This window comes from Etheostoma spectabile, unplaced genomic scaffold (assembly GCF_008692095.1).
Source record: "Etheostoma spectabile isolate EspeVRDwgs_2016 unplaced genomic scaffold, UIUC_Espe_1.0 scaffold00018493, whole genome shotgun sequence".
Lineage (NCBI taxonomy): Eukaryota > Metazoa > Chordata > Actinopteri > Perciformes > Percidae > Etheostoma > Etheostoma spectabile.
This window is the reverse complement of record NW_022604288.1, coordinates 51,734-116,577: the sequence shown is the minus strand read 5'-3', so window position 1 is coordinate 116,577 and position 64,844 is coordinate 51,734. Positions and strand designations below refer to the sequence as shown.

Here is a 64,844-nt window from a genome sequence, read left to right as displayed (position 1 = left end):
TGCCGGAACACCGGCAAAGGAAGGCGGCTGAAAGCCAGCAGAAATGGCTGCGGAGGAGGCTGGAGAGCCTCCAAAGGGGACAAAGAAAAAGCTGAACAAAAAGGTGCAACAACTCCAGCAGGAGCTGTTGCAAGTTATTGCAAATCACTTCTGCGTTCGATAGAGATGGTAAGTTTTTAGTTGCGCTGCTATTGTCACAGCTACGACTGTGATAGTATGGGTGTACAGTACTATCTGTTCAAAAAAAAAATAGAGTAATTTAAGTGGGTGGCCAGACCAATAACAAAAAAATAAGATAATATAGACCATTAATACCACACTGGGAAAACATCCCTTGTTACAGTGCTCAAAACAAAATCACGCACATCAAAATAATAATATGTAAAGTATTATAATACTTTTATTTAACCAGGTAGACCACTGTGAACTGTTTCTCATTTGCAGCGGCGACCTGGCCAAGAAAATATGAGACGTGCAAGACAACATATAGTTTCACATACAATAAATCCAATATTACAGATTACAATAGGACTCCTAAAATAGAATTTATTTGGTATTACAAGGCCAGAGCAAAGTGAAGTGTAAGAAAGTCAATGGATATGGAAAAGTTATAAAGTAATAACAGAATAAACATGAATAGACAATCTATACACTAGTGACATAATACACTGTAGTAAGAGTCAGCGTACAGTTCATGTGCATTGTGGTCTGTAATTCATAATAAACATGCATTTTGCTGCATGTCTCAAGTGATAGCTCATGTTACATGGCTGTTACTCTTTTAAAAGGATAGGCTATTATGCTATGTGGCTCAAAATCAACTTAACAAACGTGACTAGCAGCAACAAAGACATTACCGTCCAGGAACTAACATTACAAACACCACTATACAGGATCTGGAACTCATCGACAATTTAGCACATGTAGGGTGTGAAATATGTTTTGTTAATAGGGTTATTAGAAGATTATTTTGATACACAAAGCATACTTTTATATTGATTTTTTTTGAAGATGCAGCAATGGAGGAGAGCCGAGAGAGGAGTGAGACCTGGTGGACAGCTACATTTGTTTTGCTTTCTATTTTGTTTTTCACTCTTTTTTTTTTTTAAATAAAGGTTTTATTGATAATGAGTTTCACACGGTATTGTTTTGATTGAAGTTGAGGTTTCCCAAACCTAGCATCACACAATGTTTCAAATTAACTACAAACCTTTTTCTTAGAGAAAATACAAACACTACAGCCTTTTTATATTTTATTTATTACAAATAAAATTACAACCTTCAGACATTGCAATTCAAAACATGAAGTTATAGTAAGGGAACGCTTATCATTATTAAGGGAATGCTTATTCACGCGGTCACGCGTGAATGCAAGGAACGGCGTCCGCCAGTAACTCGACACGCGCAGGTTAGCGAGGGCCGTCCATCACTGCTTGCAGTTTTTATTTATTTTATTTCCTTTCTTTTATTATTAATTATTCATATTTTTATTCACTTATGTTTCAATGAGGGTGTGTTTTGTTGTTAAAATGATGTCCGTTCCCTCCTCTGTCTGTGTTGGTGCTCTAACCTGCAGCTGATTTGAGGTCTATGGTTACCTGGTCCTCTGATCTCTGCAGGGCAAATCCAGACAGCTAGCAAGACTATCTGTCCAATCGGAGTATACTGTTGCAGTTATATATACACAGTCAGATAAAGCTTGCTCACAAGCAGCATGTGTCCATCCATCGACTGTACATATACTGATGGACAGAGTATCCGGTTCAGCAAAGTGCTGCACATGCGGAAGTAACTTAAAGCTGCATTCTATCTGAATTCCTGCAGAGGGCGACACGTGGGGTTGCAAAAAGAGGTCGGTTTCTATAGACGTCCGTGGAGAAATGACCCACTTCTCACTTGATTTTTTACCCCCAGTAAGCATCTTCATGATGAGTTTATGGTCTCAATCGCCAGTTCTCACTCTTCTGCAACACAAAATAATGATAATTTTTTAAACTACGGTCTTGTTGATTTTAAAATCAGCGATAATGCAGGAGGTGTTTTAAGGCGTGGCTACGTGATGACAGTTCTCGGCCTGTCAATCATGACAGAGTGTTTAGCAAGACACTCAAAGAAATCGGCTGTAAATTTTCCGTTAAGTAACAATACTTTTGTTTTAGTAGGCCTACTGTTTTCGTTAGCCAACGTTAGCATCTCATTTAATATCAGTAGCTAGCTAGCTAGATTGTGTCTGATAACCAAGCTAGCGGGCTAACTAGTGTTAATAATGTTATGCAGACCGTAAACGTATTAAAATATATTTAATGTTACAGTCGAATGCAGTAGGTATGCATAAGCGTTCGCGGTTATCTGTTTATAACCATATGTGATGTCATTGCTAATTGATGGCATGTAATAGTAATATTATCTTAAAATCAAAGCCTGATATAGCAAACGTTATAGTGCAAATTCATAAACCCTATTCATACGTGATTATAATCATTTTGGGACCACGTGTGATTTAGAAATAACTCCTCACATCTAAGTTTTGTGTGGCGCATTCTCACAGGACAAGCGGAGAGACTGCCTTTCCTTGAATGGGCAACGTTACCCAGAGGTGCCTGAAGGACAGGCACATAACCATCCCCGCCGCCAGAAAGTCTGTTCTATTGTAAATTTACATAACTGTTCTATCTTGGAAACCTTAGTTGTGCAACATATTGTATAAAGCACCAGGTTCAATATTAGAGTGTCACTATGTAAGATATTTTCATTTCAACTGAAGCATCATTCATGTACAATCCTGAGATTGTACAGAATGTATGGGTTCCAGCTGCCTCTCAACTACCACAATCAACCTCTGCTTTATGTACGGGTGAGTCCTCCACTCTGCATCAGATCAAAGTCAAGACGACCACAGTTAGTCTCGCTCATGACAAACCTTGCTATCTGTGACTTATTAGTACATTTGCCTCTTATTATCCTTTCTCTTGTGCCTCAGCTGCCATGGAACATGAGTCCTGCTTCAATCCTGCCATCCACTGGACCCCCCCCCCCCCCCCCCCCACCCACTAGCCGGCTTCCTGTCTTCCTTTGAAGGACTTGCGCCTTCCTGGAAACCACCAGAACCTGTTCACCCTGTTCAAACCTGAACGTGCTTTTCCCCCTCGGAACCTAGACTTGACACTTGAGTACTTTAAATACATTTTTAATTAATTCACACTCCTGTCTCTGTGTTCTGTCCGGATTTGGGTTCTGTTCCTAGTAGTTACCACTTCAGAAGTACAGTAAGTAAATAATTTATATGTTGGATGTATATTTTATTATATTTAAACTGTTTGAATTTGATATTGACATTGCATGTCCTTGTATGGTTGGTTTTACTCTAAAAAAAGGTCAGTGCATTTGATTTAATCATCAGATTGAATTATTAGATTGAATAAGTTTTTTTCCTTTGCAATTTGTGATCATACTTGTTATTAATTTACAATAACCCTACACAAATTAAACAGCACCTAGTGCATAATTACAAATTCAATGTCTTCTTGTATGACTACAATACTGTATGTCCCTATAGTCACTACAGAAAAACAACAAACGTATTTCCAGAAAGACTTTTGTTGCACATTGAAATGGGCAGTAACTTAAAGAATTACATAAACCACAAACACTGGCAATATTTCTAAGTTTCTGTTGAAAATTGAATTAAATAGTGTAGTTCACCTTTTACAATCCAATGTAAATTCCACACATAAAACACTGCTGTGGGTTAAGGTAAAGGCAAACTTGCCATCATGGCTCTCAGCAATCCTATTTCTGAAAGAAAGAAAGAATCTCAATTTCCGTTTGAGTCCCTTATGTTAAATATCTATGCACACTAGCATGCAACTGTACTTTATTAATTAGCTAGGAGAATACACATGAATCAACAACAGTCCGTTGTTCTTAGTGTAACTGCAAGTTAGTTAAATGAGCTTTTTTCTGCTAACAGTAGCTCTTAACAGCATGTCAAGGCTAAATGCGCCAACTAAAGACTGACGGGGAAAACAGTAGCACGGCATTATTGGTGCATGATGGGTATTACAGTTAGCTAAATGAAAAGTAAACTTTGATTGGCAGAAAATGAACGTTAGCATGTTTTACCATAGCTAGCAAAAGTGGCAAGCTAACGTTACAGACCATTTAAATGGTAACTTCAGATACATTTACTTTACAATGGACTCCTCTTATTTGTAATAACTATGGGATTAAGATATACTTAAAACCTAGCAAAGCTACATCTTACCTTGAATTATGTAGGCTAGCTTTCAGCAGCAGTTGCATCCACATTGGCGGTGAAAGTGGTTAGCTGAAGTAACGGTTGAGCAGCATTGCTAACTCTCAGCTAACGTCAGTCAGATCCGCCCATAGACTGTATATCCCACCCACCCGTCTGTGGCTCCTCCCTCACCTCCGCCCTCTCGTCTAAAATCATCACATCCACAACAGGATGGCTGCACCCATAAACGCAAACTTGACGACTTATATCAGATCTCTACGAACCAATGGGTGACATCACGCATGCTCTGTACATTAATATTAACGGTATATGGCGTAACCTTTATTGTTCATATGTCAAGCATTTAGGATGACATATCTTTCTCCACCTAGATTTTGGTTTAAGTAATTAGCCAGGCCCCTCATCCAGTCTCCTGTAATCAAACAACATAAAACACTCCACGACCGGTTGCGGAAGCGCTATGCTATAGGCAGACGCCAAGCCAAATGCATACATGTTGATTCATAAACAATCTGCAGAGCAAGCAGTGTATCGATTGCATTTCTGGTTTAAATGACTGATAAATAAAAAAATATCCACCAGACTCCATTTTAAAAAACAGTACTTTTGGCGTGTATAGAGCAAACATATGTGCACATGTAAATGAGTAACGTATGTGTTTATTCCTACCAACACTAGAGTTGTGATGGTTAGAAAAGTGTAACAAAGACCAAAATCGGCTTTTCATAATTTTATTTGGTTTCTGTCTGCTTTGAATGAAGAATACGATGCTAAAATTAGTGTTTATTTACATGGAGTCTGGTGGGTTTATCGATGCGAGCCTTAGCAAAGCACACTGTACATGTATAAACCCCCCAGTTTTGCTCAAATTAAATTTTAGTTTCAATGGTAAAGTGTCTTATCCCTTCAGCGCTATACCTTTTTACAACCTATTTAATAGGGATGAGCGAGTACAGCATTATCTGTATCTGTATCTGTATCTGTTTACCACATGAATTATCCGGATCCGTACTCGGACTGGGCGGGGCCTAAACCGGAAGTGGTCATATTTAACCCGGAAGTGGGTCAGGTTCTCTTGAAATGTGCGGGCCTTTAACCGGTATGTTATTTTAAGCATGCAATTGATATGAGTTGATCAAAAATTGTTATATTTATTGCTGATTTGAAAACTATTTACATGACAGCATCAAGCTTCAGATCAATGGTGTTGTCATGGTAACAAAACTATGTACATAACGTTTTGCAACAATGAATACAACACATGGGGTTGCAATTATGAAGTAAAATGTAATGAACAAGAGTTTTCATACTCAATATAACTTTCTTTTTTAACTTTTTAACTTTTTTATGATCAGTGTGATTTTTTTTTTTTTGGTTCTTTATTTTTTTATTTCCACACCAGGTATATGTGTGTGTGTGTGTGTGTGTGTGTGTGAGTAAGAGAGAGACACAGAGAGAGAGGGGGCGGGGGCAGCTGACAGTAAAAAAAAAAAATCTCCGATGGCAGAGACGCAACTGGAGTCGCATTTAAAACAAGCAGCACGTCTGAAACCCACGTTCACCAGAAATCTACTGGTTACTATGTAAGGACTACAAACCCCACGTTCACCAGAAATCTACTGGTTACTATGTAAGGACTACAAACCCCACGTTCACCAGAAATCTACTGGTTACTAAGTCTGTAAGTACTACAAACCGAAGTTAAAAACAAACCTGAAGCTGAAGAAACCCTAAACGTTACCGGAACAGATCCGCAGACCGAATTGACTGCCTGCCTGACGGAGCGGGAGCGCGCTCGCGAGAGAGAGCGAGATCGAGTGAGAGAGAGAGAGAGAGGGAGAGGGAGAGTGGCCAGGGAGCGCATTTCTCCTTGTTCTGTGTGTGTGATTGATCCGAGCGTGTTTGTAGGCGGGGGCGCTGTGATTATCACAGAACGCAGCGCGGCCAGTTGAGGAGTTTTATTCAATCCGAGCACGGATATTGACTCTTATTACTCGGATAATACTTGTACTCGGCAAAAGTGCTTTATCCGTACCGGATACTCGTTTCAGCCGGATACTCGGATCACCCCTACTATTTAAGACCTTTCTGTTTCCCAGAAAAGGCTATGACGTACCTAGCACTAAACCAACCAGACTCCATTTAAAAAACAGTACTTTTAGCGTGTATAAAGCCAACATATGTTCACGTGGAAATCGGTAAAAAATTTATTTTATTTTATTTTTATTTAACCTTTATTTATCCAGGTAAACTGTTTGAGAACCAATTCTCATTTACAAACATGACCTGGCCAAGAGGCTACAGAAATAGATATGAACATACTGTACAACTTTACATAGTCAAACACATGACACATAGAACAAGCAACTGAATAAAAAGGAAATAAACATACTGTACAACTTTACATAGTCAAACGCATGACACATAGAACAAGCGACTGAATAAAAAAAGACAGTCAACGAAGAAAGATAAAGAATAAGAGCTTAAATATGTGTGTATAAATATGGTTCATGATTGTCAGCAGGAACAAGAGTCAACAATGTAATTTTGGAGGTTTTGCTTAAAGGTGGAAATTGGGATCAGAGATGTAAGTTTCAGGGTATTTTGTAGTGTATTCCAGTCATGTACTGCTGCAAAGCGGAAGGCATTACGTCCAAAGGTAGTAGAGGTAGGAGGGGTACTAAATTTAATCAAATTACTCGATCTTGTGTGATAGGTGTTATGAACGGCATGAAGAAGAGATAACAAATAGGGAGGTGTCTTGCCCAGGATCGTCTTGTATATAAAGAGAAACCAGTGATGTAGCCGCCGGGTGTAAAGGGAGGGCCATCCCACCAGGTTGTACAGGTCACAATGATGAGTGTGAAAGGGTGCATTAGTAGCAAAACGAATGGCTGAATGGTAGATTGTGTCAAGTTTTTTTAGGGCTGTGTTTGGTGCCATTTTGTAAATAATATCACCATAGTCCAAAATTGGCAGTACTGTCATCTTAACAAGGGTGCATTTGGTAGCATGAGTAAAGGAAGCTTTATTACGGAAAAGAAAGGCTAGTCTAGCTTTGACTTTTGCTTGAAGGTTATTGATGTGTGTTTTGAATGACAGAGATGAATCCAACCAAATACCTAGATATTTATATTTATTGACGTACTCCAAAGCCATACCGTTCATACAGGTGATTGTAGGTGGAGTCTCGGTGATCGGTTTTCGGCTAAAAAGGATACATTTTGTCTTACTGGTATTAATACGGAGTTGGAGTTTATCAAAGAACTGTTCTATATTGGTGAAGCTGAGTTTAAGACTAGAAGCCGCAGAATTGAGAGAGGAACCAACTGAGTACAAAATGGTATCATCTGCATAAAGATGAATCCGAGAGGTTCCAACAGCTCTGGCTATATCATTGATGTAGATAGAAAAAAGGGTTGGGCCCAAGATAGAGCCTTGAGGCACACCTTTAGAGATAATAAGTGGGTCTGACATAATATTTTCAACCTTCAATTGTTGTACAAATGTGTTGATTTTTACCAACACTAGAGTAGTGATGGTTGGAAAAGTGTGATTTGGGAGAAACCGTGCTTGATATCTGAATGCGCATTCAGCCCAATAAACACAACAAGTCTTGTCTTCGGTTTCAACTTTTAATTATGTTTCTACGTTAAAGTATGGCAATGCAGCGTGGCCTCAAAGAGGTGTTGTTTTGAGCTGTGTTGAGTGATATCCCATTAAAGTCTATGAGTAATTTTGCACCGTTTTTTGCAGATTTTGCAGATTAGACACGTTTTCATGTAATTTGTGTGCACGTGTTGGCAACGCTCCTTAACCTATAGTAGCCTACTAACGTTAGCTACTTCATGACAGCTAGCTACTATCCGGTTAACAGTCAGCTAGCATGTCTATGCGCTCTAACTTAGTTTAACGTTTTAAATCCCAAAATACTTAAGTTACGTTGATTATTGTTAATTACTGTTAAAGTTATTTATTGTGTAATGCAGCTTACAGTTGATGGCAGCTGATTAGACAACAAAACAACAATAATAGGTTTTCTAACGTAACTTTTCTATGTAATTAATTATGTTAACGTTAAAGAAAACATACAATTAGTGCAAAAAATGCATCCCTTTCTCTATTTCCCTAAGACAGTGAACTAACTATAAACCAGCAGGAGTAACGGGGGGCAGAGCCAGAGCGCTTTCAGCAGCAGACCTAACAGTAAGTTTATCTTTGTTCCATAGTTATTACATAGAAGGAGTCACATTGTAAAGTAAATGTATCTGTAAGTTACCATGTAAAATTGTCTGTAACGTTTGATTAGATTTTCGAGTATAATTCCACGGTTCCATTTCTTAATATTACTTTATTTTTTTTAAGTGGCAGGTTGCTATGCCATTTTTAGACTTTTATGCAATATAATCTGACCTTTGTTTGCAATGTACCCACTACATTGTTAAATGTAAAACAGTAACAACATAATGTAACAATAACTTATATCTTCAGTCAATCAAGTTAAAAGAAAAAGAAAAGCTTGCAAAAAATGATGAGAAAAGAGTCTTCGGACAGCAGTGTTAGGTAACTCTGATAGCTGCTAATGTGCAATGGTAAATAAATACACAGAATATAGTACACACATAACAGACCTTGTAAACTGTGGCTTTTTTTGCGACAATGCAAACTTTGTCAATATAAATCAATGGAAATCCAAAATACTTCCAAAATGGCAACTTTGGTGAAAGCAGAGGGGGTTCAAGTTCTGTCTATGGGTCTCCTGCATCTGCACTCTGTTAACTGGCAAGACTTTTTTTTTTTTTTTTCACTTGTCAAGCTGACCAGATGTGACACGGGGCGAGGCAGCATCAAAGAGTCCATTTGTTATATTAAAAATTTGAGACTGTAACTAAATTTCGGTCAATTTCGATTTAAAATAGAAATCGTGACACCCTTTGTGTTCAATCAAGGGCAAAGTCAAGGCAAAACAATTGTGTGTGATGTATACTAATTACAAGTATGTAGAGTGCAGATGTGTACAGTAAGGTTAGACAGTAGTAGTAGTAGTATTTACTGCCAAACAAAGTGTATGGGAACACATTACAAAATACATGTGTGTGAACATATTGTTGAGTTCATAACAGGAATTTATTAAATTATCAAGATTTGTCTATATTACTGTAATATAAAATTCATACATAGTCTGTCTGTATGTGTGTGGCTTTTTTCTAAACAAAACTTAGTTTACTTACTTAACTTACTTTAAGGTTACGGATGCTAAATTGTTATCTACAGTCAAGTTATGTGATGCATTATCAATTTTTAGTTATAGCATTACTATACTTACCAATCAATGACGTACAGCAGTACAAATGTTCTGTTAAGACAGTGACAAACTGAGTTATTGGGCTGAACGATATTGTTACATGATATATGTTACATATGCATATGTAACAGTCAGTGTGACAGAGCAACATACGTTTGTTTTTCAAGTGGCAATAGCTAGCTAAAGCACTAACATGTTGTTTTATAACAGTTAACAAAGGTACAATTAGCTAAAAACAGCTAACCATAATATGACCACGGTGCTACCATTAGCTAATATTAGCGCCGATGCTAACGCTAGCTAAGCACGCTAGCTAGCGTCGATGTTAACGCTAGCTAAGCTAGCATCGGCGCTAATATTAGGTAATGATAGCACCTTGGTTAATTTTATTATATACTAATATTAGCGCCGAAGGTAAAGCCATACTAATATTAGCGCTAGCTAGCTATCGTTAGCATCGGCGCTAATATTAGCTAATGATAGCGAAGCATAATCTTCCAAGCTGTAACGTTTCGCCCTTTATTCGTGTTTGCATTCTGTATGAGGTAGAAAGCGACGCCAGCCATTTTTTAAAAACACAACAGATGTATTTCTACCGTTCAAAAGCGTTATTAGATAACAGACAGGCTAGGCTACTTACTGTAGAAGGTTCTAGACCACAATGACGCCTCCTTCAAAGCTGCGCAGTTACGTTTTATGAGGCGTTCAGGGAAAGTCCAACATTCCAGTGCCGAGTGTGTGTGTGTGTGTGTGTGTGTGTGTGTGTGTGTGTGTGTGTGTGTGTGTGTGTGAGAGAGAGAGAGAGAGAGAGATGCTAAACTGGATGAAAATTTTAAATCAGTAAGAAGTTGAAAAAGAATGGGTTTAACTAAGTTGAATAACACCACTAATGTAAAAACAAGGAATAAATTAAAAAATGCTTTTAATGCTAAAGCTAAACTGGGTTGCTGGTAAAAATGGGAATCAGATTTATTTCCCCAACTATGATGACACATACGAGGAATTTTGCTTTGGATCGTATATTGGTCACGATGCGCTCGTACATACAAAAACTAACCAAAAAACAAACAATATATACAACCTAATATTTACACACACACTCTAAACAGAAGAAGAATAAGTTCTAAGAAATCTTGCACCAATGATAAAACCACTGATTATTTGCATGGAGTCTAGTGGCATTCGCGGAGTTTGCACTGCCTACTTTTCTCTGTCTCTCCCCTATTGGTTAAAACCTTTCTATATGACATGGTGGCAATTACTGTTCCAACAGCATTCCTAAATATCTAAATATTATAAATACGATGAAAACATGTTGCAAACATTTTGACTTTTATTACATTTTCAAAAACTCCATACATACAAAACACAACAAGGCTTTACAACACATAACATCTCTCCCCCCCCAACAAAATGTATTTATTCATCCCCCTTCACTACCTCGGCCTTAGTGACCCTCCTTCCCTTCACGTGTAGTTCAACATAAAATGGCAGCTTTACCATTGCCAAAGGTCCTCCTCAATGTGAAAAACCTTTTCCCCCTCAGTCAAAAGTTGGAGCATTCCTGCTTTACCCTCCATCTCAATGGTCCCTAACGCGCTCACGATAAACCTTTTGTTCACCAGCATCTTTAAAACACATATTTTTGCAATTATGTAAGGACAGGATGATCACAATGGCTGAAATTAAATCTGACATTTTTAATTTCACTATTATTTAAACAAGGTAAAAATCTTAAAACATTTTAAGCATACATATAAGAAGACTATAATAATAATAATAATAAATACATAATGGCTCTTTACTGATTACAGATAATTATTTAAGTTTGTTAAATATTAATTATTTTTTAAATTATTATGAATGACTTTGTTGGATTTTAAGGCGTATACTGCTGCATGTTCATGTGTGTTTTTCATGTTTAGATTAACAATCAAATAATGTATAAAATCATAGAAACTTCATCCTAAAACCTACCTCACAAACTGTGAAGTTTGTGGACTGGACACGGCAGCCATACGAGGACTGGCGTCTTCTCAGGTGTCTCAGCCTGGCCTCGTTGCCTATATCAAAGGAGAACAGGGCTGCCTCCCGCCACAGAGTGATGGACACCCGTGCTTTGTCCTTTAAAAAACACGAGAAAAAACAGAAAGAAAAATATAAGAATTTCTTTGCTCCCATTTTCATGAATATTTCCTCTAAATAAAAACAAAAGTAACATTCAACTACATGAAGCTGTAGGCCTGTAGCAGTACATGGTTCGGAAAAGGTTAATAATCATCGGTCCAAACACAAGCTGACATTAAATAGCTTACCTGCTCCAGCACCACCGTCTTCAATGGCACTGTATCTTTTCCCACCTCCACCATTTTTACTGCGGAGATCTTAAAACAATACAGTGTATCATTGTCAAATAGACATGTTGTACTAACAAGCCCATAATATAATTTTTTTTTCAAAACTCACCTCTACCACCTCTCCCTGTACTGTGAGGAACCCCTCTTTACGGTTTCCGTCCTTTACTCCAGTTAGTGTTGAGGTGGGGCGTAGAAGTTGTTCTGCTCTTGTGCGCAGCTCCTCGCTCACCTCCACCGGGGCCGACCTGAAGAACTGCGTTTCTTTGGTTATATTAATGGCATATGGTGGGCCCTCACCCCGCAGGCTGTAGCCACGCATTATATATGCTCCGCCTTGGCTCACTCTTCCTGCGAAGGCCTCAAATAAGGTTATTTTAATCAGGCTGCACCCGTCACTGATGATGACAAGCCTGTTGAGTTTGGTTGTCAAGGCCTTGGCAACCCCACTCTCCTCATCAAAACCCCACGACACCACCCACCTCTCATCCCTCATCGCCACCACAGTGACGTGGAGTGGAGGAGGCCTCGAATAAGGGGTCTGTGGGCGCTCAGAAACAACCTTTTGAAGTGCCATTCTAAAATAAACACAAAGAGAGCTTAATTAGAAAACACACACACACAAAACCTCACCCCTGCATATTTTTTCCAATATGTATTTTAATTAATGCTGCCAAATTATCCGCAGACACTAAACATTAACAGCCTATAGACAACAATTTTCCCCTGCAGTCTAGTTAATTTGAGACAATGCTAGACTAAAGCCATAGCTAGTATCATGAACTTTCTTCATAAAAGGGCTTAAGGGCACAAAACATGGCTAACAGGCTACATATACTATTAGCCCTTATTTTAAGATAAAATAGTCTCTATAATAAATATCTTTAGGCTAATAATAAATTATTCCCTTAAGCTAAGAACAAAGTTAGCCTACACTGTAAACCTTTGATGTAAATTTACAGCTAAAATCTCACAGTATTTTACTGTTTTAATGGTATACAGTATCATACTGTAAGTGGCATTGCATTCTGGGAGAAAATAATAATATTACACCGCATTTTTGCAGAATGTTGCAGATTACAGATTTACTGTTAATCGCAGTGCATCTCGGGAAACTAAAGAAAAAAGCGGGGATTACACTTTGAAATCTTTCTTTTTCTTACCAGTCTATTTGAAGACATGCAGCTCATTTTGCTGTTGCTACTCTTTCCAAATTAGCTTTCAGGGCAGCAAATGTGTTTTATTAAGACAATAGATTAGTAGCTAATAATTAGTGAGAAAATATTTAGCACATAACAGAACATTTTTCACGGCAGAGTGTGTGTGTGTGTGGTGAGGGGGGGTGAGACGATGACAGGCTTGATGCATATCAGTCTCTGAGGAAAGCGCGTGGAAACGGACAGTAACTGCACCAAGAGGACGCCAGTCAGCGGATTTTTCAACATTTATGTAAGTTTGAAACTATTTTTGTTTGCCTGCATGCTTTGTTAAGAACAGTTTTATCGATGAATCTTTTGTCAGATATGGCAGCCGATCACCCAGTAACGTTAACGTTAAGCTAGCTAGCTAGTAGAGTAGGGTAATGTTAGCTAGCTAACGTTGTGTGACAGGTCACTAACAGCATTAACGTTAGCTTCCCTATAGAGAGATTGTGCTCAGGGAGTTTAACGTTACACTGTACACGCATTTAGAAAACTCCTTAACGCAGTGCTGCATCTCCCCTAACTTACTATTTGCTCGGGCTTTCTTATAAAACCATAACTTTAACTCGCTAGATAACAGACTTTTTGTGCAAAAGAAGAGCATGTTATACTATTGACGATTTTATTCATTTTTAATCTATTTTCAAACGGTTTCATGGTCAGTTTTGTGGCTTCATATTTAAATTTTTTTCCAAAGATTTTAGGCGGACTTTTTTGTTTTGCTAATGAACATTGTTTAGTCATATTTGCTTCTAAAACTATAACTTTAGAAAACGGAGTTTTTTGTGCAAACGAAGATATTATATTGACGTGTTATCTATCCATTTTCAAACGGTTTTATTGTCAATTTTGTGGCTCCTATGTTTAATTTTCAAATACACTTGGCGGACTTTTTTTTGCTAAGGAGCATTTGAAATGGTAAACGCGGCTTAATTTTTGCTCCTTTTCCATCTAAAACTATAGGTAACAGACTTTTTTTTTCTTTTCTTTTTTTAAGCAGATGAACATTTCAAAATGTTCTTTTGTCAAATCTGTGGTCATGACTGTGACACAAAATTTGCATTTGTTAGGCATATGAAAATTCACAGTAATGTCCCTAACTTATCCTTTCAATGTGCCATACCTAATTGTAAGCGTACATTCAGAAACATAACGGTTTTCAAAACTCATGTATATAGAGATCACCCAGATAAAAATAAGAGGCTAACTGGTAACGTTAACGCTACAAGTCTTTTTGTTGGCCATGAAATAATGTCTTATCATGTGGATTTTTGCACCGTCAAGTGTGACAATATTTCAAATTTCCACTCTCATTTAAAGAGCCATATTAAAGAGGGCAGGTCAGTTTCTTGTCCACATACAAACTGTGATAAAGTATTCTCTGTGGTGTCTACATTTTCATCACATTTGTCAAGGATGCACAAAAAAAGTGCAGTAGGATGTGTTGCAAGCCATCCGACGTCAGAAAGAGGAGCAGAAATTAAGGCAGAGCGTGTCAGTGAGCAGGTCGCAGGCGTGAGTGAACAGACAGAAGTCACGGGCAGGCAGTAATCACTTGTAATAGATCTAAAGATTTAGAGGAAAATGGTGTGACCTTGTCTGATGGAAAAGTGCACAAAGGCACACTGTGTGCCATTGCTGGTGATAACCTGGGATCACACAATATCGGTGGTTTCAATGAAAATTTTAGCAGGAGTATTTACTTCTGCAGATTCTGTGATATTGATCATAAGACATTTCTTACTTGCCCCTTGGCAAAGACCTCAGCCAGGACAGTTGAATCGTACAATGGCCATGTGCAGCAAAATGTTGCAACAAACTCAGATTCATCTGCCGGCATTAAATTTGATTCAAAATTTAATGAACTATCTTTCTTTCATGTATGCAAACCTGGGCTACCTCCTTGCATAGGCCATGATCTTTTTGAAGGTGTTGTATCATACGATCTGGCCTTGTACATCAGACACCTCATTACAGAGCAGAAGCAATTTACTTACATTGAACTAAACCGCCGCATTAATCACTTCCGTTACCTTGGCAGTGACGCCAACAATAAACCGAGTGATGTCAATCCTGGAAGTGAGAAACTAAGTGGACATGCAGTGCAGAATTGGTGTCTTCTTAGACTTCTGCCAGTCTTGATTGGGGACAAGATTTTCAATCCGATGAACAACAATATTTGGCAACTGGTGCTGCAACTCAGACACATTGTTGAACTGATCTGTGCTCCAAAGATAACCACTGGTCAGATAGCATATTTGAAAGTTCTGACAGATGAGTATTTACTAAGCCGAAAAGAAGCTTTTCCAGATAGTCCATTGAAGCCAAAGCACCATTATGTATCACATTACCCAGATCTTACCATCTGTTTTGGGCCTCTCATACGCCTCTGGACGCTTCGATTTGAGAGTAAGCATACCTATTTTAAACAGTGTGCTCGCAAACTACACAACTTCAAAAACTTGCCTTCTATTCTTGCTGAAAGGCATCAGCTTCTGCAAGCATACCATAGTGCTGGGGATATCCTCCCACAATGTGTAGTTGTAGCAGGAGGGACAGATTTCTTTGTACCGGACTACAACGACAGGATACAAAAGGCAGTTGCTCATTTCAGTTTTCTGCCAAGCAACACTGTTGCTGCTCATGAAGTTACCGTAAAGGGTACATGCTATAAAAAGAACATGTGTGTTGTGTTAGAGGAAGACAATGAAGGACTAGTCTTTGGCAGGATTAAGTTGATTCTAACTCAAAATGCTTCTGTGGTCTTCTTTGTCACAGAAAAATGCAGATCTGTTTGTCTAGTTGATCAAGGGGTTCATTGCCTTACAACTGATGCACAGTATGTTTGCACTGAGCATGACAAATTACTGGACTACTATCCTCTGCCAGAGTATGATATGCAGGGTTTATCAGTAATAGCAATTCACCACTCTTTCCCGTCCCTATAGGATGTTGGACCCTAGTGCTCTGATCAGAGAGTCCATCCTCTGCACTCTTCCCAGCATCGCTCCAGAGTCACTACAAAATGTGATTGAGAAGCTTATGCAGCAAGGAGTGGACAGCAGAGAAGACTTGCAGTATGTGAGAGAGCAGGACATGGAAGAGTTCATCCGGCCAATTCAGTGCAGAAAACTGCTGGAAGCCTGGAAGCCCAAAGGTAATCTAACCTTTTGAGTGTATTTGCAAGCTATATTGTATGAGTTATAAAATTGTATTTATCTTAATGAGAGAAGACGATAGATAATAAACTAATAGAAGTTAAGACAAGAGAAGATAAATAAAATGTGACGATAAAAGAAGAGAAGACAATAATAAAAAAGTACAATAATATAATTTAGAAGATAAAAGTAGATACTGTACAATGACAAAAGAAGATTAGAGAAAATAAATAAATGTGTATCATATTTCTATTAACATATTAAAGAAATGTAAGTCTCAGTAAATATGTACAGGTATTAAATTATGGTGTTTTGTCAACACACTTAGCAAGTTTTACCCATTCACAGGTGGCTTCTAAAATTTATAGTAACATGATTGATCTTAATTCAGCAATTATATACAAAACTACAAATATCTATAAATTTGTGAGTGAGGGGTATCATTCTGACTCTACAACATACTATCTTAAAATTGAAAAATGTTGTCATTGCAGAGCCAGAGAACAGCTGTGACCTTCGCAGGCAGATGTCTGCATGCAGCCCATTGATGGAGACCTCTTCATTATCAAGTAGCCCCATGTCCTCTCCTCCAATGTCTCCACCTCACCTGAGAGTAGGAAACTGGCCTGACACTTTTGAAATTAAGTGGGACACAATGCCACTTGCCCTGCGTACAGCCATTCAGAATGGAAAGAGGCCTCTGCCGGGGGACAGGCGACAGTTTATTCGAATACTTGTTGATGACATGAGAAAGTTTGAAGTGAATCCAAGCAGAGCCCAATGTCTGCTGATTGCAAAGGCCATAGTGAGACAGTATCCACAGTCGTTTGCAGATACAATGGATGATGGAAGAACAACAATAGGAGCAGGATATGAATCAATTTTATCTCAAATGAAAGTACGCGTAGAGCATTTAAACAGAAACAACACCCTGGCTCGGCGGAGAAAATCTAAGGCAGTGACTGCGGAAACACCACAACGACAACCTGCAGACAGTTATGGCTGCATACGATGGAACCCTGAACTTCCACCTGAGGAGACATCAGAAGCTTTGGAAGAGATGAGACAAAGGATGACGGAGATCTTTTCACAAGAAGGTTTGTCAGGAGTGGAAAGGGCAGAAGTGATAAACTTTATGGAGACAACGTACTACCTGCAGCGTCAAATGATAAATGCCATTCCAGGGCCAGCATTTGAAGACTTGAAGCAGCAATGGCCCTACTTGTTTGTGCCAAGATGCATGTGTTCTCATTTTGAACTGCTGACTGATGTTCCAATTGTACGAAAAATCGAGGCCTTTGTTGAAGAGCATGGCAAAATCCTCACTGAATTCTTCAAACAAAACACAAACAATGAAGACGTTAAAGCTGTTCTCTACAGAGCTGGCTGCAGTGTGACAGCTCCCAACATCATCCAGCTGGTGATGGCGCATTTCAAAGAACCACTGGACGCCCTCATCATCGAAGCTGATGTAAGTATAAATCTGACAATGTCAGTTTGATTTTAGAACAATTATTAAAGCAGAGAAATACATACATAAAGTACATACACGATCCTCCTTTCCTCCCACAATATCTTTCCCTATGTTATAATTTAAATGTTTAATTTCTATCAAAATGTTACTATAAGGTAATTATTGCATTTTTGTTATGTTTTTTCTTTGCAGGTGTCTTCCACTCCAGCCATGATCCAGACTGTCTCGCTGCCTGAAAGCCCGAGACTAATAGTACTCGGTACGTTGTTTGAATAGCAGTCTACTTTGCATTACCTTTTTGAGCTCATTATTATCATATTTTTTATATAACAGTCAATACTACAGAGCATTAACAAAAATATGTTGGTTGTTATGACCTAACACACCGTGGGCTACGGGGGAAATACACTGACGGAAAGTCATCAGGCTTTGTATTAGTTGGGTAAAGCCAAAATGCCATAGAAAAAAATAATTTTTAGTTTTATATTTGTAAAACAATGTATAATTCTACCATAGCCATAAATATGAAGACATTTCCATACGTGATTAAAAAAATAAACTTATGAATCTAAGCTTATTTTGTTTGGTTTTGACATGCAGTATTTGTCACACACAAGTTGTAATGAAATTACTGAAGCAATTTTTTTCCCAACCCTATGTAAATAAATTCAAATCAAATGAATTTATGTACAGTGAAATCATATTGTTACCAACTCTATTAACTATTCCTATTTCTTTTAGGTCCAACTTTGCTGACTGATCAGCGGGGGTGTGTGAGCGTGGAGGGCCAGGTTGTCAGTGAGGGGGGGTCCTTTGTGCTGGGGCTTGCTGTTCTACTGTCAACATACTACAACTTTAACCTGCAGTACCAGGACCAGGCTGCATGCTCGTTGGAGTTCATTCAGAGGTAGGAGATTTTCCACACAGACTGTATTATGCACCGGGATTGACTTTTTATTGATTAAGTGCTCCAAGATTTGAATTTCAGTAGCTAAAGCTTCTGATGTGCTACAAGCATATACATTGACTTAAATAAAAATACTTAGTGGTTTGAAGAAATTTCGCGAAAACCCCGCCTATTGTCACTTGTCACGCTGTAGCGGCAGCCCCATAACTACCCACCGTCAAGCATCATTACTTTTTGTGACATTTCAAAATAAAAGAATATTTCCCTCATTAAAGTTTTCTAAAATAATACTGTAACAACAGCTCTAATGTTCATGAAAGGTTACCAACAAATGCAGAAGGAATAAATTGAACTTAGTTGTATTATGCTGTAAAATATCTTTTCCAGAAATTATTTCTGGACATTTCTAAATTATTGGTAACTGTATTGTTTATTTCCTTTGGAATGTGTACTTCTCCATTGGCATAAATATTATACAGTTTTTAATCTTGTTTAGTAGCTGAATACTGCTTGTATAAGAAAAATACAAATTAAGTTGTAGTGACTTTAACACTAAAAGAGTATATCTTCTCCAAAATGAACCATTTCTTCATTAACCTTTGTGTTGTTCCATTGTCATTTAGGATCTGCATGGGGATTAATCCTGAGAGAGGATCAAAGGCACACAGTGGACCAACCCCCAGCAGAAAAACTGGAAAGATGGTCCAGAAGAAACCTTCTACAGTGAACCCGCATGTCTGCACCCTGATAAGGAAGCTCAATGACTTCAAGTGGGACTTTGTTTGAGTTTCTTTTGTATTGTTTTGTTTAGCTGCAGTTATTATTTATTGATAATCATTTAACAATATCTGCAGATAAAAGGCCAATACTGCTAGTTTTTGTGTTTAGTTAAGTTCTTGCGGCTGTACTGTTTGGCCCCATTCAAGTGCATTGACGTTTGATAAATTGTTGATATAATGATTACTGCATGATTGAGCCAAGCAGTTAAAAGATGAGTTCCTACATTTTTGATTGAAATAAATAATTAATTAGATTTTGAATCTTGCTTTTTCATTGTTATTTAGGACAAATTATTTATTGCAGTGTTCCCTGAGGTATATTTAAAAATGCGGAATTTCTTCTTCTGGATCAGTATACTGAGATTGCCAATATGTATACCCGTTTACAGTAAAATACCTTAATTATAAAATACAGTATGCTTACTGTAAATTAACAGTAGTTTACTGGCGAAGCTGCTGCCAGTATATTACTGTAAATTCAAATAATACAGTAAGTAACTGTATACCCGTTTACAGTAAAATACCTTAATTATAAAATACAGTATGCTTACTGTAAATTAACAGTAGTTTACTGGCGAAGCTGCTGCCAGTATATTACTGTAAATTTACGGTGAAATGTTTTACAGTGCAGCGGTGAAAGATCGCTAAAGACTTTGTTTTCCTACATGCCTAACAGTCCAAGCTATTAGAATATCCAAGCCTTGTAATCCATAATTATCTGGTCCCCTCACAATCTTGTAGTTTCTGGCCAAGTTTCGACGTTCAGAAATCTAGATCATGCATCATTTCTCGGTTTTGATCGCGTGTATCTTTTTCCGTGTGCGCGCTACATTCTCACTCGGCACACCTTCGGAATCTGTGGGTTGTGCAGTTTCCAATGAACTTTGTTCTCAGCCAATAGCATCAGTATTTCTCAAGATACTCCCAAGGTAAGCCAATCAAATCCCACAGTCACCATTGGGCCCACGTGGGAAAAACTGACAGCATTTCCCACCAGTCAGAGAAAAAGGTAATAAAACTGGCATTCCTGTGTAGCCAATAGGAAGACGAGTTGAATGATATCAAACATGGCCAAAAAAAACTATCCCTGGGATGGTCTCCAGCCCTTTCATTGCAAAAATAAGGCCGTCTTATGGCATTTCACCATTTCATCAAATTATGATTACTTATTCCTATAAATCTATGTATGTACTTCTTTAAGGCATGTGTGTGAGTGATGTGGATGTGTTTTTGTATTTCAGAAGTTATGTATTTAGCACTTTTTGGGCTTTTTTAGAAATAAGAAATGAGATAAACGCACAGACATATCTGTAGAAATACATTCATATAAAATCCATTTTATAAGTAATTTTCTTCTGGATTTTTTCTGTTCTAAGTTGAGACATGTGACTAGGGTACTATTTTAATATATAGCACCTGTAATATGCTTACAGTAGTGCTTTTTATTAATTTTTCAGATGATTTACTTGGACGGAAATAGAAATTCTGTGTTCTAACCTGTGTAGCTCTGTGTCAGTAAGGCCTAGTGTCACAATGCCACTAGAAACAACAAATTGAGAGTGTTAGCTTCACAATGACCTCAGGGTCATCACAGAGGGCCAAAGCATGTGGAAACTGCAGCACTTTTTAGGGGGTAAAAATTTAGGCGAGAAAATCATATATTTTCCAGTGTTTTATAAGAGGTTTAAAGAGATTAAAATTATCATTATTCGTTCCCCCCTAAATTTTGGACAGGAAGTGGTTAAAGCTTTGGCTCAAAGACGCCTAGGCTCAGCTTGTCCAGCCCATTCAAACTATGCTTCGCTTGTCGCTCTACAATGCACCCTTCATATATTGCATATTCGCCCCTTCCCAGCATTAGCCCTCGTCTCGGGGCCCATTTGGGGAACAACAATGGAATAGAGACTTAGGAACCCTTTTGGCTGAATGCCGGGGTTGCTCTGGTAAATCCTGTCAATTTTGACACTTATGACACAAAAGGAAGTTAATAAACACTTAATTAAAATATCTGTTAAATAATTAAGATTTTAAGATGATAATATATGAAAATATGGATTTAGAGTAATTTCTATTAAAATTTGCTACTCTGGGTCACATTGCCTGTAGTGATAATTTTCTGTAATTTTAGATCAAAATCTGGAATTTGGCAATTTTTAAGGTTTTGCTGAACTCTAGTGGTCACTCGTGAACTGATTCTTGAATTCCACATTTTGAATTATTTATTTTGGAATATGGAATCTGGAAGTTCCATTTTCCTGTCTGTTGGAAGTGAGATTTTTCATTTCATTGTCAATGCGAAAACCCTACACTTAACCCTAACCCCTAACCCCTAACCCACCCTGAAAGCGCCCGCTCTCGTCTGATCTCGGAAGCCAAGCAGGGTTGGGCCGGCTTAGTACTTGGATGGGAGACCGCCTGGGAATACCTGGTGCTGTAAGCTTTTTAGTTAGCCTAAGGCGCTGTGACTTCTTTGCTGGACGCAGAGCTGACAAGGAAACTTGTTCCAACACAAGCTTGCTTGCGTGCTTGAACATGAAGAGCTTTGTAGGTGAGAAGAAGGATTTTAAATTCTATTCTGGATTTTACAGGAAGCCAATGCAGAGAAGCCAAACCAGGAGAGATGTGATCTCTTTTCCTGGTTCCTATCAGAACACGTGCTGCAGCATTCTGGATCAGCTGAAGAATCTTTATGGACTCTTTTAAGCAGCCTGATAATAAAGAATGGAGTAATCCAGCTTAGAAGTAACCAATGCTTGGACTAGTTTTTCTGCATCAATTTTCGACAGGATACTCCTGAATCTCTGAATGTGATGACTACTGCACTGGGGAAACTTCGGCAGGCCTGGCCACGATTTCACGTCAGGGAGATTTTTCCGTGAAGGTCATGGAGAGTTTAACTTTGCAGAGTTTGATTGTGCGAAGTCGATACAAACAAAGAAATGTGTTTCCGCCCTGTTTCGAACAGGTGACCTTTCGCGTGTTAGGCGAACGTGATAACCACTACACTACGGAAACTGACAAAAGGCATTTATTTTGCATATTTGTGGGAAAATGCACTATTTTTATTTTACTGCAAATGTTCAAAAAGCTACAAAATAGAGATTTTAAACTAGATTCAGTCACAGATGCTTTGTCATGGATTTGAATGATAGCAAATATGTAGTAAACCTAAATATTTCTACATGCATTGACTGTGGTCTGAATGTTGGAATAGCGCCACCTATTTCTTGATGTGCCAAATATTTAGCTTGGGCATTCCTCGTTAGTATAATGGACAGTATCTCCGCCTGTCACGCGGAAGATCGGGGTTCGATTCCCCGACAGGGAGCTTTTTCTACCAGCTAACCGATGCAAGGCCTCGAGGAAGTCCCGGCGAACGCGTGGGACTACTCGGGAAAGTGGGCCTTGGCTCAAGCTGTGTTCAGCATGGAAGGAGAACTCCTGATCCTAAATGGGAATATTTTCAAGCGATTGAAAGAGCACAACTCCTGGACGTGAACAAAACGTCACAAGGTGCCGCAGGAGTTTGGAGAGTGTCAAGTCTAGCCACCTTGGAATTCCATTTATGCTCTTTGCAGACTATGTGGTTCATTTGGCTTTATCAGGCATTGATCTACAGCTTCCACTGGGGTGAATCATGAGGGGGAAAGCGTGCCTTGGCTCAGGCTGTGTTCAGCATGGGAGGAGAACTCCTGACCCTAAATGGGAATATCGTCAAGCGATGGAAAAAGCATATCTACTGGACATGAACAGCACCTCACAAGGCGCAGCAGAAGGTGGGAGAGTGTCAAGTCTGGGCACCTTATAATTCCTCTTCTGCTCTTTCCAGATTATGTTGTTCTGTGGGCTTCATCAAACAGTGATCTACAGCACCCACTGGGGCAGATTGAAGTCCAGTGTCAAGCATTCGTAATCAAAGTCAGCCCCTCCAAATCTCAAAGCTCAGGATTTCTCCCTTCGGGTTGGGAGTCAATTGCTGTCCCAAGTGAAGACGTTCTTCACAAGCTTCACAAGCGTATCTCAAAAGCTTATTTCAAACAGTGCAACTAGTTCCAACACAAAAACCACAATACTACTGAAACTTTGGACGGTCGCCTCCGCCTCTCACACGGAAGACTGGGGTTTTATTTCCCGATGGGGAGATCTGTCTACCAGCTGCTAATTATTTCCCAAGGCTAAATCGACACTAGTATCATCTGCCAGAGTAGTTTGGATACGAGGCCCAACCAGGCACGGCGTCATGGGTGGGCCTGACGGGCCTAGGCCCACCCACTTTTCAACAGGCCCACCCACAAATTTTCATTAAAAAAAAAAGAATATAATAGGCTATATTTAATTATAAAGAATTATTAAAAAGTGTCAAATTATCTCATAATTTGTGCTAAATTAGTCTAAATCTTAAGTAGTTTTTAACTTAATTAAAAAAAAAGTTGTTTGTCTATTAAGTGACATCGATCTGCGCAACATTTCCAACGCGCTAGACTACCAGCTTAGCGAACTGAACACTCGATTCCACAGTGACACCTATGGCCTCATGGCATCTGCAGCAGTCCTGATGTCTCCTAGCCTTCATACAAATGACACCAGCTGGTCAATGAGGACGTTTTCCCAAATATCCATGCTTTCCTAAAAGCTCTGATAACACTGCCGATGACTTCCTGTACAGTTGAACGCGTCTTTTCCAGTGTCAATCGGATTAAAACACCAAACAGGAGCACCATGCTTACGTCTCGCCTTATGTCTCTGTGTCTGTTGACATACGAGAGCTTACAGTAACTCTTGACTTCGATGATATCATCTACATTTTAAAGAGCAAACCCCGCCGACTACTGCTGTAATTTGTGTCAGTGTGTGTGTGTGCGAGGCGACCTAAAAACATGCGATGAATCCGTAGGCTACATGTTGAAAGTTAGTAACATAGCAGAGAGAAAAAGAGGGAATGAGTCGTTCCATGTTCGCTTCTTCTAGGCCTTTTTAGCGAGTTTAATTGTGTACCACGAGGGGATAAGAGTATGTGAAGGCTACTCTGTCTGTATTGAGATATATTAAAATAATCGATTCATAACCCGTTACAAATCTACAGGCGCATTTCTATTTCTATATCAGCTTGTTACTGTTCTTTTTCCCTCCTGGGCTCCCCTTGTTATCAGCGCTGTCTGTTGTTAATGTGATTTATTTCCTTTTGTTAAATATGGTTATAACATGAATCACACTAAAGTAACAGTTTGTCTCTTTCGGAAATAACTTGAGTTTTACACGACAGATGACGTCAATGAACTAGTTCTGTGCCCGAGTATTGAATGAAACTGTCGGGAGGTGTTGTTGATCTGTAGTGTTGAAAACATAAAAACAAATAAACAGAATTGTGAAATATTCGGCCTCCTGTTATACGAGCAGAACTAAATTATGTTTTGGGGAAATATTAAATGCCCGACCACTGTTCCAGTCTTAGGTCTATGGGGCTTTGCGTAATAGCGCAGCCAGGTATGGTGCGTAATGGAGATTCCAAAGCGCTCCTCTCTGGGCAGAACCAAGGAGAGCGGTCGCGGATAGGGTCGTCCTATACAACCAAACGTTTGTACAATGTTTTTTTACAACATATTTAAAGAGCATCAAGCTATTGAAATCTCTATTATGTTAGCACATATAATATAACAGTATAGTAGTTATTTGTATTAGGTTAAACAGTGATTTGATATCATGTTTTAATTTAAGGCCCACCCAAAATTGGTCTGGCCCATCCAAAACTGAAATCCTGGCGCCGTGCCTGGGCCCAACCATAGCAAAAGATATGACATTTTTTAAGAATGTATTATAGTGGATATACTCCAAGAAAGACAAAGGTTTTACAAAAGGATTGAGAATGATCCTGCTATCAAAGATATGTTTTCAGTGACGATATGATCACCTACTTCAGGATCCAGGAACGTAGGCAGACGGCAGGAACCTAAGACGGATCCAAGAATGTAAAACATCAACTATGAGGCTAGGAAGTTGAGGTTCAGGTAATTTAATTCAATTCAATTTTATTTATATAGCGCCAAATCACAACAACACTTATCTCATTGCGCTTTTCATAAAAGAGCAGGTCCAGACCATCTTCTGTGATGTTATTTACAGAAACCGGAAAATTCCCACCAAGAGCAAGCACTAGGCGAAAGAAGCAAGGAAAAACTGAGCCAGAACTACCTATAAGCTTCATCAAAGAGGAAAGTCTCAAGCCTACTCTTAAATGTGGAGATGGTGTCTGCCTCCTGAACCCAAACGGGAACCTGGTGAGGAGCTTGATAGCTGAACACTCTGGCTCCCATTCTACTTTTGGAGACTTTAGGAACCACAAGGAACCCTGCATTCTGGGAGCGCAGTGCTCTGGTGGGGTAATAAGGTACAATGAGCTCTTTAAGATAAGATGGTGCTTGAACATGAAGAGCTTTGTAGGTGAGAAGAAGGATTTTAAATTCTATTCTGGATTTTACAGGAAGCCAATGCAGAGAAGCCAAACCAGGAGAGATGTGATCTCTTTTTATGGTTCCTATCAGAACACGTGCTGCAGCATTCTGGATCAGCTGAAGAATCTTTATGGACTCTTTTAAGCAGCCTGATAATAAAGAACTGGAGTAATCCAGCTTAGAAGTAACAAATGCGTGGACTAGTTTTTCTGCATCAATTTTCGACAGGATACTCCTGAATCTCTGAATGTGATGACTACTGCACTGGGGAAACTTCGGCAGGCCTGGCCACGATTTCACATCAGGGAGATTTTTCCGTGAATGTCATGGAGAGTTTAACTTTGCAGAGTTTGATTGTGCGAAGTCAATACAAACAAAGAAATGTGTTTCCGCCCTGTTTCGAACAGGGGACCTTTCGCGTGTTAGGCGAACGTGATAACCACTACACTACGGAAACTGACGAAAAGCATTTATTTCGCATATTTGTGGGAAAATGCACCATTTTTATTTTACTGCAAATGTTCAAAAAACTACAAAATAGAGATTTTAAACTAGATTCAGTCACAGATGCTTTGTCATGGATTTGAATGATAGCAAATATGTAGTAAACCTAAATATTTCTACATGCATTGACTGTGGTCTGAATGTTGGAATAGCGCCACCTATTTCTTGATGTGCCAAATATTTAGCTTGGGCATTCCTCGTTAGTATAATGGACAGTATCTCCGCCTGTCACGCGGAAGATCGGGGTTCGATTCCCCGACGGGGAGATTTTTCTACCAGCTAACCGATGCAAGGCCTCGAGGAAGTCCCGGCGAACGCGTGGGACTACTCGGGAAAGTGGGCCTTGGCTCAAGCTGTGTTCAGCATGGAAGGAGAACTCCTGATCCTAAATGGGAATATTTTCAAGCGATTGAAAGAGCACAACTCCTGGACGTGAACAAAACGTCACAAGGTGCCGCAGGAGTTGGGAGAGTGTCAAGTCTAGCCACCTTGCAATTCCATTTATGCTCTTTGCAGACTATGTGGTTCATTTGGCTTTATCAGGCATTGATCTACAGCTTCCACTGGGGTGAATCATGAGGGGGAAAGCGTGCCTTGGCTCAGGCTGTGTTCAGCATGGGAGGAGAACTCCTGACCCTAAATGGGAATATCGTCAAGCCATGGAAAAAGCATATCTACTGGACATGAACAGCACCTCACAAGGCGCAGCAGAAGGTGGGAGAGTGTCAAGTCTGGGCACCTTATAATTCCTTTTCTGCTCTTTCCAGATTATGTTGTTCTGTGGGCTTCATCAAACAGTGATCTACAGCGCCCACTGGGGCAGATTGAAGTCCAGTGTCAAGCATTCGTAATCAAAGTCAGCCCCTCCAAATCTCAAAGCTCAGGATTTCTCCCATCGGGTTGGGAGTCAATTGCTGTCCCAAGTGAAGACGTTCTTGTATCTCAAAAGCTTATTTCAAACAGTGCAACTTGTTCCAACACAAAAACCACAATACTACTGAAACTTTGGATGGTCGCCTCCGCCTCTCACACGGAAGACTGGGGTTTTATTTCCCGATGGGGAGATCTGTCTACCAGCTGCTAATTATTTCCCAAGGCTAAGTCGACACTAGTATCATCTGCCAGAGTAGTTTGGATACGAGGCCCAACCATAGCAAAAGATATGACATTTTTTAAGAATGTATTATAGTGGATATACTCCAAGAAAGACAAAGGTTTTACAAAAGGATTGAGAATGATCCTGCTATCAAAGATATGTTTTCAGTGACGATATGATCACCTACTTCAGGATCCAGGAACGTAGGCAGACAGCAGGAACCTAAGACGGATCCAAGAATGTAAAACATCAACTATGAGGCTAGGAAGTTGAGGTTCAGGTAATTTAATTCAATTCAATTTTATTTATATAGCGCCAAATCACAACAACACTTATCTCATTGCGCTTTTCATAAAAGAGCAGGTCCAGACCATCTTCTGTGATGTTATTTACAGAAACCGGAAAATTCCCACCAAGAGCAAGAACTAGGCGAAAGAAGCAAGGAAAAACTGAGCCAGAACTACCTTTAAGCTTCATCAAAGAGGAAAGTCTCAAGCCTACTCTCAAATGTGGAGATGGTGTCTGCCTCCTGAACCCAAACGGGAACCTGGTGAAGAGCTTGATAGCTGAACACTCTGGCTCCCATTCTACTTTTGGAGACTTTAGGAACCACAAGGAACCCTGCATTCTGGGAGCGCAGTGCTCTGGTGGGGTAATAAGGTACAATGAGCTCTTTAAGATAAGATGGTGCTTGAACATGAAGAGCTTTGTAGGTGAGAAGAAGGATTTTAAATTCTATTCTGGATTTTACAGGAAGCCAATGCAGAGAAGCCAAACCAGGAGAGATGTGATCTCTTTTCCTGGTTCCTATCAGAACACGTGCTGCAGCATTCTGGATCAGCTGAAGAATCTTTATGGACTCTTTTAAGCAGCCTGATAATAAAGAACTGGAGTAATCCAGCTTAGAAGTAACCAATGCGTGGACTAGTTTTTCTGCATCAATTTTCGACAGGATACTCCTGAATCTCTGAATGTGATGACTACTGCACTGGGGAAACTTCGGCAGGCCTGGCCACGATTTCACGTCAGGGAGATTTTTCCGTGAATGTCATGGAGAGTTTAACTTTGCAGAGTTTGATTGTGCGAAGTCAATACAAACAAAGAAATGTGTTTCCGCCCTGTTTCAAACAGGGGAGGTTCAGGTAATTTAATTCAATTCAATTTTATTTATATAGCGCCAAATCACAACAACACTTATCTCATTGCGCTTTTCATAAAAGAGCAGGTCCAGACCATCTTCTGTGATGTTATTTACAGAAACCGGAAAATTCCCACCAAGAGCAAGAACTAGGCGAAAGAAGCAAGGAAAAACTGAGCCAGAACTACCTTTAAGCTTCATCAAAGAGGAAAGTCTCAAGCCTACTCTTAAATGTGGAGATGGTGTCTGCCTCCTGAACCCAAACGGGAACCTGGTGAGGAGCTTGATAGCTGAACACTCTGGCTCCCTTTCTACTTTTGGAGACTTTAGGAACCACAAGGAACATATAATATATATATATATATATATATGCAGAACAAGGTGGTAGTACTCTGTGTGTGTGTGTGTGTGTGTTTGTGACAAAGAGAGAAACAAATATAAAAAGCTTCAAGTAGACTCTAATAACATAATCATATTGTTTCTTGTACTTAAATATCTGAATTTACGGTCACTATCTGTTTCTTCTTCCCTATCGTATTTAGAATGTGTGATTTGGTATTTTAACCTATTATAGTCTACATCACATATGTGATGTAAGGGTATTTTGCAAATACCTATCATTTACAAATGATAGATACACCGAGGATGTCTGGTCTAGGGTCTATGGTCTAGGGCAGGGGTTCCCAAAACTTTCAGCCCACAACCCCCAAAGTAACGGTCCAAGTGAGTTGCGACCCCCCCCACTATAAATGTATATAAACATTGCAGGCGTATCCAAACACGAGCTTATTGACAACACAAAATAACACAATAGTTTTATCTTGTGTTAAAATCATGGCCAACATATGCTATTTTAAATTTTAAATTTTAATTTTATTTCTGGAAATCAACCTGCGCCCCCCCCCCCCCCCCCCCCTCTGGCTCGCGACCGCCCTGTGGGTCCCGACCCCCACTTCGGGAATCACTGGTCTAGGGTGACCAGACGTCCTCGGATTTAGGGGACAGTCCCCGTTTTTGGTTGTCTGTCCCTAACTACATACAGAAGAAAAAAAACTACCTCTGTCCCTGTTCTGTTTTTAAAGAAACAACATTAGGTTTTTAAATCAGATTGATAGTCAAACTGGAAATGTCCCCGTTTGTCTCCCTTTTTGGGGATTATGTTCCCTGTTTTGATCTCGGACGTCTGGTGACTTTATATCATATCAGAATATTCTATTACTGTTAAGCCCACTATGAATATTAAAATACGCCTAACCATGTGTCCTGTTTCATAGCTACATGTATGACCTTTGTAGCAAAAAAACCCATGAAGATCAGTTTTGTATTCAGTGTGATTGATTATTAAACGCGCTGACAGCTCATTTCACCAAACACGTTCCACTGAGTGGAGCTGGTGACCGATCCAAGATGGCGGACCCACGTCTCGTCAGCGCCAGTAGGCAGTAGCGGTTGATGCGGCGTCTACTCTTTATATGTCTATGCTTTTGACCCTATGATCAGATCAAAGGTGCTTAGGATGTTCTATCTCCACCATTTAATTCATATACCCATCAACTTTCTTTTAGATTAATTCATGTACACATCAACTTTCTTTTTCATTAATGCATATACACATAAACTTTCTTTTTGATTAATGCTTATACACATTAACTTTATTTTAGATTAATGCATATACACATCAACTATCTCTTAATTATATCATCACCATTCATTATGTCATATATACACATCAACTTTATTTTAGATTAATGCATATACACATCAACTTTATTTTAGATTTATGCATATTCACATCATCTTTCTTTTTGATATATGCATATACACATCAACTTTTGTTTTGATTAATACATATACACAGGTAACACTTTATAATAACTACATGCTATAAAGCATTAGTTAAGCATTAGTAAATTAGGAATTTATCATTTATAAAGCATTATTCATACATTAATACCCATTAGTAAGTCATTTACAAGCACAGTTATAAATGTTTTAACTTCACATTATTAAGCATTAGTTAAGCATTAGTAATTAGGAATTCATCATTTATAAAGCATTATTCATACATTAATACCCATTAGTAAGTCATTTATAAGCACAGTTATAAATGTTTTATTCTTATTATCTACACACTATTAACATGTTGTATTCTTTATTAATAAGCTCATCTATAATGTGCTTAATAATTGTATTTTCATACTTTATATATGATCATGTCACTATTTATAAATGAAGTATTATTTTAATGACAAACCCTTTATGTATGAGTTGTTAATGGTTCATAAGATCATTTGGAAAGTGTAAGAATTATTATATAAGTGCCTGTTTTTTATACTCTCCCGAGGAAGAATTTAAACAATCTCAGCATAACTTGTAAATGTACTGGTGGCAAAACTCAAAGGATGCTGCTAAGACAACCTGAAAGATGCCCCAGCTAATGTTACATCACCGTTACAGGCCTGGTACTGTTTCTCTGAACTCCTCATCAAAACTCCGACCTGCGCTTCCAGAGATCTGCTGTGACGGGACCAGCAAATGGTTGCTTGGATGTTCTGTTGAAGGACCCCCCCCCCCATAGTGCTTTGATCAACCACTAACTTGAAATGACATGTAATTATTTAGAAATGGTCTAATGCAGTGCACGTGTTCATAGATGTTTTATAACACTTATTAATACTGCAATTCATGATAATTCAGGTAGTTACAAAGCATTTACTGTTAGTAAGGACTTAGTGAGAGCTCATCTAAAGTGAGGACTATCTATGCCTCATTAAGCATTTACAAATGAAATCTAAAGGCAATAGATATTCTCTAGACATTTGTTAATAAAGTATTTCATGATTAATTCAGGTAGTTACAAAGCATTAACTACCTGTTAGTTAGGACTTAGTGAGAGCTCATCTAAAGTGAGGACTATCTATGCCTCATTAAGCATTTACAAATGATATTGTAACACAAATCAGTTATTTTCTGAACAGAAAAAGGAAAAAGACAACATAAAGTGATATACAACATATCAATTATTTATTACAAAACATGTCAGCCATTCGTTAATAAAAAAACAAGACAAAACACGGCTGCATAAACTGTAGAACTGTTCATAAAATGCACCATGTACAAATATATAATAAAATAAATTTAATACATTTCTTTCAAGTATAAACACCCATGGCTGAATACAAATTTACCAGTAGAGGTGCCAAATAAAATCTTCATAAAATAATAATATAAAATCTTTCAATGTCAAAATGTAACTAAAACAACTTTAGAATAGATCTCCTACCCCAGCATCAGAGCTCACTTTTTTTTTAGGGGCAGAAGCTTTCCAGAAGCCTTATAGGCTGTGATTGTGTCCTCTATTCCTTGGTCCTCCTGAATAGCAGTGGCACACTGTGTGGCAAACACGCTGAGTTTCTTCACATTATTGTGGTTTTTAAGGATTTCCTTGTACTTGCCAGGCGCAGCAATGAACAGCTCTGCGATTGGAGCATTGACCACCACCGTGTTCCTGTCCACTCCAACATGCTTGAAAGCAGCAGACGTGGTCCCTCCTTTACTGAACTTTCTAAGAATTCTTTTGTACCGGTCCACCACCTGGTCTGGAGTTTGGGCTGCAATTATAACAACATAAAATTAGTGTTCCACAATATTGTTTTTTTTTTTTTACTCGCACACTCTTTGACACACACACACACACACACACACACACACACACACACACACACGGCTTGCGAGTCACACTAACATTCAGTTTTAATCTACAATACAAAACGTGACACTGAATGGTTGCAATTAAGAGACCTACATGTTGGTTTAGGTTTATTCCACCTCAAATCAACAAATGCCTTCTGCTTGCATCTCAGGTGTTCTTGAAATTTGTCCCACATAAAGTCTGACCATCCAAAGTGGGACCAAGTTTAGGAATGCTATTAATATACTGTAGATAAATTAATGCTTGCTTACAATTCAGCAACCTCAACACTAGATACCACTAAATCCTACACACTGCACTTTGAAAGGGTTGCATAAGTGGAAATGTATTTGTTCAGTTTGTCAGACAAGTTCAGTGGGCTCGTGAAATATGATTAAAAAAATTCAACCATTAAAAACACTAAATGGGGACACAATCCTCTTTACAGGAAACAGGAAACTACCTATAAAAGGTTATTATCTGATGCCTCTAGCATGAAATCTTTTGAGAATATAAATCACAAACTTCGCCTGTGCATGTGCTTAAAAGGGCACGGGAAAAAAAAAATCTGCTTTGAGGTGGAATTACCTTTTAGCAGGTTCCATGAATCCAGAACGCACTGTGTTTATGGTAAAATAGTTAGTTAGCACCAATAAAAATCACACATTTAATGTTGTGTTGGAGGAACCAACCTAGAGGAGCAATTGTACAGCAGAGCTAAGCAGGAACCAATGGAAACGTGGAAAGGGGTCAAAGTAGCTTTTTTACCTCTCTGCTGTGTCTTTGGTTTGATTTTCTTTGACTTCTTCCTATATTTTTTCCCTTTTCCCTTCTTCTTTCTCTTTTTTATCTTGTCCTCCTCTGATGAGGACGAGGAGGAATCAGACATATCAGAGGAAGATTCCACTGGGCTGTCACCAGAAGAATCTGAAGACAAGTTCATTTCCTTGATGGAACCTTTGTCATCCTTTTTGAGAGCTGTTAAAACTGATACAAATACAAACATAAGGCTCACAATACATGGCACCATGGGAAAGAAATGTTCATATACCCTACTAGAAACCAAAACTAGACTTGCATAAGACTGAACTGTACTACAATTTCACCACATATTGTTTGTTGGGAGACTTACCTGATGCCAACTGGTCTTTGAGATAGTCTCTCTCCTTAGTCAGCTCAGCAATCTTCTCCTTTTGCCACTCTACCCTCAGCTTAAACATCTCCAACTCATTGGATTTTTGCTTAAGTCCCAGCTGTGCGGTAGGTGCCATGGCAGAACCTGAAATAAAATAATGTTTCATTAATGAATGAATCTAAAACATTATTTTAATCTTATTTGCTATTCAAAATGTATTAATTAAATGTATTAATGTATATTGTCTGCTATGTAGCAGAAGGGAGTTCAAAACTCACCTTCACTCCTAACTTGTTATATTTTGACAGTAACCCTACCTACAAACACCCACACTACACGTTGTTGGCAAAGAATAGATACAGTAAAGAACATATTTTTACTGGCCCGTTTCCATAACACTTTTACTTAAATAAAGATATACCCATTGTTTCATTAAACAAACAAATAAGTTTTTTTATTTTCTAGGCAAAAAAGAGGGAGGAATTTGTCACATATGATGATTGACGTTTAATGTTACAGCGGCGGGGCGGGTTGGGTTGCAGAGTGGTGGGGGAAGAGGATTATGGTAGTAATCTTTTCTCAGTACCATTGACAAAATTGCCCTACACCATTGCTCTAAAAGCTGCTCCATGTATCATCAGCTTTAGCACCCCGGGGCTGAGTCAGCTATACTCGGAGGCTGTGTTCGGTCTTATTCGGGCGGCGTTCACTGAGAGGCTATAGAGCGCGGTTTTGTTGACTGTTTGCCCGGCTCCGCTCCCATTCCCTGCTGGTCCACCCCGCCCCGGTCTGAAACCTCTAGTGACAGTGCTTGAATAAAAGTGTAACAAAAAAATACTCACCACTAATGACAGGTATCTCCTCCAATGTGTTCATGCCCTCGGTTTTCTTTTTGCCCCGGGTCCGCATCCCTTTTTTATTTTTTTCGACGTTGTCCATGCTTCGGCTGTCTAACTTTGGCGGTCGTTTTCTTGATCGCACGTTGATGACGTATGAACGCGGGCCCACTGAGGGAACTTTGCAGAGCGGCAAATTGCAGAGCAGACTATTGGATTGCAAACCACTACCATTTAAAAGCAAATCTTTTGCAAAAAATGACTAGGTTCACAAAGCTAAAAAAGCTTATTAATGATGACCCGAAAAGAAACACACTGAAGCTTATAAAGTGGCTTCAAAAGAAGAAACTCCTAAAAACTAAAGTGAAATGCAGAATATGTCATCATGGCATGAAACTGAAGAAAAGGGCAAACAGTGGAGATCAGTATGCTTGGTAAGTAACCTATATTTACAACACTATGTATTAATGTGTGTGATAGTGGGCAGTGGCAGGGATGGGCGAAAATCTAATAGGCATACATCAAAATTTATTTTGATACAAGATACAAAATACTAAAGTTGTAAAAGTAGCCTATCAAAATAAAATACAAAATACAGCAACCAAGACATGTATCAAAATAAACTACAGTATCATGTATTTTTTTTAAATACAATAATACTGAGCATGATACATATAAATGATGTATAAATGATCAGAAATACTGCCCATACCTAGGTGGTGGGGCATATCATTTCTGTTTTACTAGCTTTGTGTAGATACTTTTGTAGTAATAATCATTTCATTGTTTCGGACACCTGTCATAAGGAATATGGGTATAAAAATCATGGTAATTAGCCTACAACAAAGCTTTCACTTTGCAAAGGTTATCATATCAGAATATGTCCGGCACATGGATGATTACAAAAAATCATTACTAGACTTGGACTAGCTCCTAGTCTAGGCCATGGACATCTTTCTAATAAAAATCGTATTTAATATTACTGTTCTTTTTAAATAGGACCTGTCGACATGTTGGAACGGAAAAACAAATCTCTGTCAGGCACAAGTCAATCTTCAGTCGTTCAAAGATCTCCTTCAGTAACTGGATGCAATTCATGTACAGGTAGGCAAGTAATAACAATGATAACAAACACATACTACCACAGTCTCACTACATTGCCAAGTAAAGCACTGAATGTTTTGTTCATGATTTCAGATATACATAAACATTACTCTTTTAAATTTGCCTATGGAGATTTGTCAGGGTCTACGATTACGACAGATTGACATGATGGATGACAGCATTGCGGCCAGTTCAGCAACTCTCAGTAAAATGGCTAAAAAACTAAGGGAGGTCTGTGTCACGGCGGTTGAAAGGATGAGGAGGCGTACAGGCCAGAAGATGGTGGAAGAAGAGAGTTTGTTGTGATTGATGAGAGCCATTTTCGGCACAAAAGAAAGGTGTCTTATAATAGTTAATAAATAATTGTGAAATATAGTCAACTGTGTTTTTCTTAATATAATAATGTATGTGTTTGTCTGTGTTTGTTGTTTTGTATCTTCATCAGTACGGGAGAGGACGAATGGTTGGTGGATGGAAGAGAAAGAAGTGGGTTTTTGGGATGTTAGGTGTCAAGCATCATCAAGGACGAACATCAAGAAAGCCTGTTCTACGTCTTGTGGAGAGAAGATCTCGAGGACATCTAGTCCCCTTAATCGCCCATCATGTGAGGCGTGGATCATCAATAATCAGTGATGAGTGGCGTGCCTATCGCATACTCCCTGCACTAGGGTACAACCATCACACAGTCAACCACAGCAGGTGGTATGTAGATCCCCATACTGGTGCCCATACCCAACATATTGAGAGGGCCTGGAGATCCTACAAGGAGCAGATCTGGAGGCTTAGGGGAAATCGCACAGATAGTTTGCTTTCTGACCATCTTGCAATAATTGAGTGGAATGAATGGCTTGCAAAGAAACACCATAATGGTGCATTTGGCAGACTGATTCATGACATTTCCAGAAAGTACAAGTAGTCCCATTCAAACTGTATAAGATAAGATGTACAGAACAAATGTTATATTATCCAGCCAGGGTCTCCTGAAAGAGAATCAATGTTTTTATTATGAATGAATGGCTGAGAGACAATAAATGGCAATAAATCCTTTATATGTTCATCAATTTGTGTTGTGTCTATTTACTTTTTCTGTTGAAAAACTGAGAGAACTGATTTTTCAATCTCATTAGTCAATGATTTGTATGGTGTAGATAGTCTTTAAAAATAGTTAACCACTAACAACTGAATAATCATAAATTTAATATCAATAAATGTTTGTAACATTGTCTTAACACTCAAAATGTCTAAACCATTTGTATAAATGCATGCAAAAATGTACATCTAAATAGTTTATTAATCATTTCCTTACACTTTATAAATGATCTTTCGAACCATAAAGAACTACTTTATATATGGTATGTCTTTGAAATATTTCCTTTATAAAAAGTGAACACACAATTTTTAAAGTCATCATTAAGCCCATTATAAAGGAGCTTATTAATATAGAATTCAACATGTATAACTATGCTTATAAATGATTTACTAATGTGTATTAAGAACAAGAACAATGTTTATGAATGACAAATCAAGAATTTACTAATGCTTAAATAATGTTTAATAATGTGAAGATAAAACATTTATAACTGTGCTTATAAATGACTTACTAATGGGTATTAATGTATGAATAATGCTTTATAAATAATGAATTCCTAATTTACTAATGCTTAACTAATGCTTAATAATGTGAAGTTAAAACATTTATAACTGTGCTTGTAAATGACTTACTAATGAGTATTAATGTGTGAATAATGCTTTATAAATGATAAATTCCTAATTTACTAATGCTTAACTAATGCTTTATAGCATGTAGTTATTATAAAGTGTTACCCTTTGTAGGACTGAAACCTAACATTCTACAACAACAAAATATCATTGCAGAACTATAAGTAACATTTTAGGACCATAACTCTTAAAATTCTAAAACTACATCCTATTGTTCTATAACTGCAACTTAACATTCCAGAACTGCAGTTTAACATTCTAGAATTTCCACTTTACATTATAAAACTGCAGCTTACCATTGTAAAACTACATTGTAACCTTTTAGATTTGTAAGTAACATTTTAGGACCACAACTTATAAAATTTGTAAAATGTCAAACTATTGTTCTTGAATTGCAACTTAACGTTCTAGAAAGGCAGCTTGACTTTGTAAAATGACATCTTACAATTCTAGAACTAAAATGTAACTTTTTAGAACTGTAAGTAACGTTTTAGAACCACAACTTATAAAATGTTTAAAACTTCAACCTATTGTTCTTGAATTGCAACTTAACATTCTAGAATGGTAGCTTAACGTTCTAAAACGGCATTTTACCATTCTAGAACTACAATGTAACCTTTTAGAAGTGTAATGAATTAACATTCTTGAACTTCAACCTAACATTCAAGAACTGCATACTGACATTCGAGAACTTAAACCTAACATTATAAAAGTTCTAAAACTTCAACCTATTGTTCTTGAATTGTAACTCATCATTTTAGAATGGAAGCTTAACTTTCTAGTTAAGCAGCTTAACATTCTAGGACTTAAACTTAACATTCTAGAACTGCAGCTTAACATTCTAGAACTGCAGCTTAACATTCAAGAATGGCACCTTAACATTCTAGAGCTGCAGCTTAACATTCTAGAACTTCAGCCTAACATTCTAGAATTGCCAAGTGACATTCTAGAACTGCAGCTTAACATTCTAGAACTTAGAGCTAACATTCAAGAATGGCACCTTAACATTCTAGAACTTCAGCCTAACATTCTAGAATTGCCAAGTGACATTCTAGAACTTTAACCTAACTTTCTGGAACTGCAGCTTAACATTCTAGAACTGCCAAGTAATATTCTGGAACTGTTACATTTCAGAAATTTTAAGTAACATTTTAGAACCGCAACTTAAATCTTAAGAAGTGCCTGGCTAGCTCAGTCGGTAGAGCTTAAGACTCTTAATCTCAGGGTCGTGGGGTCGAGCCCCACGTTGGGCGGTTGTGTTTTAGAGAGTGGGAATCCGTGAGTTCTGCATAGTATCAGGTGGCTGTATTGGGGAAGATCAGCTGTCGATTGCAAAATTAGCACTTCCATCCCAGTGTAAAAATACCTGTTATTTACCAGACTAAAATGTGCCTGCATTCTACGATCATGGCATGTGCTGACATCCTGTTCCTCAGATCATACTAAAGTCTGGTGACAATGCCTGTTGTTGTTCCAGAACTGAGACTTAACATTCCAGAACTGAAAGTTAACTTTCTAGAACCTAACATTCTAGATCGACCGCTTAACATTCTAGAAATTAAACCTAACATTCGAGAACTACAAAATAACATTGTAGAACTGTAAGTAACATTTTAGTACTACAACTCTTAAAATTCTAAAACTACAACCTATTGTTCTAGAACTGCAGCTTAACATTCTTGAACTTAAACCTAATATTCTACAACTGCATATTAACTTTGTAGGACTGAAACCTAACATTCTACAACAACAAAATATCATTGCAGAACTATAAGTAACATTTTAGGACCATAACTCTTAAAATTCTAAAACTACATCCTATTGTTCTATAACTGCAACTTAACATTCCAGAACTGCAGTTTAACATTCTAGAATTTCCACTTTACATTATAAAACTGCAGCTTACCATTGTAAAACTACATTGTAACCTTTTAGATTTGTAAGTAACATTTTAGGACCACAACTTATAAAATTTGTAAAATGTCAAACTATTGTTCTTGAATTGCAACTTAACGTTCTAGAAAGGCAGCTTGACTTTGTAAAATGACATCTCACCATTCTAGAACTAAAATGTAACTTTTTAGAACTGTAAGTAACGTTTTAGAACCACAACTTATAAAATGTTTAAAACTTCAACCTATTGTTCTTGAATTGCAACTTAACATTCTAGAATGGTAGCTTAACGTTCTAAAACGGCATTTTACCATTCTAGAACTACAATGTAACCTTTTAGAAGTGTAATGAATTAACATTCTTGAACTTCAACCTAACATTCAAGAACTGCATACTGACATTCGAGAACTTAACCTAACATTATAAAAGTTCTAAAACTTCAACCTATTGTTCTTGAATTGTAACTCATCATTTTAGAATGGAAGCTTAACTTTCTAGTTAAGCAGCTTAACATTCTAGGACTTAAACTTAACATTCTAGAACTGCAGCTTAACATTCTAGAACTGCAGCTTAACATTCAAGAATGGCACCTTAACATTCTAGAGCTGCAGCTTAACATTCTAGAACTTCAGCCTAACATTCTAGAATTGCCAAGTGACATTCTAGAACTGCAGCTTAACATTCTAGAACTTAGAGCTAACATTCAAGAATGGCACCTTAACATTCTAGAACTTCAGCCTAACATTCTAGAATTGCCAAGTGACATTCTAGAACTTTAACCTAACTTTCTGGAACTGCAGCTTAACATTCTAGAACTGCCAAGTAATATTCTGGAACTGTTACATTTCAGAAATTTTAAGTAACATTTTAGAACCGCAACTTGAATCTTAAGAAGTGCCTGGCTAGCTCAGTCGGTAGAGCATGAGACTCTTAATCTCAGGGTCGTGGGTTCGAGCCCCACGTTGGGCGTTGTGTTTTAGAGAGTGGGAATCCGTGAGTTCTGCATAGTATCAGGTGGCTGTATTGGGGAAGATCAGCTGTCGATTGCAAAATTAGCACTTCCATCCCAGTGTAAAATACCTGTTATTTACCAGACTAAAATGTGCCTGCATTCTACGATCATGGCATGTGCTGACATCCTGTTCCTCAGATCATACTAAAGTCTGGTGACAATGCCTGTTGTTGTTCCAGAACTGAGACTTAACATTCCAGAACTGAAAGTTAACTTTCTAGAACCTAACATTCTAGATCGACCGCTTAACATTCTAGAAATTAAACCTAACATTCGAGAACTACAAAATAACATTGTAGAACTGTAAGTAACATTTTAGTACTACAACTCTTAAATTCTAAAACTACAACCTATTGTTCTAGAACTGCAGCTTAACATTCTTGAACTTAAACCTAATATTCTACAACTGCATATTAACTTTGTAGGACTGAAACCTAACATTCTACAACAACAAAATATCATTGCAGAACTATAAGTAACATTTTAGGACCATAACTCTTAAAATTCTAAAACTACATCCTATTGTTCTATAACTGCAACTTAACATTCCAGAACTGCAGTTTAACATTCTAGAATTGCCACTTTACATTATAAAACTGCAGCTTACCATTGTAAAACTACATTGTAACCTTTTAGATTTGTAAGTAACATTTAGGACCACAACTTATAAAATTTGTAAAATGTCAAACTATTGTTCTTGAATTGCAACTTAACGTTCTAGAAAGGCAGCTTGACTTTGTAAAATGACATCTCACCATTCTAGAACTAAAATGTAACTTTTTAGAACTGTAAGTAACGTTTTAGAACCACAACTTATAAAATGTTTAAAACTTCAACCTATTGTTCTTGAATTGCAACTTAACATTCTAGAATGGTAGCTTAACGTTCTAAAACGGCATTTTACCATTCTAGAACTACAATGTAACCTTTTAGAAGTGTAATGAATTAACATTCTTGAACTTCAACCTAACATTCAAGAACTGCATACTGACATTCGAGAACTTAAACCTAACATTATAAAAGTTCTAAAACTTCAACCTATTGTTCTTGAATTGTAACTCATCATTTTAGAATGGAAGCTTAACTTTCTAGTTAAGCAGCTTAACATTCTAGGACTTAAACTTAACATTCTAGAACTGCAGCTTAACATTCTAGAACTGCAGCTTAACATTCAAGAATGGCACCTTAACATTCTAGAGCTGCAGCTTAACATTCTAGAACTTCAGCCTAACATTCTAGAATTGCCAAGTGACATTCTAGAACTGCAGCTTAACATTCTAGAACTTAGAGCTAACATTCAAGAATGGCACCTTAACATTCTAGAACTTCAGCCTAACATTCTAGAATTGCCAAGTGACATTCTAGAACTTTAACCTAACTTTCTGGAACTGCAGCTTAACATTCTAGAACTGCCAAGTAATATTCTGGAACTGTTACATTTCAGAAATTTTAAGTAACATTTTAGAACCGCAACTTGAATCTTAAGAAGTGCCTGGCTAGCTCAGTCGGTAGAGCATGAGACTCTTAATCTCAGGGTCGTGGGTTCGAGCCCCACGTTGGGCGGTTGTGTTTTAGAGAGTGGGAATCCGTGAGTTCTGCATAGTATCAGGTGGCTGTATTGGGGAAGATCAGCTGTCGATTGCAAAATTAGCACTTCCATCCCAGTGTAAAAATACCTGTTATTTACCAGACTAAAATGTGCCTGCATTCTACGATCATGGCATGTGCTGACATCCTGTTCCTCAGATCATACTAAAGTCTGGTGACAATGCCTGTTGTTGTTCCAGAACTGAGACTTAACATTCCAGAACTGAAAGTTAACTTTCTAGAACCTAACATTCTAGATCGACCGCTTAACATTCTAGAAATTAAACCTAACATTCGAGAACTACAAAATAACATTGTAGAACTGTAAGTAACATTTTAGTACTACAACTCTTAAAATTCTAAAACTACAACCTATTGTTCTAGAACTGCAGCTTAACATTCTTGAACTTAAACCTAATATTCTACAACTGCATATTAACTTTGTAGGACTGAAACCTAACATTCTACAACAACAAAATATCATTGCAGAACTATAAGTAACATTTTAGGACCATAACTCTTAAAATTCTAAAACTACATCCTATTGTTCTATAACTGCAACTTAACATTCCAGAACTGCAGTTTAACATTCTAGAATTGCCACTTTACATTATAAAACTGCAGCTTACCATTGTAAACTACATTGTAACCTTTTAGATTTGTAAGTAACATTTTAGGACCACAACTTATAAAATTTGTAAAATGTCAAACTATTGTTCTTGAATTGCAACTTAACGTTCTAGAAAGGCAGCTTGACTTTGTAAAATGACATCTCACCATTCTAGAACTAAAATGTAACTTTTTAGAACTGTAAGTAACGTTTTAGAACCACAACTTATAAAATGTTTAAAACTTCAACCTATTGTTCTTGAATTGCAACTTAACATTCTAGAATGGTAGCTTAACGTTCTAAAACGGCATTTTACCATTCTAGAACTACACCAACATTATAAAGTTCTAAAACTTCAACCTATTGTTCTTGAATTGTAACTCATCATTTAGAATGGAAGCTTAACTTTCTAGTTAAGCAGCTTAACATTCTAGGACTTAAACTTAACATTCTAGAACTGCAGCTTAACATTCTAGAACTGCAGCTTAACATTCAAGAATGGCACCTTAACATTCTAGAGCTGCAGCTTAACATTCTAGAACTTCAGCCTAACATTCTAGAATTGCCAAGTGACATTCTAGAACTGCAGCTTAACATTCTAGAACTTAGAGCTAACATTCAAGAATGGCACCTTAACATTCTAGAACTTCAGCCTAACATTCTAGAATTGCCAAGTGACATTCTAGAACTTTAACCTAACTTTCTGGAACTGCAGCTTAACATTCTAGAACTGCCAAGTAATATTCTGGAACTGTTACATTTCAGAAATTTTAAGTAACATTTTAGAACCGCAACTTAAATCTTAAGAAGTGCCTGGCTAGCTCAGTCGGTAGAGCATAAGACTCTTAATCTCAGGGTCGTGGGGTCGAGCCCCACGTTGGGCGGTTGTGTTTTAGAGAGTGGGAATCCGTGAGTTCTGCATAGTATCAGGTGGCTGTATTGGGGAAGATCAGCTGTCGATTGCAAAATTAGCACTTCCATCCCAGTGTAAAAATACCTGTTATTTACCAGACTAAAATGTGCCTGCATTCTACGATCATGGCATGTGCTGACATCCTGTTCCTCAGATCATACTAAAGTCTGGTGACAATGCCTGTTGTTGTTCCAGAACTGAGACTTAACATTCCAGAACTGAAAGTTAACTTTCTAGAACCTAACATTCTAGATCGACCGCTTAACATTCTAGAAATTAAACCTAACATTCGAGAACTACAAAATAACATTGTAGAACTGTAAGTAACATTTTAGTACTACAACTCTTAAAATTCTAAAACTACAACCTATTGTTCTAGAACTGCAGCTTAACATTCTTGAACTTAAACCTAATATTCTACAACTGCATATTAACTTTGTAGGACTGAAACCTAACATTCTACAACAACAAAATATCATTGCAGAACTATAAGTAACATTTTAGGACCATAACTCTTAAAATTCTAAAACTACATCCTATTGTTCTATAACTGCAACTTAACATTCCAGAACTGCAGTTTAACATTCTAGAATTGCCACTTTACATTATAAAACTGCAGCTTACCATTGTAAACTACATTGTAACCTTTTAGATTTGTAAGTAACATTTTAGGACCACAACTTATAAAATTTGTAAAATGTCAAACTATTGTTCTTGAATTGCAACTTAACGTTCTAGAAAGGCAGCTTGACTTTGTAAAATGACATCTCACCATTCTAGAACTAAAATGTAACTTTTTAGAACTGTAAGTAACGTTTTAGAACCACAACTTATAAAATGTTTAAAACTTCAACCTATTGTTCTTGAATTGCAACTTAACATTCTAGAATGGTAGCTTAACGTTCTAAAACGGCATTTTACCATTCTAGAACTACAATGTAACCTTTTAGAAGTGTAATGAATTAACATTCTTGAACTTCAACCTAACATTCAAGAACTGCATACTGACATTCGAGAACTTAAACCTAACATTATAAAAGTTCTAAAACTTCAACCTATTGTTCTTGAATTGTAACTTATCATTTTAGAATGGAAGCTTAACTTTCTAGTTAAGCAGCTTAACATTCTAGGACTTAAACTTAACATTCTAGAACTGCAGCTTAACATTCTAGAACTGCAGCTTAACATTCAAGAATGGCACCTTAACATTCTAGAGCTGCAGCTTAACATTCTAGAACTTCAGCCTAACATTCTAGAATTGCCAAGTGACATTCTAGAACTGCAGCTTAACATTCTAGAACTTAGAGCTAACATTCAAGAATGGCACCTTAACATTCTAGAACTTCAGCCTAACATTCTAGAATTGCCAAGTGACATTCTAGAACTTTAACCTAACTTTCTGGAACTGCAGCTTAACATTCTAGAACTGCCAAGTAATATTCTGGAACTGTTACATTTCAGAAATTTTAAGTAACATTTTAGAACCGCAACTTAAATCTTAAGAAGTGCCTGGCTAGCTCAGTCGGTAGAGCATAAGACTCTTAATCTCAGGGTCGTGGGTTCGAGCCCCACGTTGGGCGGTTGTGTTTTAGAGAGTGGGAATCCGTGAGTTCTGCATAGTATCAGGTGGCTGTATTGGGGAAGATCAGCTGTCGATTGCAAAATTAGCACTTCCATCCCAGTGTAAAAATACCTGTTATTTACCAGACTAAAATGTGCCTGCATTCTACGATCATGGCATGTGCTGACATCCTGTTCCTCAGATCATACTAAAGTCTGGTGACAATGCCTGTTGTTGTTCCAGAACTGAGACTTAACATTCCAGAACTGAAAGTTAACTTTCTAGAACCTAACATTCTAGATCGACCGCTTAACATTCTAGAAATTAAACCTAACATTCGAGAACTACAAAATAACATTGTAGAACTGTAAGTAACATTTTAGTACTACAACTCTTAAAATTCTAAAACTACAACCTATTGTTCTAGAACTGCAGCTTAACATTCTTGAACTTAAACCTAATATTCTACAACTGCATATTAACTTTGTAGGACTGAAACCTAACATTCTACAACAACAAAATATCATTGCAGAACTATAAGTAACATTTTAGGACCATAACTCTTAAAATTCTAAAACTACATCCTATTGTTCTATAACTGCAACTTAACATTCCAGAACTGCAGTTTAACATTCTAGAATTGCCACTTTACATTATAAAACTGCAGCTTACCATTGTAAAACTACATTGTAACCTTTTAGATTTGTAAGTAACATTTTAGGACCACAACTTATAAAATTTGTAAAATGTCAAACTATTGTTCTTGAATTGCAACTTAACGTTCTAGAAAGGCAGCTTGACTTTGTAAAATGACATCTCCAATTCTAGAACTAAAATGTAACTTTTTAGAACTGTAAGTAACGTTTTAGAACCACAACTTATAAAATGTTTAAAACTTCAACCTATTGTTCTTGAATTGCAACTTAACATTCTAGAATGGTAGCTTAACGTTCTAAAACGGCATTTTACCATTCTAGAACTACAATGTAACCTTTTAGAAGTGTAATGAATTAACATTCTTGAACTTCAACCTAACATTCAAGAACTGCATACTGACATTCGAGAACTTAAACCTAACATTATAAAAGTTCTAAAACTTCAACCTATTGTTCTTGAATTGTAACTTATCATTTTAGAATGGAAGCTTAACTTTCTAGTTAAGCAGCTTAACATTCTAGGACTTAAACTTAACATTCTAGAACTGCAGCTTAACATTCTAGAACTGCAGCTTAACATTCAAGAATGGCACCTTAACATTCTAGAGCTGCAGCTTAACATTCTAGAACTTCAGCCTAACATTCTAGAATTGCCAAGTGACATTCTAGAACTGCAGCTTAACATTCTAGAACTTAGAGCTAACATTCAAGAATGGCACCTTAACATTCTAGAACTTCAGCCTAACATTCTAGAATTGCCAAGTGACATTCTAGAACTTTAACCTAACTTTCTGGAACTGCAGCTTAACATTCTAGAACTGCCAAGTAATATTCTGGAACTGTTACATTTCAGAAATTTTAAGTAACATTTTAGAACCGCAACTTAAATCTTAAGAAGTGCCTGGCTAGCTCAGTCGGTAGAGCATAAGACTCTTAATCTCAGGGTCGTGGGTTCGAGCCCCACGTTGGGCGGTTGTGTTTTAGAGAGTGGGAATCCGTGAGTTCTGCATAGTATCAGGTGGCTGTATTGGGGAAGATCAGCTGTCGATTGCAAAATTAGCACTTCCATCCCAGTGTAAAAATACCTGTTATTTACCAGACTAAAATGTGCCTGCATTCTACGATCATGGCATGTGCTGACATCCTGTTCCTCAGATCATACTAAAGTCTGGTGACAATGCCTGTTGTTGTTCCAGAACTGAGACTTAACATTCCAGAACTGAAAGTTAACTTTCTAGAACCTAACATTCTAGATCGACCGCTTAACATTCTAGAAATTAAACCTAACATTCGAGAACTACAAAATAACATTGTAGAACTGTAAGTAACATTTAGTACTACAACTCTTAAAATTCTAAAACTACAACCTATTGTTCTAGAACTGCAGCTTAACATTCTTGAACTTAAACCTAATATTCTACAACTGCATATTAACTTTGTAGGACTGAAACCTAACATTCTACAACAACAAATATCATTGCAGAACTATAAGTAACATTTTAGGACCATAACTCTTAAAATTCTAAAACTACATCCTATTGTTCTATAACTGCAACTTAACATTCCAGAACTGCAGTTTAACATTCTAGAATTTCCACTTTACATTATAAAACTGCAGCTTACCATTGTAAAACTACATTGTAACCTTTTAGATTTGTAAGTAACATTTTAGGACCACAACTTATAAAATTTGTAAAATGTCAAACTATTGTTCTTGAATTGCAACTTAACGTTCTAGAAAGGCAGCTTGACTTTGTAAAATGACATCTTACAATTCTAGAACTAAAATGTAACTTTTTAGAACTGTAAGTAACGTTTTAGAACCACAACTTATAAAATGTTTAAAACTTCAACCTATTGTTCTTGAATTGCAACTTAACATTCTAGAATGGTAGCTTAACGTTCTAAAACGGCATTTTACCATTCTAGAACTACACCTAACATTATAAAAGTTCTAAAACTTCAACCTATTGTTCTTGAATTGTAACTCATCATTTTAGAATGGAAGCTTAACTTTCTAGTTAAGCAGCTTAACATTCTAGGACTTAAACTTAACATTCTAGAACTGCAGCTTAACATTCTAGAACTGCAGCTTAACATTCAAGAATGGCACCTTAACATTCTAGAGCTGCAGCTTAACATTCTAGAACTTCAGCCTAACATTCTAGAATTGCCAAGTGACATTCTAGAACTGCAGCTTAACATTCTAGAACTTAGAGCTAACATTCAAGAATGGCACCTTAACATTCTAGAACTTCAGCCTAACATTCTAGAATTGCCAAGTGACATTCTAGAACTTTAACCTAACTTTCTGGAACTGCAGCTTAACATTCTAGAACTGCCAAGTAATATTCTGGAACTGTTACATTTCAGAAATTTTAAGTAACATTTTAGAACCGCAACTTAAATCTTAAGAAGTGCCTGGCTAGCTCAGTCGGTAGAGCATAAGACTCTTAATCTCAGGGTCGTGGGTCGAGCCCCACGTTGGGCGGTTGTGTTTTAGAGAGTGGGAATCCGTGAGTTCTGCATAGTATCAGGTGGCTGTATTGGGAAGATCAGCTGTCGATTGCAAAATTAGCACTTCCATCCCAGTGTAAAAATACCTGTTATTTACCAGACTAAAATGTGCCTGCATTCTACGATCATGGCATGTGCTGACATCCTGTTCCTCAGATCATACTAAAGTCTGGTGACAATGCCTGTGTTGTTCCAGAACTGAGACTTAACATTCCAGAACTGAAAGTTAACTTTCTAGAACCTAACATTCTAGATCGACCGCTTAACATTCTAGAAATTAAACCTAACATTCGAGAACTACAAAATAACATTGTAGAACTGTAAGTAACATTTTAGTACTACAACTCTTAAAATTCTAAAACTACAACCTATTGTTCTAGAACTGCAGCTTAACATTCTTGAACTTAAACCTAATATTCTACAACTGCATATTAACTTTGTAGGACTGAAACCTAACATTCTACAACAACAAAATATCATTGCAGAACTATAAGTAACATTTTAGGACCATAACTCTTAAAATTCTAAAACTACATCCTATTGTTCTATAACTGCAACTTAACATTCCAGAACTGCAGTTTAACATTCTAGAATTTCCACTTTACATTATAAAACTGCAGCTTACCATTGTAAAACTACATTGTAACCTTTTAGATTTGTAAGTAACATTTTAGGACCACAACTTATAAAATTTGTAAAATGTCAAACTATTGTTCTTGAATTGCAACTTAACGTTCTAGAAAGGCAGCTTGACTTTGTAAAATGACATCTCACCATTCTAGAACTAAAATGTAACTTTTTAGAACTGTAAGTAACGTTTTAGAACCACAACTTATAAAATGTTTAAAACTTCAACCTATTGTTCTTGAATTGCAACTTAACATTCTAGAATGGTAGCTTAACGTTCTAAAACGGCATTTTACCATTCTAGAACTACAATGTAACCTTTTAGAAGTGTAATGAATTAACATTCTTGAACTTCACCTAACATTCAAGAACTGCATACTGACATTCGAGAACTTAAACCTAACATTATAAAAGTTCTAAACTTCAACCTATTGTTCTTGAATTGTAACTTATCATTTTAGAATGGAAGCTTAACTTTCTAGTTAAGCAGCTTAACATTCTAGGACTTAAACTTAACATTCTAGAACTGCAGCTTAACATTCTAGAACTGCAGCTTAACATTCAAGAATGGCACCTTAACATTCTAGAGCTGCAGCTTAACATTCTAGAACTTCAGCCTAACATTCTAGAATTGCCAAGTGACATTCTAGAACTGCAGCTTAACATTCTAGAACTTAGAGCTAACATTCAAGAATGGCACCTTAACATTCTAGAACTTCAGCCTAACATTCTAGAATTGCCAAGTGACATTCTAGAACTTTAACCTAACTTTCTGGAACTGCAGCTTAACATTCTAGAACTGCCAAGTAATATTCTGGAACTGTTACATTTCAGAAATTTTAAGTAACATTTTAGAACCGCAACTTAAATCTTAAGAAGTGCCTGGCTAGCTCAGTCGGTAGAGCATGAGACTCTTAATCTCAGGGTCGTGGGGTCGAGCCCCACGTTGGGCGTTGTGTTTTAGAGAGTGGGAATCCGTGAGTTCTGCATAGTATCAGGTGGCTGTATTGGGGAAGATCACTGTCGATTGCAAAATTAGCACTTCCATCCCAGTGTAAAAATACCTGTTATTTACCAGACTAAAATGTGCCTGCATTCTACGATCATGGCATGTGCTGACATCCTGTTCCTCAGATCATGCTAAAGTCTGGTGACAATGCCTGTTGTTGTTCCAGAACTGAGACTTAACATTCCAGAACTGAAAGTTAACTTTCTAGAACCTAACATTCTAGATCGACCGCTTAACATTCTAGAAATTAAACCTAACATTCGAGAACTACAAAATAACATTGTAGAACTGTAAGTAACATTTTAGTACTACAACTCTTAAAATTCTAAAACTACAACCTATTGTTCTAGAACTGCAGCTTAACATTCTTGAACTTAAACCTAATATCTACAACTGCATATTAACTTTGTAGGACTGAAACCTAACATTCTACAACAACAAAATATCATTGCAGAACTATAAGTAACATTTTAGGACCATAACTCTTAAAATTCTAAAACTACATCCTATTGTTCTATAACTGCAACTTAACATTCCAGAACTGCAGTTTAACATTCTAGAATTTCCACTTTACATATAAAACTGCAGCTTACCATTGTAAAACTACATTGTAACCTTTTAGATTTGTAAGTAACATTTTAGGACCACAACTTATAAAATTTGTAAAATGTCAAACTATTGTTCTTGAATTGCAACTTAACGTTCTAGAAAGGCAGCTTGACTTTGTAAAATGACATCTTACAATTCTAGAACTAAAATGTAACTTTTTAGAACTGTAAGTAACGTTTTAGAACCACAACTTATAAATGTTAAAACTTCAACCTATTGTTCTTGAATTGCAACTTAACATTCTAGAATGGTAGCTTAACGTTCTAAAACGGCATTTTACCATTCTAGAACTACAATGTAACCTTTTAGAAGTGTAATGAATTAACATTCTTGAACTTCAACCTAACATTCAAGAACTGCATACTGACATTCGAGAACTTAAACCTAACATTATAAAAGTTCTAAAACTCAACCTATTGTTCTTGAATTGTAACTTATCATTTAGAATGGAAGCTTAACTTTCTAGAAGCAGCTTAACATTCTAGGACTTAAACTTAACCTTCTAGAACTGCAGCTTAACATTCTAGAACTGCAGCTTAACATTCAAGAATGGCACTTAACATTCTAGAGCTGCAGCTTAACATTCTAGAACTTCAGCCTAACATTCTAGAATTGCCAAGTGACATTCTAGAACTGCAGCTTAACATTCTAGAACTTAGAGCTAACATTCAAGAATGGCACCTTAACATTCTAGAACTTCAGCCTAACATTCTAGAATTGCCAAGTACATTCTAGAACTTTAACCTAACTTTCTGGAACTGCAGCTTAACATTCTAGAACTGCCAAGTAATATTCTGGAACTGTTACATTTCAGAAATTTTAAGTAACATTTTAGAACCGCAACTTAATCTTAAGAAGTGCCTGGCTAGCTCAGTCGGTAGAGCATGAGACTCTTAATCTCAGGGTCGTGGGGTCGAGCCCCACGTTGGGGCGTTTGTGTTTTAGAGAGTGGGAATCCGTGAGTTCTGCATAGTATCAGGTGGCTGTATTGGGGAAGATCAGCTGTCGATTGCAAAATTAGCACTTCCATCCCAGTGTAAAAATACCTGTTATTTACCAGACTAAAATGTGCCTGCATTCTACGATCATGGCATGTGCTGACATCCTGTTCCTCAGATCATACTAAAGTCTGGTGACAATGCCTGTTGTTGTTCCAGAACTGAGACTTAACATTCCAGAACTGAAAGTTAACTTTCTAGAACCTAACATTCTAGATCGACCGCTTAACATTCTAGAAATTAAACCTAACATTCGAGAACTACAAAATAACATTGTAGAACTGTAAGTAACATTTTAGTACTACAACTCTTAAAATTCTAAAACTACAACCTATTGTTCTAGAACTGCAGCTTAACATTCTTGAACTTAAACCTAATATTCTACAACTGCATATTAACTTTGTAGGACTGAAACCTAACATTCTACAACAACAAATATCATTGCAGAACTATAAGTAACATTTTAGGACCATAACTCTTAAAATTCTAAAACTACATCCTATTGTTCTATAACTGCAACTTAACATTCCAGAACTGCAGTTTAACATTCTAGAATTGCCACTTTACATTATAAAACTGCAGCTTACCATTGTAAAACTACATTGTAACCTTTTAGATTTGTAAGTAACATTTTAGGACCACAACTTATAAAATTTGTAAAATGTCAAACTATTGTTCTTGAATTGCAACTTAACGTTCTAGAAAGGCAGCTTGACTTTGTAAAATGACATCTTACCATTCTAGAACTAAAATGTAACTTTTTAGAACTGTAAGTAACGTTTTAGAACCACAACTTATAAAATGTTTAAAACTTCAACCTATTGTTCTTGAATTGCAACTTAACATTCTAGAATGGTAGCTTAACGTTCTAAAACGGCATTTTACCATTCTAGAACTACAATGTAACCTTTTAGAAGTGTAATGAATTAACATTCTTGAACTTCAACCTAACATTCAAGAACTGCATACTGACATTCGAGAACTTAAACCTAACATTATAAAATTCTAAAACTTCAACCTATTGTTCTTGAATTGTAACTCATCATTTTAGAATGGAAGCTTAACTTTCTAGTTAAGCAGCTTAACATTCTAGGACTTAAACTTAACATTCTAGAACTGCAGCTTAACATTCTAGAACTGCAGCTTAACATTCAAGAATGGCACCTTAACATTCTAGAGCTGCAGCTTAACATTCTAGAACTTCAGCCTAACATTCTAGAATTGCCAAGTGACATTCTAGAACTGCAGCTTAACATTCTAGAACTTAGAGCTAACATCAAGAATGGCACCTTAACATTCTAGAACTTCAGCCTAACATTCTAGAATTGCCAAGTGACATTCTAGAACTTTAACCTAACTTTCTGGAACTGCAGCTTAACATTCTAGAACTGCCAAGTAATATTCTGGAACTGTTACATTTCAGAAATTTTAAGTAACATTTTAGAACCGCAACTTAAATCTTAAGAAGTGCCTGGCTAGCTCAGTCGGTAGAGCATAAGACTCTTAATCTCAGGGTCGTGGGGTCGAGCCCCACGTTGGGCGGTTGTGTTTTAGAGAGTGGGAATCCGTGAGTTCTGCATAGTATCAGGTGGCTGTATTGGGGAAGATCAGCTGTCGATTGCAAAATTAGCACTTCCATCCCAGTGTAAAAATACCTGTTATTTACCAGACTAAAATGTGCCTGCATTCTACGATCATGGCATGTGCTGACATCCTGTTCCTCAGATCATACTTAAGTCTGGTGACAATGCCTGTTGTTGTTCCAGAACTGAGACTTAACATTCCAGAACTGAAAGTTAACTTTCTAGAACCTAACATTCTAGATCGACCGCTTAACATTCTAGAAATTAAACCTAACATTCGAGAACTACAAAATAACATTGTAGAACTGTAAGTAACATTTTAGTACTACAACTCTTAAAATTCTAAAACTACAACCTATTGTTCTAGAACTGCAGCTTAACATTCTTGAACTTAAACCTAATATTCTACAACTGCATATTAACTTTGTAGGACTGAAACCTAACATTCTACAACAACAAAATATCATTGCAGAACTATAAGTAACATTTTAGGACCATAACTCTTAAAATTCTAAAACTACATCCTATTGTTCTATAACTGCAACTTAACATTCCAGAACTGCAGTTTAACATTCTAGAATTGCCACTTTACATTATAAAACTGCAGCTTACCATTGTAAAACTACATTGTAACCTTTTAGATTTGTAAGTAACATTTTAGGACCACAACTTATAAAATTTGTAAAATGTCAAACTATTGTTCTTGAATTGCAACTTAACGTTCTAGAAAGGCAGCTTGACTTTGTAAAATGACATCTCACCATTCTAGAACTAAAATGTAACTTTTTAGAACTGTAAGTAACGTTTTAGAACCACAACTTATAAAATGTTTAAAACTTCAACCTATTGTTCTTGAATTGCAACTTAACATTCTAGAATGGTAGCTTAACGTTCTAAAACGGCATTTTACCATTCTAGAACTACAATGTAACCTTTTAGAAGTGTAATGAATTAACATTCTTGAACTTCAACCTAACATTCAAGACTGCATACTGACATTCGAGAACTTAAACCTAAATTATAAAAGTTCTAAAACTTCAACCTATTGTTCTTGAATTGTAACTTATCATTTTAGAATGGAAGCTTAACTTTCTAGAAGCAGCTTAACATTCTAGGACTTAAACTTAACATTCTAGAACTGCAGCTTAACATTCTAGAACTGCAGCTTAACATTCAAGAATGGCACCTTAACATTCTAGAGCTGCAGCTTAACATTCTAGAACTTCAGCCTAACATTCTAGAATTGCCAAGTGACATTCTAGAACTGCAGCTTAAGATTCTAGAACTTAGAGCTAACATTCAAGAATGGCACCTTAACATTCTAGAACTTCAGCCTAACATTCTAGAATTGCCAAGTGACATTCTAGAACTTTAACCTAACTTTCTGGAACTGCAGCTTAACATTCTAGAACTGCCAAGTAATATTCTGGAACTGTTACATTTCAGAAATTTTAAGTAACATTTTAGAACCGCAACTTAAATCTTAAGAAGTGCCTGGCTAGCTCAGTCGGTAGAGCATGAGACTCTTAATCTCAGGGTCGTGGGTTCGAGCCCCACGTTGGGTGGTTGTGTTTTAGAGAGTGGGAATCCGTGAGTTCTGCATAGTATCAGGTGGCTGTATTGGGGAAGATCAGCTGTCGATTGCAAAATTAGCACTTCCATCCCAGTGTAAAAATACCTGTTATTTACCAGACTAAAATGTGCCTGCATTCTACAAGATGGCATGTGCTGACATCCTGTTCCTCAGATCATACTAAAGTCTGGTGACAATGCCTGTTGTTGTTCCAGAACTGAGACTTAACATTCCAGAACTGAAAGTTAACTTTCTAGAACCTAACATTCTAGATCGACCGCTTAACATTCTAGAAATTAAACCTAACATTCGAGAACTACAAAATAACATTGTAGAACTGTAAGTAACATTTTAGTACTACAACTCTTAAAATTCTAAAACTACAACCTATTGTTCTAGAACTGCAGCTTAACATTCTTGAACTTAAACCTAATATTCTACAACTGCATATTAACTTTGTAGGACTGAAACCTAACATTCTACAACAACAAATATCATTGCAGAACTATAAGTAACATTTTAGGACCATAACTCTTAAAATTCTAAACTACATCCTATTGTTCTATAACTGCAACTTAACATTCCAGAACTGCAGTTTAACATTCTAGAATTGCCACTTTACATTATAAAACTGCAGCTTACCATTGTAAAACTACATTGTAACCTTTTAGATTTGTAAGTAACATTTTAGGACCACAACTTATAAAATTTGTAAAATGTCAAACTATTGTTCTTGAATTGCAACTTAACGTTCTAGAAAGGCAGCTTGACTTTGTAAAATGACATCTCACCATTCTAGAACTAAAATGTAACTTTTTAGAACTGTAAGTAACGTTTTAGAACCACAACTTATAAAATGTTTAAAACTTCAACCTATTGTTCTTGAATTGCAACTTAACATTCTAGAATGGTAGCTTAACGTTCTAAAACGGCATTTTACCATTCTAGAACTACAATGTAACCTTTTAGAAGTGTAATGAATTAACATTCTTGAACTTCAACCTAACATTCAAGAACTGCATACTGACATTCGAGAACTTAAACCTAACATTATAAAAGTTCTAAAACTTCAACCTATTGTTCTTGAATTGTAACTTATCATTTTAGAATGGAAGCTTAACTTTCTAGACTGCAGCTTAACATTCTAGGACTTAAACTTAACATTCTAGAACTGCAGCTTAACATTCTAGAACTGCAGCTTAACATTCAAGAATGGCACCTTAACATTCTAGAGCTGCAGCTTAACATTCTAGAACTTCAGCCTAACATTCTAGAATTGCCAAGTGACATTCTAGAACTGCAGCTTAACATTCTAGAACTTAGAGCTAACATTCAAGAATGGCACCTTAACATTCTAGAACTTCAGCCTAACATTCTAGAATTGCCAAGTGACATTCTAGAACTTTAACCTAACTTTCTGGAACTGCAGCTTAACATTCTAGAACTGCCAAGTAATATTCTGGAACTGTTACATTTCAGAAATTTTAAGTAACATTTTAGAACCGCAACTTAAATCTTAAGAAGTGCCTGGCTAGCTCAGTCGGTAGAGCATAAGACTCTTAATCTCAGGGTCGTGGGGTCGAGCCCCACGTTGGGCGGTTGTGTTTTAGAGAGTGGGAATCCGTGAGTTCTGCATAGTATCAGGTGGCTGTATTGGGGAAGATCAGCTGTCGATTGCAAAATTAGCACTTCCATCCCAGTGTAAAAATACCTGTTATTTACCAGACTAAAATGTGCCTGCATTCTACGATCATGGCATGTGCTGACATCCTGTTCCTCAGATCATACTAAAGTCTGGTGACAATGCCTGTTGTTGTTCCAGAACTGAGACTTAACATTCCAGAACTGAAAGTTAACTTTCTAGAACCTAACATTCTAGATCGACCGCTTAACATTCTAGAAATTAAACCTAACATTCGAGAACTACAAAATAACATTGTAGAACTGTAAGTAACATTTTAGTACTACAACTCTTAAAATTCTAAAACTACAACCTATTGTTCTAGAACTGCAGCTTAACATTCTTGAACTTAAACCTAATATTCTACAACTGCATATTAACTTTGTAGGACTGAAACCTAACATTCTACAACAACAAATATCATTGCAGAACTATAAGTAACATTTTAGGACCATAACTCTTAAAATTCTAAACTACATCCTATTGTTCTATAACTGCAACTTAACATTCCAGAACTGCAGTTTAACATTCTAGAATTGCCACTTTACATTATAAAACTGCAGCTTACCATTGTAAAACTACATTGTAACCTTTTAGATTTGTAAGTAACATTTTAGGACCACAACTTATAAAATTTGTAAAATGTCAAACTATTGTTCTTGAATTGCAACTTAACGTTCTAGAAAGGCAGCTTGACTTTGTAAAATGACATCTTACCATTCTAGAACTAAAATGTAACTTTTTAGAACTGTAAGTAACGTTTTAGAACCACAACTTATAAAATGTTTAAAACTTCAACCTATTGTTCTTGAATTGCAACTTAACATTCTAGAATGGTAGCTTAACGTTCTAAAACGGCATTTTACCATTCTAGAACTACAATGTAACCTTTTAGAAGTGTAATGAATTAACATTCTTGAACTTCAACCTAACATTCAAGAACTGCATACTGACATTCGAGAACTTAAACCTAACATTATAAAAGTTCTAAAACTTCAACCTATTGTTCTTGAATTGTAACTCATCATTTTAGAATGGAAGCTTAACTTTCTAGTTAAGCAGCTTAACATTCTAGGACTTAAACTTAACATTCTAGAACTGCAGCTTAACATTCTAGAACTGCAGCTTAACATTCAAGAATGGCACCTTAACATTCTAGAGCTGCAGCTTAACATTCTAGAACTTCAGCCTAACATTCTAGAATTGCCAAGTGACATTCTAGAACTGCAGCTTAACATTCTAGAACTTAGAGCTAACATTCAAGAATGGCACCTTAACATTCTAGAACTTCAGCCTAACATTCTAGAATTGCCAAGTGACATTCTAGAACTTTAACCTAACTTTCTGGAACTGCAGCTTAACATTCTAGAACTGCCAAGTAATATTCTGGAACTGTTACATTTCAGAAATTTTAAGTAACATTTTAGAACCGCAACTTAAATCTTAAGAAGTGCCTGGCTAGCTCAGTCGGTAGAGCATAAGACTCTTAATCTCAGGGTCGTGGGGTCGAGCCCCACGTTGGGCGGTTGTGTTTTAGAGAGTGGGAATCCGTGAGTTCTGCATAGTATCAGGTGGCTGTATTGGGGAAGATCAGCTGTCGATTGCAAAATTAGCACTTCCATCCCAGTGTAAAAATACCTGTTATTTACCAGACTAAAATGTGCCTGCATTCTACGATCATGGCATGTGCTGACATCCTGTTCCTCAGATCATACTAAAGTCTGGTGACAATGCCTGTTGTTGTTCCAGAACTGAGACTTAACATTCCAGAACTGAAAGTTAACTTTCTAGAACCTAACATTCTAGATCGACCGCTTAACATTCTAGAAATTAAACCTAACATTCGAGAACTACAAAATAACATTGTAGAACTGTAAGTAACATTTTAGTACTACAACTCTTAAAATTCTAAAACTACAACCTATTGTTCTAGAACTGCAGCTTAACATTCTTGAACTTAAACCTAATATTCTACAACTGCATATTAACTTTGTAGGACTGAAACCTAACATTCTACAACAACAAAATATCATTGCAGAACTATAAGTAACATTTTAGGACCATAACTCTTAAAATTCTAAAACTACATCCTATTGTTCTATAACTGCAACTTAACATTCCAGAACTGCAGTTTAACATTCTAGAATTGCCACTTTACATTATAAAACTGCAGCTTACCATTGTAAAACTACATTGTAACCTTTTAGATTTGTAAGTAACATTTTAGGACCACAACTTATAAAATTTGTAAAATGTCAAACTATTGTTCTTGAATTGCAACTTAACGTTCTAGAAAGGCAGCTTGACTTTGTAAAATGACATCTCACCATTCTAGAACTAAAATGTAACTTTTTAGAACTGTAAGTAACGTTTTAGAACCACAACTTATAAAATGTTTAAAACTTCAACCTATTGTTCTTGAATTGCAACTTAACATTCTAGAATGGTAGCTTAACGTTCTAAAACGGCATTTTACCATTCTAGAACTACAATGTAACCTTTTAGAAGTGTAATGAATTAACATTCTTGAACTTCAACCTAACATTCAAGAACTGCATACTGACATTCGAGAACTTAAACCTAACATTATAAAAGTTCTAAAACTTCAACCTATTGTTCTTGAATTGTAACTTATCATTTTAGAATGGAAGCTTAACTTTCTAGAACTGCAGCTTAACATTCTAGGACTTAAACTTAACATTCTAGAACTGCAGCTTAACATTCTAGAACTGCAGCTTAACATTCAAGAATGGCACCTTAACATTCTAGAGCTGCAGCTTAACATTCTAGAACTTCAGCCTAACATTCTAGAATTGCCAAGTGACATTCTAGAACTGCAGCTTAACATTCTAGAACTTAGAGCTAACATTCAAGAATGGCACCTTAACATTCTAGAACTTCAGCCTAACATTCTAGAATTGCCAAGTGACATTCTAGAACTTTAACCTAACTTTCTGGAACTGCAGCTTAACATTCTAGAACTGCCAAGTAATATTCTGGAACTGTTACATTTCAGAAATTTTAAGTAACATTTTAGAACCGCAACTTAAATCTTAAGAAGTGCCTGGCTAGCTCAGTCGGTAGAGCATAAGACTCTTAATCTCAGGGTCGTGGGGTCGAGCCCCACGTTGGGCGGTTGTGTTTTAGAGAGTGGGAATCCGTGAGTTCTGCATAGTATCAGGTGGCTGTATTGGGGAAGATCAGCTGTCGATTGCAAAATTAGCACTTCCATCCCAGTGTAAAAATACCTGTTATTTACCAGACTAAAATGTGCCTGCATTCTACGATCATGGCATGTGCTGACATCCTGTTCCTCAGATCATACTAAAGTCTGGTGACAATGCCTGTTGTTGTTCCAGAACTGAGACTTAACATTCCAGAACTGAAAGTTAACTTTCTAGAACCTAACATTCTAGATCGACCGCTTAACATTCTAGAAATTAAACCTAACATTCGAGAACTACAAAATAACATTGTAGAACTGTAAGTAACATTTTAGTACTACAACTCTTAAAATTCTAAAACTACAACCTATTGTTCTAGAACTGCAGCTTAACATTCTTGAACTTAAACCTAATATTCTACAACTGCATATTAACTTTGTAGGACTGAAACCTAACATTCTACAACAACAAAATATCATTGCAGAACTATAAGTAACATTTTAGGACCATAACTCTTAAAATTCTAAAACTACATCCTATTGTTCTATAACTGCAACTTAACATTCCAGAACTGCAGTTTAACATTCTAGAATTGCCACTTTACATTATAAAACTGCAGCTTACCATTGTAAAACTACATTGTAACCTTTTAGATTTGTAAGTAACATTTTAGGACCACAACTTATAAAATTTGTAAAATGTCAAACTATTGTTCTTGAATTGCAACTTAACGTTCTAGAAAGGCAGCTTGACTTTGTAAAATGACATCTCACCATGCTAGAACTAAAATGTAACTTTTTAGAACTGTAAGTAACGTTTTAGAACCACAACTTATAAAATGTTTAAAACTTCAACCTATTGTTCTTGAATTGCAACTTAACATTCTAGAATGGTAGCTTAACGTTCTAAAACGGCATTTTACCATTCTAGAACTACAATGTAACCTTTTAGAAGTGTAATGAATTAACATTCTTGAACTTCAACCTAACATTCAAGAACTGCATACTGACATTCGAGAACTTAAACCTAACATTATAAAAGTTCTAAAACTTCAACCTATTGTTCTTGAATTGTAACTTATCATTTTAGAATGGAAGCTTAACTTTCTAGAACTGCAGCTTAACATTCTAGGACTTAAACTTAACATTCTAGAACTGCAGCTTAACATTCTAGAACTGCAGCTTAACATTCAAGAATGGCACCTTAACATTCTAGAGCTGCAGCTTAACATTCTAGTACTTCAGCCTAATATTCTAGAATTGCCAAGTGACATTCTAGAACTGCAGCTTAACATTCTAGAACTTAGAGCTAACATTCAAGAATGGCACCTTAACATTCTAGAACTTCAGCCTAACATTCTAGAATTGCCAAGTGACATTCTAGAACTTTAACCTAACTTTCTGGAACTGCAGCTTAACATTCTAGAACTGCCAAGTAATATTCTGGAACTGTTACATTTCAGAAATTTTAAGTAACATTTTAGAACCGCAACTTAAATCTTAAGAAGTGCCTGGCTAGCTCAGTCGGTAGAGCATGAGACTCTTAATCTCAGGGTCGTGGGTTCGAGCCCCACGTTGGGCGGTTGTGTTTTAGAGAGTGGGAATCCGTGAGTTCTGCATAGTATCAGGTGGCTGTATTGGGGAAGATCAGCTGTCGCTTGCAAAATTAGCACTTCCATCCCAGTGTAAAAATACCTGTTATTTACCAGACTAAAATGTGCCTGCATTCTACGATCATGGCATGTGCTGACATCCTGTTCCTCAGATCATACTAAAGTCTGGTGACAATGCCTGTTGTTGTTCCAGAACTGAGACTTAACATTCCAGAACTGAAAGTTAACTTTCTAGAACCTAACATTCTAGATCAACCGCTTAACATTCTAGAAATTAAACCTAACATTCGAGAACTACAAAATAACATTGTAAAACTGTAAGTAACATTTTAGTACTACAACTCTTAAAATTCTAAAACTACAACCTATTGTTCTAGAACTGCAGCTTAACATTCTTGAACTTAAACCTAATATCCTACAACTGCATATTAACTTTGTAGGACTGAAACCTAACATTCTACAACAACAAAATATCATTGCAGAACTATAAGTAACATTTTAGGACCATAACTCTTAAAATTCTAAAACTACATCCTATTGTTCTATAACTGCAACTTAACATTCCAGAACTGCAGTTTAACATTCTAGAATTGCCACTTTACATTATAAACTGCAGCTTACCATTGTAAAACTACATTGTAACCTTTTAGATTTGTAAGTAACATTTTAGGACCACAACTTATAAAATTTGTAAAATGTCAAACTATTGTTCTTGAATTGCAACTTAACGTTCTAGAAAGGCAGCTTGACTTTGTAAAATGACATCTTACCATTCTAGAACTAAAATTTAACTTTTTAGAACTGTAAGTAACATTTTAGAACCGCAACTTAAATCTTAAGAAGTGCCTGGCTAGCTCAGTCGGTAGAGCATGAGACTCTTAATCTCAGGGTCGTGGGTTCGAGCCCCACGTTGGGCGGTTGTGTTTTAGAGAGTGGGAATCCGTGAGTTCTGCATAGTATCAGGTGGCTGTATTGGGGAAGATCAGCTGTCGATTGCAAAATTAGCACTTCCATCCCAGTGTAAAAATACCTGTTATTTACCAGACTAAAATGTGCCTGCATTCTACGATCATGGCATGTGCTGACATCCTGTTCCTCAGATCATACTAAAGTCTGGTGACAATGCCTGTTGTTGTTCCAGAACTGAGACTTAACATTCCAGAACTGAAAGTTAACTTTCTAGAACCTAACATTCTAGATCAACCGCTTAACATTCTAGAAATTAAACCTAACATTCGAGAACTACAAAATAACATTGTAAACTGTAAGTAACATTTTAGTACTACAACTCTTAAAATTCTAAAACTACAACCTATTGTTCTAGAACTGCAGCTTAACATTCTTGAACTTAAACCTAATATCCTACAACTGCATATTAACTTTGTAGGACTGAAACCTAACATTCTACAACAACAAAATATCATTGCAGAACTATAAGTAACATTTTAGGACCATAACTCTTAAAATTCTAAAACTACATCCTATTGTTCTATAACTGCAACTTAACATTCCAGAACTGCAGTTTAACATTCTAGAATTGCCACTTTACATTATAAAACTGCAGCTTACCATTGTAAAACTACATTGTAACCTTTTAGATTTGTAAGTAACATTTTAGGACCACAACTTATAAAATTTGTAAAATGTCAAACTATTGTTCTTGAATTGCAATTTAACATTCTAGAATGGCAGCTTAACATTCTAGAACTGCAACTTACCATTCTAGAACTACAATGTAACCTTTTAGAACTGTAAGCAACATTTTAGGACCGCAACTTAAAAGAATTCTAAAACTTCAACCTATTGTTCTGGAATTGGAACTTAACATTCTAGAATGGCAGCTTAACTTTCTAAAACTTAAACCTAACATTCTAGAAATACAGCTTAACATTCGAGAACTTTGTCCTAACATTCTAGATTGGCAGTTTAATATTCTAGGTAGGGGACCCCAAACTTCCCTTTCCTGAGCCACATCAACCAGCTCCGACTGGGGGATCCCGAGGCGTTCCCAGGCCAGGTTGGAGATATAATCTCTCCATCTAGTCCTGAGTCTTCCCCAAGGCCTCCTCCCAGCTGGATGTGCCTGGAACACCTCCCGAGGGAGGCGCCCAGGAGGCATCCTTACCAGATGCCAGGACTACCTCAACTGGCTCCTTTCGACGTGAAGGAGCAGCAGCTCTACTCCAAGCTCCTCTCGGATGACTGAGTTTCTCACCCTATCTCTAAGGGAGATGCCAGCCACCCTCCTGAGGAAACCCATTTCAGCCGCTTGTACCCTGGATCTCGTTCTTTCGGTCATGGCCCAGCCTTCATGACCATAGGTGAAGGTAGGAAAAAAAATTGCCCGGTAGATCGAGAGCTTTGCCTTCTAGCTCAGCTCCCTTTTCGTCACAACAGTGCAATAAACAGAATGTAATACCACACCGGCTGGTTCGATTCTCCGACCAATCTTACGCTCCATGGTCCTCTCACTCGCGAAGACACCGAGGTCCTTAAACGCCTTCACTTGGGGTAAGGACTCACTCCCTACCTGAAGAAAGCACTTCATCGGTTTCCTGCTGAGAACCTTGGGCTCAGATTTAGAGGCGCTGATCCTCATCCCAGCCGCTTCACACTCGGCTGCGAACCAATCCAGTGAGTGCTGAAGGTCACAGACCGATGATGCCATCAGGACCACATGATATGCAAAAAGCAGCAATGAGATCCTGAGCCCACCAAACTGCAACCCCTCCCCGCCCCAACTACGCCTTGACATCCTGTCCATAAATACTACAAACAGGATTGGTGACAAAGCGCAGCCTTGGCAGAGGCCAACCCTCACCTGGAACAAGTCTGACTTACTGCCGAGTTCCTGGACACAGCTCTCGCTTTGGTCATACAGAGATTGGATGGCCCTGAGAAGGGACCCCCTCACCCCATACTCCCGCAGCACCTCCCACAGTTTCTCCTAGGGGACCCGGTCATACGCCTTCTCCAGATCCACAAAACACATGTAGACTGGTTGGGCATACTCCCAGGCTCCCTCCAGGATCCTTGCGAGAGTAAAGATCTGATCCGTTGTTCCACGACCAGGGCGGAATCCGCATTGTTCCTCCTCAAACCGAGGTTCAACTATCGGCCGAACCATCCTCTCCAGGACCTTGGAGTAGACTGTACAAGGGAGGCTGAGAAGTGTGATACCCCTGTAATTGGCAGACACCCTCTTGTCCCCCTTTATGGATGAGGGAAACCTCTTCAATAAGGGAGAGGCCACTCCTTAGGCACTGTTCCAGACTTCCACGCAATGTTGAAGAGGCGTGTCAACCAAGACAGCCCCTCCACACCCAGAGCTTTCAGCATTTCTGGACAGATCTCATCAATCCCTGGTGCTTTGATGCTGTGGAGTTGTTTTACTACCTCAGCGTCCTCCACCAGGGAAATTGACGACAATCCCCCATCATCCTCCAGCTCTGCCTCCACCACAGAGGACGTGTCAGCTGGATTTAGGAGTTTTTCAAAGTGCTCCTTCCACCGCTCTATTACCTCCCCAGTTGAGGTCAACAACGTTTCATCGTTACTGTATACAGCTTGGATGAGTCCCCGCATCCCCCTCCTAAGGTGGCGAATGGTTTTCCAGAAGCACCTTGGTGCCGACCAAAAGTTTTTCTCCATGTCTTCTCCAAACTTCTCCCACACCCGCTGTTTTGCCTCTGTCACGGCAGAGGCTGCAGCCCTTCGGGCCCGTCTATAACTTGCAACTGCCTCCGGAGTCCCCCGGGATAACATATCTCGGAAAGACTCCTTCAGTCAAAAGGCTTCCCTGACCACTGGTGTCCACCAGGGTGTTTGTGGGTTGCCGCCCCTTGAGGCACCTAAGACCCTAAGACCACAGCTCCCCGCCGCAGCTTCAGCAATGGAAACTTTGAACATTGTCCACTCAGGTTCAATGCCCTCAGCCTCCACAGGGGTGCACAAATTCTCTGCCGCAGGTGTGAGTTGAAAGTCCGTCGGACAGGGGCCTCCTCCAGACTTTACCAATTTGCCCGCACTACGTGTTTGGGCTTACCAGGTCTGTCCAGAGTCCTCTCCCATCCCCTGACCCAACTCACCACCAAACGGTGATCAGTTGACAGCTCTGCCCCTCTCTTCAC

At 37.4% G+C, this 64,844-nt stretch overlaps 2 protein-coding genes, 11 non-coding genes and 1 pseudogene across 13 annotated transcripts; 11 read left to right on the top strand and 3 right to left on the bottom strand.

Annotated features, from left to right (window-relative positions):
- The first annotated feature begins 16,045 nt into the window (after positions 1-16,045).
- On the top strand, positions 16,046-19,647 carry LOC116680827 (uncharacterized). Its single transcript, XM_032509537.1, has 5 exons — positions 16,046-16,276; positions 16,772-17,748; positions 17,944-18,010; positions 18,493-18,658; positions 19,282-19,647. Exons 1-5 carry the CDS (start codon positions 16,069-16,071, stop codon positions 19,442-19,444), a joined length of 1,581 nt encoding a protein of 526 aa, XP_032365428.1. The 5' UTR covers positions 16,046-16,068; the 3' UTR covers positions 19,445-19,647.
- A 2,111-nt stretch (positions 19,648-21,758) lies between these two features.
- On the top strand, positions 21,759-21,877 carry LOC116680828 (uncharacterized; annotated as a pseudogene).
- Positions 21,878-22,379: 502 nt separating this feature from the next.
- trnav-aac (transfer RNA valine (anticodon AAC)) lies at positions 22,380-22,452 on the bottom strand. Its single transcript has one exon. It is a non-coding gene; the product is annotated as a tRNA-Val (tRNA).
- A 241-nt stretch (positions 22,453-22,693) lies between these two features.
- Positions 22,694-22,765, top strand: trnad-guc (transfer RNA aspartic acid (anticodon GUC)). The gene has a single exon. It is a non-coding gene; the product is annotated as a tRNA-Asp (tRNA).
- A 3,505-nt stretch (positions 22,766-26,270) lies between these two features.
- trnav-aac (transfer RNA valine (anticodon AAC)) lies at positions 26,271-26,343 on the bottom strand. Its single transcript has one exon. It is a non-coding gene; the product is annotated as a tRNA-Val (tRNA).
- Positions 26,344-26,584: 241 nt separating this feature from the next.
- trnad-guc (transfer RNA aspartic acid (anticodon GUC)) lies at positions 26,585-26,656 on the top strand. The gene has a single exon. It is a non-coding gene; the product is annotated as a tRNA-Asp (tRNA).
- Positions 26,657-31,921: 5,265 nt separating this feature from the next.
- LOC116680826 (coiled-coil domain-containing protein 106) lies at positions 31,922-35,374 on the bottom strand. The gene is made up of 4 exons (XM_032509536.1): positions 34,293-35,374; positions 33,448-33,594; positions 33,084-33,293; positions 31,922-32,235 (listed from the first exon to the last, which is right to left on the bottom strand). Exons 1-4 carry the CDS (start codon positions 34,387-34,389, stop codon positions 31,922-31,924), a joined length of 768 nt encoding a protein of 255 aa, XP_032365427.1. The 5' UTR covers positions 34,390-35,374.
- A 4,524-nt stretch (positions 35,375-39,898) lies between these two features.
- On the top strand, positions 39,899-39,971 carry trnak-cuu (transfer RNA lysine (anticodon CUU)). The gene has a single exon. It is a non-coding gene; the product is annotated as a tRNA-Lys (tRNA).
- Positions 39,972-41,504: 1,533 nt separating this feature from the next.
- On the top strand, positions 41,505-41,577 carry trnak-cuu (transfer RNA lysine (anticodon CUU)). The gene has a single exon. It is a non-coding gene; the product is annotated as a tRNA-Lys (tRNA).
- A 3,054-nt stretch (positions 41,578-44,631) lies between these two features.
- trnak-cuu (transfer RNA lysine (anticodon CUU)) lies at positions 44,632-44,704 on the top strand. Its single transcript has one exon. It is a non-coding gene; the product is annotated as a tRNA-Lys (tRNA).
- Positions 44,705-46,240: 1,536 nt separating this feature from the next.
- trnak-cuu (transfer RNA lysine (anticodon CUU)) lies at positions 46,241-46,313 on the top strand. The gene has a single exon. It is a non-coding gene; the product is annotated as a tRNA-Lys (tRNA).
- A 7,863-nt stretch (positions 46,314-54,176) lies between these two features.
- On the top strand, positions 54,177-54,249 carry trnak-cuu (transfer RNA lysine (anticodon CUU)). The gene has a single exon. It is a non-coding gene; the product is annotated as a tRNA-Lys (tRNA).
- A 6,361-nt stretch (positions 54,250-60,610) lies between these two features.
- On the top strand, positions 60,611-60,683 carry trnak-cuu (transfer RNA lysine (anticodon CUU)). The gene has a single exon. It is a non-coding gene; the product is annotated as a tRNA-Lys (tRNA).
- An 875-nt stretch (positions 60,684-61,558) lies between these two features.
- Positions 61,559-61,631, top strand: trnak-cuu (transfer RNA lysine (anticodon CUU)). The gene has a single exon. It is a non-coding gene; the product is annotated as a tRNA-Lys (tRNA).
- Positions 61,632-64,844: the final 3,213 nt, after the last annotated feature.

Bases quoted from the DNA above. Each gene is read 5' to 3' on its own strand.
- LOC116680826 (XM_032509536.1), bottom strand. From the start codon at position 34,389: ATGGACAACGTCGAAAAAAATAAAAAAGGGATGCGGACCCGGGGCAAA. The intron at 33,294-33,447 runs GTAAGTCTCCCA...CAGTTTTAACAG, and splicing joins CAAAGACCAGTTGGCATCAG to CTCTCAAAAAGGATGACAAA. The intron at 32,236-33,083 runs GTAAAAAAGCTA...TTATAATTGCAG, and splicing joins ACCAAAGACACAGCAGAGAG to CCCAAACTCCAGACCAGGTG.
- LOC116680827 (XM_032509537.1), top strand. From the start codon at position 16,069: ATGTTGGACCCTAGTGCTCTGATCAGAGAGTCCATCCTCTGCACTCTT. The intron at 16,277-16,771 runs GTAATCTAACCT...TTGTCATTGCAG, and splicing joins GGAAGCCTGGAAGCCCAAAG to AGCCAGAGAACAGCTGTGAC. The intron at 18,659-19,281 runs GTAGGAGATTTT...ATTGTCATTTAG, and splicing joins TCGTTGGAGTTCATTCAGAG to GATCTGCATGGGGATTAATC.